Source organism: Zingiber officinale, chromosome 8B (genome assembly GCF_018446385.1).
Source record: "Zingiber officinale cultivar Zhangliang chromosome 8B, Zo_v1.1, whole genome shotgun sequence".
Classification (NCBI taxonomy): Eukaryota; Viridiplantae; Streptophyta; class Magnoliopsida; order Zingiberales; family Zingiberaceae; genus Zingiber; species Zingiber officinale.
Genome location: NC_056001.1, coordinates 63,346,296 through 63,417,714, shown reverse-complemented (window position 1 = coordinate 63,417,714; position 71,419 = coordinate 63,346,296). Strand labels below are relative to the sequence as shown.

The window sequence follows — 71,419 nt, the reverse complement described above, 5'->3', positions numbered from 1 at the left end:
CTTCTCTTCTATACTTTTTGAGGATGATGATGCACTGTTTATTTTTCTTGGATGCTCATATCAAACGAAACACTGACTTCCCCACTAAGCCGTTCATGTTGGTTGCACTTGATATTCATACATACGCAATGTTTGAAATTCTATAATAATCAACCATTCAATCTTTCCCCAAAGCCAATCCTCGTACCCTAACTTATTAGTAAAAGTTTCAAAAGTGAAACATTTGGCCTTCTTATAATTTTGTCTGTCAGCAAATGAAATCTAACCCTTTTTTCGAAGAGCTATGCAATCTAGGTTGTAGAAGCCCTTCTAGTTCTCCCTAAAATAACCTCTCAACACTAACATATGGAGTACAGCAATAAGTTAAGTAAAATCTAGGTCAAGCTCTCCCTAGAAAATAAAATTTCATTCTGAAAAGAATTGTTTTTATTTTTGTCTCTAAAGGCTATTTGGTCTCCAAGAATGTCTACTCTTGTTGCAAAATGTCTTCACAATTTTGGCATACATCACTATTACTGCATTCAATGTAATATGTTACCTACTATTTTGGTTCTAATTGTTACCTTCTGTTTTGCATAGCATCTTGCTAGTAAGGTGACCTGTGTTTCTTTCTTCTTTTACCTCTAAAATTCTACGTGAGGTTGATTGAATTCCTCTTAATTACTTGTATACCTACTCTTTTGGTTCGAATTGTTACTTCTGTTTTGTATAGCATCTTGCTAGTAAGGTGACCTGTGTTGCTTTCTTCTTTTACCTCTAAAATTCTACTAATAGGTTGATTAAATTCCTCTTAATTTTTGAAAATTTATCCATTGGTGATAATTACTTGTGCTATTTTTTTCATCTTCTCATTTATAGGCAATCAACGACAGTGATGTTCACAGCATCGTCCTGTCCTATCTAATTCATAATTGTTTCAAGGAGACAGCACAAACATTTCTTGCTTGTACTGGGATGAGCCAACATGTTGATTATCTTCTAGAAATGGAGAAACGAAAAAGTAGGTCACTTGTAGTTACAGCTTTCCTGACATGGTTTTTAGAGATGCGGACCTTCTATTTTGAAGTATTAGTACTTTCTTTCCTCTTCTTGTAGATTCACAATTGTAACTATTTGGAAATGAGATGTGGATAATGTATAGTCATGGAAACATCAGTGTAGCAACACAAGTTACTACATTCCAGCTTATGATTATTGATTACTGTTTCTTGTAGCATAACAGAAAGCTTTGTTAGCTAGTATGTTAGCATTTCTTTTCTGTTCAACCCATTTTATAATCTTAGGTGGAGACTTAAAAATATACTAAATTTCTTGAATTTAACATCTAATGCTTCAATTGGTCAGTATCAAAATCTTTGTTGCAATGACCTGTAATTGCCTGGTATCTATTCCTCCAACCTTAAAGTTGTATGTCGACTAGGGCTTCTGGGTTGGTTTCCTACTTCCTACCAAGTTTATCACTCATCGCCCTCCTGAAAGCTTAACAGAATTTTTTGGCAAGTGATTATCATTCAGATGTTATAGCATAAAACACACATTGTGATTTTGAATCCTAGGTTACTCTTTTATTCTTTTGATATTATTTATCCCTGTTCCATAAAACTGTTTGGCTTGCTCTTATAATATGATCCACATGCTTATGTATTGGGACATAGCCCAGTAGCTTAAACTTTCATGGATGGATAAATGGTACTCAATCAAAATCGTGAGCAGAGCTATGTTTCTTGTTAAATATAATGTATACTATCTTTAAAGTTTAACATCTTCAATCAAGCTAAATATGAAGATATTTATCTAATTCTGGTGCAGTTAAACAATCATTAGGTAAATTTTAAGCAATAACTAGTGGATTGCTTTTCCATGGTAGCTTCTATGCAAAACAATCTTTAGGGAAGCAAATTGTGTAACTTTTTTTTTAACTTCTGCATGATTCTTATAGATCTACTACTTGAAGTTAATTTTAATTTTCTGAAACATTCCTTGGAACTAAGTGTTGGTACCTGGTCATTCTCCATTTTGATTATCTTCAGCAATTCTCCATTATATAACTGAGGGGAATGCTCTCAAAGCAACAGAACTAACAGAACAGCTAGTGCCCAACTTGCTGGAGGACAACAAAGATCTGCACTTTGATCTGCTTAGCCTTCACTTTATTGACCTAGTGCGTTCAAGAAAAATGTAAGTGATTTTCTAATAAAACATAGTATATTACATAAATCATGTCAATCTTTTGTTTGTGTAATCTGTCATTCATTCATAGCAATGAAGCATTGGAATTTGCTCAAACCAAACTCACACCATTTGGAAACGTGGCAAAGTACGATGAGAAGCTGGAAGTATGATTTAGATCTAACCTAACATTGTATTTCTTCCTAATCTTATTATTAATTATATGGATCTTACATTTCTCATTCATCAGGATTTTGCCACGCTGTTGACTTACGAGGAGCCTGAGAAATCTCCAATATTTTATCCTCTAAGCCCAGAGTATCGAGAAAATATCACAGATAATCTGAATAGGGCTATCCTAGGTATTCTACATCTTAAAATTTTCTGCTGCACACTCCCTCTATTTGTATCAGTTTTTGTGATTATGAAATTGCCTGTCTTTATGTTGAATGTTAGTTCATGCAAATCTCCCAAGCTATTCTTCCATGGAGAGATTGATACAGCAAGCAACTGTGGTTGGACAGTATCTACATGAAGAACTCGGCAAGGTTAGTGGTTAATAATCTATTTGGAACTAAGATATACCTTTTTATTTCCGAACAATGCAGAGCATGACAGTCTTTTTAATTGATACCCACTTCTGTCTTCTTTGCTCTTTTTGTCTATCAAAATATTTTTCAAGTCAATAAACACTATGTAAAATTCTTCTCATCTTTATTGCTTTCAAGCATGAAACTAAATTGATTTTCAATAATGTTCATTTAATCTTTTTATAAATCTTTTCTCGAGTTTTATGATATCCCTTATTATTGAATAATTTAATTTCTCTGTAGTTAGAACAACATTTACTATGTCATATTTATGTTCTTATAAATTGATACTGGCATACATTTCTTTATTCCTTTGACACCATAACTTTCAACATTTATTGTATAATTCAACGAACCGTATTATATCTTGATCTCTTTACTTTTTTCAAACTTCAATATTAATGTCCTCCTATCTGTCACTTTTATGTTGGACATGGTAATTTAACCTGCCAAAGTAGTGACTCGCATGTACCAGTTTACTCGGACTTCACATTGTGCCTTATCTCCATTTTCGACGGAGTTTGCATAAATTATTCTGCTATCATTCATCTAAGTCAGGAGCAACTTTCCATGAGATTCATAGTTGCATTACTTATTACCTTTTATTTGTGGACAAAACTGATTAGTCATTCTTTTTTATCTAAGCCACATCTAGTACCCATGTTTTGCACTTCATACTGGGAGTACAATCTCGATCACGCCCAATTGTGCAAGGATGGGGAATACAATCTCCCCACCGTTCCATTTTTATCCCAATTTGCTTTTTGAAATTTCTTATATTCTTGCTTCTTGAATGAGATATATTCTTGCTTCTTGAATGAGATTCAAGGATATTCTTACTCTTGAAAGTTGTTAACTTACAGGATGGTCCTCCGTCGTTTTCTTTACATGCTTTTCTGAATAACTAGTCATGAACAGAAAGAACATCGTCGTAGTAGGAAGCATCAGAATTTCCATTGCCGCATGTGCTAGAATTGTTTGCAACCTTTGCATTTGGTCGTATCCGAGTACTGTTAAACTATATGTAAATTACTAATTGCTTGACGAAAATGCGCGGCTCTAGTGCTGCTTGTAGGATTTATCATTGGAATTTTCTTTGTTCCATTATCTATCTATTTCAGTAGCTTGTCGAGGTTGATGAAATGTAATCCTCATTTCCTTCTGAAACATTAGCGCAACTATTTGTTAGTCTATTGTAATATCAATAATAGCATATTTATTTATTTGGTTTTTGTTTGAGATAAGCAAGGCAAAAACAAGATGAGTTCCGATATTGAAATATATCTGTGAATTGAATGTTAATACATATTTTATTCGAACGACTAGCAAGTTGAGTTTGCAATGCTTCCAACAGAAATGCCAACACTTAGGAGGTGTTTGGTAGGCGGATTTAGGATGCTGGAATAGGAATGAATCTGTTTCATTCTCATTCTTGATGCTTGGTAGATGAGAATCGGAATCAAAATATGGATTTGATACCTCTAATTTTATAACCCACTCACCCCTAGGTTATCGTTAAATCCATTCTTCCCTATTCGTGTGATTTTTTTTAGACGGCCCAATCTCCCTCCTCCGAACCTTTTATTTTTTTTCTTCTCTTTTGCTTTTCACGTTTCATCTCAGCGCCTTTCGTCCTTGCTCGTCGCAACGTCTCTAGTTCCCCGCTCGTCGGCCCACCCACGACTCTGTTTCCTCGACTGTTTGTCTGGTCGTCGGTGCTTCTTTTTTCCCGACCCCGCCCACGCTTCTTCTTCCCCGACCATGCCCGCGACTCTATTTCCTAGGCCGCCTGCCCACCCACCCACACTTCTTCTTTCTCGTTCGCTTGCGCTTCTTCTTCTCCAACCGCACCCGCAACCCTGCTCCCTCGGGCGACCGTCGGCCCGTGCTTCTTCTTCCCCGGCTGCCCACGCCTCTTCCTCTCGGCCACCCCTTTTCTTCTCTCCCTGCTTCTCGGCCGACCCCCCTCTTCTGCTCCTCCTCCCTGCTCGGCCGCCCACGCCTCTTCCTCTCGACCACCCCTTGTAAATTGTGGCAAGTTTCTTTTCTCTGTGTCATATTTAGCGATTAGTTAATTTTCTTCATTGCTTATGCTTTTACTATAAAAATCTTTTTAACTAAATATTCTAAAGTTGCTCTTATTGATAGGTGCATTGTTTAGTTGTTAGAGTGGAGTTGCCTAGCCTTCAAAAGTAGTTGCTCACTAATAAATAATAGTTGCTTCTTTCTTATTTTTTTAAGTGTAAGTGCTTTCGTTGTCTGGTATGTTCACAATTCATACAGCCTCAAACTACCTTTGCCATTTGATCTGGTTATATAAGAAAGAAATTTGATAAATACTGATAACTCGGGTAAAGCATTAGAATTGAAAGATCCATCTGTAGATCTATTTGAGAAAGCATTAGATAACATACTCTTGCTTCTAGTAATCTACGGCGACGAATCAATGTTTCACAGTACTTGCCTATTCCTGATGAACCAATGGACAAGAAGTTCTTTTCTCTTTATTTGATTTCTAATTGTCTTTGTGAAACAGATCATTCCAACTGAATTTCTAAGACTTGATATTTAGGACGGTGGTGAACAAATTTAGACTAAGAATTATGAATACATAACTTAGTAAATTCTAATAATGCATAAAAGTAAAGAAACCACAGAAGAAAAAAAAAATAAACTATTTAATTATGACCTAAATTTATATCACTTTTCTATACCTTGGTATAGCTTGAGCCACTGTTTAAACCCAATTTTCTAGGTAGGAGACATGAGTCAATGAGGTTACATGTTTTTTATCTGAAATGTTGAGCATTGTTATGATTCGGTTCCGTATTTATTCATGTATGCATGAACTGTTTGATATTTATTCATGTATGGTTTTGGTTCTGACTTATTATTGGTGACATCGGTAGTTATATGATGTAGATAAACAAGGCACGACCACTGTTAAACTATAGAAGACGTAGATTATTATGCACTTTGTGGAATATGTATGAAATGCTCATTGGTTGTTTAGTTGTCATACTTTATCAAATTGCAATACTTGCATATCATCGAAGTAAGATTCGTCAAATAAAAAGTAGGGAGGACAAATCGATTGCACGTGTGAAATGGATATTCAACCTTACAAAAAAGAGCGATGAAATAAGTATTAGTGAACTTCGAATGGATAGGAGAACATTCAGGATATTGTGTAATATGGTTCAAGATGTTGGAGGTTTAAAAGTCACAAAAAAATGCCACCATTGATGAAATTGTAGCCTTATTTGTCTATGTGTTGGTACATCATAAAAAAAATTGAACGATGAGCCTCCTTTTTAAATAAAGTCGGAAGACAATGAGTCATCATTTCAATCTATGTCTTCAAATAATTTTACAACTACACAACATATTGCTTAAGAAACCTGAACTGATACATGACTACGAAGAAGATAGATGGAAACCATTTAAGGTAAGCATTTTTAATCGCCTATAATTCTTCAGTATATAATTCTTATAATTAAAGATTATTATAGGGTTGTTTATGTGCTTTAAACAGTACTTTTATCCAAGTGATGCCCCCTAAAGAAGAAAAATAATGTTGTCGCAGAAGAAATGGGGGATTACAATAAATGTGTTGGGAGTATGTTGCCCACAAATGCAATTCATATATGTGTTATATGGGTGAGAAGGTTCTGCCCATGATGGTCAGGTATTTCATGATGTCATCAGTAGATCATCTGGTCTTAAAGTCCCCCAAGGTAAATAACAAATACTTTTTATTTAAAGTTGGAATTATGACAGAGTTTCAAATTTCCGGAATACTTGCATTTATTAATTTAAATAGTGTCCTTGGTTTAGGCTGTTATTATTTGGTCGATGCTAGATATTGCAACTCAGATGAATTTCTGGCACCTTATCGAGGGCATAAGTATCACCTCAATGAATGGGAAGGTCGTCGTCCCGAGATAGCCAAAGAATATTTTAACATGAAGCACTCTAGAGCTAGGAATGTTATTGAGAGGTGTTTTGGATTGTTGAATGGTCGTTGGAAAATCTTAGCTTCCCCTTCATTTTTTCCAATGCAAACTCAAGTTCGTATTATCATTGCTTGTTGTTTGCTTCATAACTTGATCTGTAAATTCATGAGCCATGATCCTCAGGAGTGTATTCCTGATGAAGATGATGATAGTGATCGTGGGACTGAAACAGAGTACATGCGTATAATTGGTCCAACTGATCAGTGGACTGCATTTAGGAATAATTTAGCACAACAAATGTTTAACAATTGGGAAAATGAAGTATTTGATATAGAATGATTTTCATTGTTGTGATGTTTGTTCTGTTGTCTATGCAACTTTGTGAAAACTTTTATGTGTACTCCTTATTTTGATGTTTGTTCCATTTGGTTTGTTTCCTATAAAAAAATCTTTTATCTGTCATTAACATTCTTTCAACCAGATTTGATATTCTTGTAATTTCATTGTTATATTATATGTCATATTATGTAACATTCTTTCCCCTTCATATTATATTTTATGTGACTCTGATATGACTTGGATAGTAGGATGGAGAGTAATCCTGAGGAATCTGTGGGAAAGAATGTAGCACGAGGAAGAGGTAAAAACAAAGTTTTTTGGACGGAAGAGGAGAGTTGGCCATTAATAAGATGTTTGCGAGATATAGCAATCGATCCTCTTTGGAAAACAGACGGAGGGTTCAAGAACAACTACATGGTCAAGATAAGAAAAATTATGATCCAAAAGCTGTCAACTTTCACAAAATCTGTTAGACACATTGACTTTAGGATCAAAACCTTAAAGAGGAAATTTCATGTTATCAATAAAATGTGCAGGCAAAGTGGTTGTACTTGGAATGATGTCGAAAAGAAGATAGCTTATGAAGAAACTGTTGGTGCAGTCAGCACTAACGGTCTAACTCAGATTTTGATGAATGACAAATTAGGTTAAGTTGGGTTTATTGTTAATCTAACACTCTGACCAAGTGTGCAGGCGAAGTCTAGAAAGGTCAACGGGCTGACCGGATGTCTGGCACGAAGCCCAGCTAGGTCGACGAGCCGACCGGATAACTGGCACGAAGTCCAAGCGGGTCGACAGGCTGACCGAACGCTTGGCACGAAGTCCAGCTAGGTCGACGGGCTGACCGGATAGCTGGTACGAAGTCCAGACAGGTCAAAGGGACGTCTGGCAGGTAAGTAAAGGTAAGTCACTGGAAGGGAGTGACTGTGAGGATTCATTCCCGGGAAGGGAACTTAGGCGTCGATCCAACTTAAATCCATTTCGGAAATCTAAGTTAAGATCGTGACTAGATTTCAATCTCGGAAAGATGGAATCTAAGTCATACTCTTTATGTTAAAATTATAAACTGTGCTAATACTTTGTTTTGCAGGATATACATTATATATTTGCCTCGAACTAACCTTGTCTTGTAGGAGAAGAAGTTTCTGGAGAAAGGTGGTCCGGGCACCCGGAGGTAAATTTTATCCTGATCGCGGCGTCGACATGCGGAACTCGCTGGTTGGGCCTACTACGTCACACCAGGGCGTCCGGAAGGGATCCGGGGCGCCCCGAGCCTCCTATATAAGGAGGGTCAAAAGCGGAGCTCAAAACACAACTCAGAATTGACAATCTGCTTTCTCGTGCTGCTGCGACGCTGTGATCTTCGACAAGCTTTCCTTTTATGTTCTAATTCTTTTTATTGTCGGTAATTTTCTTTATTAGCAATCTTGTACTGAATTTTATAATCTATATTCGAATTGCTAGTGGATTGCCCAACGAAAGTACTCAACGAGTACGTGCCTTGGAGTAGGAGTCGACACAGGCTCCGAACTAAGTAAAAAGGTTCTGTGTCATTGCATTTACTTTTCCGCTGTGCTCACTCTTTTCGACAAAAGATTTCGATATTCACCCCCCCCCTCTATCGATTTTCACGATCCAACAAGTGGTATCAGAGCAGGTACCGTTCTGATTTGGTGCAACCACCAATCAGACAAGGGGGTGATCTGTTTTAAAAAAAAATTTCTTTCAGATTTCAGTTTTTCGTATAATTCCAAACTGGTATTATTACCTTTTTGAAAATTTCTTTCCATTGTAATTAAATCTAAATTGGTGCAACACCAATTTAGTTTTTTTTATTTCTTCCCGCACTACTAATCCAAGACCAAGTCTTGGAACCACTCTTGTTTGTTCTCCTGTGTGCAGATTAAAATGTCGCAGCTTGAGGGCTTCAACACAGTGCGACCTCCCTTATTCAACGGGGATGATTTCCCGTACTGGAAGAAGCGGATAGAGGTGTATCTCAAGACGGATTTCGACCAGTGGCTCAGCGTCACAAAAGCCTATAAACCGCCAGTTGACAACTCCGAAAATCTGCTTGATCTAGAACAATAGACGTCAGACATAAAGAAGAAAGGGTAAACGGAGAACAAGGCGATCAACACATTACAATGCGGATTGACAAGGGAAGAGTTGAACCGGGTTGGACTGCATCAGAACGCGAAAGAGCTATGGGATAAATTGATAGAGCTGCACGAAGGAACTAGCGACGCTAAGGTAACAAAAAGGGATTTGTTGATAAAATATTTAATATAAAAATGCAGGAAGGAGAAACGGCGAGTCAACTACACGCGAGGATCAAGGATATTCTCAACGGTCTCTACGTGATAGGCCACCAGATGGAAAACAGAGATCTAATCAGGTATGCATTAAACGCGTTTCCACGCAACAACTTGTGGGCATCTATCGTGGATGCCTACAAAATTTCTAAGAATTTATCTAAACTTAAATTAGATGAATTATTTTGTGAATTAGAGTTACATGAGCAGACTAACGCTGGAGCCAAGAAAGGTATTGCTTTATTTGTAGGTTCCTCCAAAGAAAAGAAGAACAAGCCTGGACCTGAAGAAGACTCTGACCAGAACTCTGAAGATGAAGAGCACTTGGTGAATCTGGTAAGGAAGATGTTCATCAGGAGGAAGAGAAGCTTCAGCAAGAAGGACCTTCAGAAGATCAATTCTCCAACAGAATCAAAGTACGTGACATGCTTCGGATGCAACAAGAAGGGGCATTATAAGAACAAGTGTCTGAGATTGAAGATCGACAAAACGAAGCCGACCAAAAAGAAGGCCCTCAAAGTGACGTGGGGAGACTCCTCCTCGGACGAATCGGAGGCCGAAGATCAAAAGCACCAGAGCCACCTCGCGCTGATGGCCCGCGAAGCAGAGTCGGAAGACGAATCAGAAGACGAGTCCGAACCCGAATCGAGCCACAAGTCCGTACTCATTTCCGAAGGTTCCGAAGAAGTATACCTAACTTTAAATCGAAAGTTTTTAAAAATTATTTCTTGCTTAAATAATAAATTAGTTAAATTAGAAAGTGAAAACAAATTATTCCTTGAGGAGAATCAAAACCTCAAGAAACAAATTGTAAATAATAATCCAACTCAAGATCTAACACTTGAGGAGGAGAATCTATCACTAAAATCAAAAATTAATAATTTAAAAGAAATGTTAGAAAAATTTACAACAAGATCTAAAAACTTAGATCTAATTTTAAATAATCAAAAAGCATGTTATAACAAAATCGGACTTGGATACAAGTCAAACTCAAATAAAACTTTTAAATCATTAATAACCCAACACAAACTAACGAGTAAAGTCTGGGTTCCGAAAGTGTGTTTGATCACGCAAGTAGGACTTAACCAATATTATATCCCTAAAGATAAAATATATTACGTAAAGTCAAATAAACTAGAATACAAACCGAAATCAAAAAATTCAAAATCTAAATATTTTAAAACTCACCAAAACTTAGACTATCACCAAGTAAATTATAACTATAAAATAAATAGACATAAACCTAGAACTAAAAATTAAATTAACGACCAATAATTCAGGGGAGACTCCAGAATAGCTGGCACATCCAAAACTAACCTACCTAACATGGTAACCCTAACCAACCTACCCGACAGGGGTAATTAGGACTAGTGAAGAAGGGTTCAAGTTTAACTTGATAAATGGTACTGGTGAAGTTTTGGATGATAGCACGTTAGAGAAGCTTAGTCTATGCATGTCTAGGAAGATATGACTTCGACCTGGTGCATTTGGCTAAGTGGAACTGACTAAAACTACCCTTTATGGATCCTAACCAATTAGACCAAGGTTTTGTACTAAGTCCAGTGGATAGGACTATTTGGAAAACCTCGAAGGCATGGTTACTCTAATGATGTCCAAGTGACTCACCATAGCCCAGAAGTTTATCCAGAGAATACCTATTAGTTGAACCCAAAGCTAAATCTGAATCTAACACAAGTTAAAACCAAACCTTAAAATTGAACCTAACTCATCTCACAAAATAATAGGATTCCCTGATTGAAAACATAAATCGGGTGAGATGACTAAGGACTCAATTAAAATTAAATTAAAATTTTAAAATTAAATTAAAATTTTAAAATTAAATTAAAAATTAAAAAATTAAATTAAAAATTAAAAATTCAATTAAAAATTAAAATTTAAAATAAAATTTAAAATAAAATTAAAATTTAAAATTTAAAATTTAAAATTTAAAATTTAAAATTTAAAATTAAAATTAAAATTAAAAATTAAAAATTAAAATTAAAAATTAAAAATTAAATTAAAAATTAAAAATTAAAAATTAAAAAATTTAAAATTAAATCAAAATTAACCCTATTTCATTTAATTTAATTTTTTTAACTAAAATTTTATTTTAAAAATTAACTTAAATTTTTTTTACTTAAAAATTTATTTTAAAAATTAAACTTAAAAATTTATTTTAAAAATTAAACTTAAATTTTTTTTAACTTAAAAATTTACTTTAAAAATTAAACTTAAATTTTTTTTAACTTAAAAATTTACTTTAAAAATTAAAATTAAATTTTTTAACTTAAAAATTTATTTCAAAAATTAAACTTAAATTTTTTAACTCAAAAATTTACTTTAAAAATTAAACTTAAATTTTTTTAACTTAAAAATTTATTTCAAAAATTAAACTTAATTTTTTTAACTTAAAAAATTACTTTAAAAATTAAACTTAAATTTTTTAACTTAAATTTTTTTAAAATTAAACTTAATTTTTTTAACTTAAAAATCTATTTTAAACTTAAATTTTTTTAAAAAAATTTATTTTAAAATTAAACTTAATTTTTTTCTAAAAATTCTTTTAAAAATCATCTTAATTTTAAAAATCTTGTTAACTTAAATTTTTGGTCACTCAAAAACTTTTTCAAAAAATTCTTTTTAACTTAATTTGTTTACTTAAAAATTTTTTTTCAAAAATTCCTTTTAACTTAAATAATTTTACATTAAATTAAAAAAAAAAAAAACCCCGAGTCAAAAATCATGGGCGGGCGCCCTGGTATACTGACCCGGGGCACCCGGAAGGGACTCCGAGCGCCCCGCCCCACTTGACCCCGGGCGCCCAGAACACTCTATATAAGAGGGGCAGCGGGCATCCCCTTCTTTTGCACCTTATCTCCTACACTCTCGCCAAGTTCTAACCGAACTTTTCTGCTAGAGCGATTAAAATCAAAATTTTCTTTCGGTTAATACGCTGTTGCGAATCAACCGAGGTCGTCATTTCTAAATAATATTTTGCGATGGCTCCTCAGTAAAATTCTTTTCCCTTGTCTAAATATTTAATTTGTTGCATGCTAGTTTGTTTGTTATTTAAGAATATTTTTTTAATGTAGAAAACGTTCTAGATCTGATGCTGGGCCCTCGACTACTAGCATAGATCCTAGGTTCCCGACTGACGAACTTAGGGTTAAGTTTGAGTCAACCATTTACGTAGCCATTAGGACTAAGTGTCTAGATAGAGCGTTCTTCTTACGTTCTTGTGTTCCAGTTATAGAGGTGATTAGCCACTATAACTTACGGAACCTTGTTTACTGTACCGATTCAGTAAACATAGATTTATGTGTTGAATTCTATAATATCTTAGTGAGGGTAGATGATCTCACTTACGTTACTAGGGTAGCTGGTACAGATATGACACTATCCCCTATCATTATCCAGGACTTCTTAGGATTACGACCATCTACGTGTCGTTTTCAGTGTTACCCCCCTAGGGATCTACCATTTGGTGATCCCTACTCACACATCACCCTGGATACGATTTATTCGTATTTTTTCGGAGGGGAGCGTTTACCCACCGTCACTATGTTTAGGTCAGTTGGCCTTCGAGTTCATGACTATGCATTGTATAGGGTCTTAGTTTACTGCATACTACCATTATCCACTCGCGACATAGCGATGATGCGTTCATTCCATTCCTTTCTGTTGTATGCACTTTGCCATAGACTAAACATAGATATTAGTCTACATATATTTCAGACCATTATCTACACAATTGGATATGTCACCAGCGCTCGAGTTCATATGTCATATTGTCATATTTTGACGGCATATTTTGCTCACCGCCAGATTAACGTCACCCGAGGTAATGTTCGGACCATGACTGAGTTCGACGTCATAGGATATAGGAGTTTCTCATTAGCGGGTGTCCACGTAGATGAGGATGATGGCGTCATGTCTTGGCAGAGGGGGCCACAGCACCGGCCAGAGCCAGATGCCCAGGAGGCAGCATAGCATGATGAGTTTATGGTTGCATTGTTCATCGACGATGCTCCAGCTCCTGCACCAGCTCCACCTCTAGGCAGAGCACCCTGTCCTACACAGTGCACTCTAGGAGATCGAGTTGCTGGACTCGAGCTATCCATGGCGAGTCTTCGGCAGGAGGCCTCGGACCTGAGACGAGACGTGAGACAGGACATCTCGGACCTACGACGAGACGTGCGACAAGATATCACGGATCTTCGACACGATCTATCTAGTTCCCGCGAGGATGCTCGGACCTGTCACGCTGAGTTGATCAAGATGTTCCGTTCCTTCGGAGCCAGACCACCCGGATCACACCCCTCCTCTTCATCTTGATAGACATCCCGACCATTATGTATATTTTATCATTATACCTTGACCTTGAGTTATGACATTTTGGACTTCACCTATTTAGGTATATCTTAATATAATTGATTCTGACTTGTCTAATAGACTAGGAATTTTAAAATTATTTTAAAAAATTGTCATTTTCAAATTCTAAGGTAAAATACTTTTATGTTTTCAAAACTTCCTTTAGAATTTCAAAATCATTTTAGCCTTAGACTAGAAAAATTCCCTTAGAAATCATGTTCCCCTAGAACTAGTACTTGAGCATCTCACCAACACCCTAGGTCTACCTTGCTTGTGATTGACAAACATAGAAAGGGATGAGATGCATAAGCCAGTTGCCTGGACTTAAGATGTTTATGTCAGTACATCGATATAAGTCTGGGCGTTAAATACAAAACAGACATTGATCAAGTTAAGTTATTCAGTTTAGTCAAACACTAACTGATTACAATGCACTTAACTTGACTAACCAAGTGAAAGCTGCTATCTTCTGATAGTTAGTAAGTACCTAATTGGTTAGACAGTTGTTTTAAATGTCAGGTTTAGGGGGATGATTAAATCAACTTATTTTCATACTTAGTACCAAAATTATTTTCTCCACTTTAAAAGTAATGTCTTTTCTTAAAAAAATTTTTAAAAATCTTTTTTTTTTAACTAAGCTTTTAAATTGGATTTTAAAAACTAAGGTTTTGAAAATAGAATCTTTTGCAAACTTAGATATGAAAAATAAATTTTAATTAGTTTTGAAAAGTAGATTTTTCAAACTTAATTTTGAAAATTTGATTTTGAAAACTTATGTTTGAAAAGTGTTTCAAAGTTGAAACTTATTTTGAAAATTTAAAACTTGATCTTGAAATTTGGAACTTATACACTTATGTTTGAAAACTAGATTGTCTAAACTTAGCTTTCCTAAACTTATACGTGAAAATTAGCTTTTAAATTTTTTTTTTTATTGGAAAATTCTCTTTGAGTTTGCAAATTCATTTTGAAAATTAAATTAATTTTGCAAAAATTATCTTTAAAAATTACTCAAAATGTATTAACTCATCACTAAGTTATCTTGCTACAATTAGCTATTTTTCAAAACTTAGCTATTTTTTAAAGGCTAAAAGCTAATGCTTTAAACAAGTTTTCAAAAGTTTAAACTCCCCCAAGTTAACTTGACATCATTTCTTGCAACTTTTACTTTATCTGTATTCTGTAATATTGATTACTTGACCTATGTTCTTATTTGATGAATGTCAAAGGGGGAGGGATAGGTGGTTAAGTTAGAGCAACAAAATGTCAAATTTAAAAACTAACTCAAAACCTTGCTTGTTATACTTGCACTTCTTTTACACTAACTTAACCAGGTTGTCATTCCATCAAAAAGGGGGAGATTGTTGGTGCGGTTAGCACTAACGGTCTAACTCAGGTTTTGATGAATGACAAATTATGTTAAGTTAGGTTTGTTGTTAATCTAACACTCTGACCAAGTGTGCAGGCGAAGTCTAGACAGGTCGACGGGCTGACCGGATGTCTGGCACGAAGCCCAGCTAGGTCGACGGGCTGACCGGATGTCTGGCACGAAGCCCAGCTAGGTCGACGGGTCGATCGGATAGCTGGCACGAAGTCCAAGCGGGTCGACGGGTTGACCGGACGCTTGTCACGAAGTCCAACTAGGTCGACGGGCTGACCGGATAGTTGGCACGAAGTCCAGACGGGTCGAAGGGCTGACCGGACGTCTGGCAGGTAAGTAAAGGTAAGTCACTAGAGGGGAGTGACCGTGAGGACGCGTTCCCGGGAAGGGAACTTAGGCGTCGCGTCGATCCAACTTAGATCCATTTCGGAAATCTAAGTTAAGATCGTGACTAGATTCCGGTCTCGGAAAGACGGAATCTAAGTCATACTCTTTATGTTAGAATTATAAACTGTGCTAATACTTTGTTTTGAAGGATATACATTATATATTTGCCTCGGACTAACCTTGTCTTGCAGGAGAAAGAGTTTCTGGAGAAAGGTGGTCCGGGCGCCCGGAGGTCGTGGCGCCCGGAGGCAAATTTTAGCCTGATTGCAACGTCGACACGTGGAGCTCGCTGGTTGGGCCTACTACGTCACACCAGGGCACCCGAAAGGGATCCAAGGCGCCCCGAGCCTCCTATATAAGGAGAGTCAAAGGCGGAGCTCAAAACACAACTCAGAATTGACAATCTACTTCCTCGTGCTGCTGCGACGCTGTGATCTTCGACAAGCTTTCCTTTTCTGCTCTAATTCTTTTTATTGTCGGTAATTTTCTTTATTAGCAATTTTATACTGAATTTTGTAATCTATATTCGAATTACTAGTGGATTGCCCAACAAAAGTACTCAACGAGTACGGACCTTGGAGTAGGAGTCGACACAGGCTCCGAACCAAGTAAAAAGGTTCTGTGTTGGCGTTGCATTTACTTTCCGCTGTGCTCACTCTTTTCGACGAAAGATTTCGATATTCACCCCCCCCCCCCTCTATCGACTTTCACGATCCAACAGAAATATGGTTTCTTGAATGGATTAAGGTACGTGTATTAGTCATTATTTTTTTTTTCAAATTACATGCTATCAAACTTTGTTAAATTGATTGTTATATTTTGTTTTTTTGGACAGAATCACAATGACGCCAAAAGTCTCTATAATGTATCATTCCCTTATTTTTCGGAGTTAGAGATGGTATATGATAAAGACGGAGCAACATGCTTTGTTGTGGAAGATCCTATGATGGCTGCACAAAACATCATTGATGTGGATGTTGAGTTGACCATATCGGATGACAATTCACTTGCTAAAAAAGGAGTTGAAGTTGATTCAATGCCAAATCAACAACCTTCTATTACATCAAAGGCATCTCACTCTAAGGAGAAAAAGAAATCATCCGTTGATAGAGTTCAAAAAGTTTCGAAGAGGGCAAAGACTTCTGTTGTGCAAAATGTCGATTCTGACTTCAAGTTACTCAGTGCTCAGGTCGAGAGATTTATGCAAACTGTTAGCTTACACTTTGAGTTAATGTCATCTTGGGTTCAAGGTAAATTCTCAAAAATGTCACAAGTTCTTGAGATGTTGGATAAGTATGATTTTGTTGGTAAGAACAAGTACAAGACTACTAAGTAATTTGTGAAGGTTGAGTTATTGTTCAGTTTGGATCCCTCTGAAGTTGAAGATTTTATACTCAGTTGCTTGGAATAGTATGCTTGTTATGTCGTTGGATTTGATGATTTTTTTTTGCTTCTATCATTTTTGATATTGTGGTAGGTGTTTTGATTATCAAGACCATTGATAGAGTTGTTGCCACTATATTACATTTTTTAATAAAATGGTTTTGTCCATGACTCTGTGTGATTATTTTTGGATTTTACTTATAAGGGTAAAATGAGAATTTTGATTGATTCTCATTCCATAATTTAAGTCAAACCAAGCAACATTAATAGGAATAATATTCATTCCAGTATCTATACCAAGCACCATCTAATCATTCCCATTATCGTTAACCCCTCAATTAAAACTCATTATCATTCCTATTGTCAAATATATACCAAGCGCCTCCTTAGCTCTACATCCATTAACTAGATTATGAACTAAGCATACATCATCATCTACTTAACTTTACATCCTTTAACTAGATTATGAATTAAGCATAGATCAACAATTGCAAGCTTTACATCCTTACAATATGCTTTAGGATAAAAATATATATATTAATATTTGTTAAAATATTTAAACAAGTTGATTGTGAATTTAGAAATAAAATACTAATAGATATGAAAAATATATTCATTTAAAAGTATTGATTATGATGTGCTCAGCATGTTAGTTTCGTGAGCTGGACACTTAATTATCCGAAATTAAATAATTGAATTAGGTTAAATATAAATAGATTTTGAATCATTGATATAACTTTAATAAATGGAAATATTTGCCTCTCAATTATGTTTATAATCATTTTAATAAGTTTTAAGTTATTTTTTCAAGAAAGGTGTGTGTATATATATACAAAAAATTATTTAAATTTATTTCTGATTGAAAATTAAAATTAAAATGTAATTTAACATTTAGTCAATGAACCTACTTATCTTATTTTTAATTAATTAATTAATTAAAAAAATTATAATATTTCAGTAACCCCATGCAATTATATATTGTAAAATAATTCATCAATTACATTAATAAAATATAACATAAAAATTATTAATAAATTGAAGGCTATGTGTGAGAATCTTATTTCTTACTAAACGTGATAGATTAATATTTTAATAGAATTTCAAAAAAAAAATACAATTTCAATTTTTTTAAAAATAAAAGGTATATAATTTCATAACAAAAAAAAAAAAATCAAATTCTTGCTTGAAAAATAGGTTCGTATGTGTATAATTAGAATCGTTAAGGACAAATCTTAATTATTGGTCACGACATGAATAGCACTAGGATGTTTTCACTTAGTTTTATTGGTAGCATGAAAAAAAGTTAGTCGAAATAATTATTAATAAATTATAAGCACCTAAAAAAATATTATTTTAAAGAGAATATCTCATCCCTTATACTCTCTTATTAAGCACACAATGAATTAACATCTCTATGGAGAGCACTGATAATCTTCACTATACTACACAAGCAGCAACTATCGCAACTTCAGTATCTATCATCACTTCATCAGACTTTTTGTAGACGTCACAAGTTTTATAATGTCGATCAGAAGAAATACTTACTGAACATGGATTTACTGGCAGGTTTCTTCTCACCAAGCCAATGTTGCATATGAACACCGATCGCATCCAAATACAATCCACTTCTGCCATGAAACCCGACGACTTTTCCTTCTGTCGCATTGGTAGTGAAATAGGTTCCGACCTCTTCCCCGAACGGTCCATACTTACCCCTGGTTGAGTGAAACGTCAGGGACTTCACAACCTTGATGCTGCCATCATAACTGTTGGTGCAGTAATAGCCACTTAAGCAATTGAGCACTTCGTTGGGGTAGTCGAACTTGACCTGCAGAATGCTTCCCTAAAATGAGCATAAGAAGTTATTAGATCAATCGAGCTAAGCATCGTTTTTGTTACCCTGTGGGAGATTTCTCCACTGCTTCCATGTCTCACAGACCAGACAGATTGGCCGCTCCGATCGTACTCTATCTGTATGGAGTTTATCACATCTCCCCTTGTGATGTACACTTGCTTGATCCCTGAATATACTCCATCATCCCATGGCCTGCCACCATTCCCACCCCAAGGTCCAGGATCAGTCGAGGCTGGTTCTTTGATCATCCCATATATGACCTGAAATGGCATTTTCGATCGTCAATGGCCAATCCTTCTGCCACTGAAGTTTGCAAAAGTAAGGGTACCTCTTCTTCGATTCCCTGGGAAGAATCAATTTGGTTGCTAGACCATGGCATGGCCGCTTTATTTCTTAAAGTTGAGGCTACTTTTCCTTCAAGAACATGAACACCAATACTATCAACAAACCATCCACTTCTGCCATGAAATCCAGCAACCTTCCCATCAACTAATAAAGATGAAAAGAATGTTCCTTCCTCATCTCCATATGGCCCATAATCCCTCTTCGTCGTGTGAAACGTGAGCGATTTCACTGCGGTTGGTCCCATGATCATAGTTGTTCCAAAGTAACCAGTTACATGTGTTAGGATCTCGAATGGGAAGTCAAAAACTATCTGTACAAAGAGTATTAGGAGATTGATAAGATAACTAACTATTCAACATAATCATCAGCAACAAAGCAACATGGTGCTATTACCTTGTCAGTTTTAATTCCTCCACTACCACCATTTTTGTTTCCCCACACAGCCTGACCGTTTCTATCATACAAAACCTTTATCGAAGTGATTCCAATATTGCGCGTTAACTTGATCTCTCTAATACCTGTATGCACCCCATCATCAAAAATTGTTCCTCCGCTGCCACCCCAAGGGCCATAGGTTAACGAACCAGGCATCGAGTATCCTCTTTCTGAAGTGTAGCCAGGGAGAGAAATCATCTAGAAGAACAAAGTAAAGCATATCATGAACTATTATATTCAGGTAGAATATTGTTAATGATACTCTGTCTCAAGATGTCATACCTTAGAATTTCCTGAATTCAGAATACTTCTATACTCTGGTGCAGGCAGTGTTCCTCCCCTTGTATAATTGTTTGAGAGGATTGCAAAATTGTCCCCCCTTCCTCTTACTGCAAGAAATATACCATATGAGTTACTACTTGTTCCATCTATTCCGTCCATGATATAGCCGGACTTCTCAGTGACACTAAGTTCTTGACTTTGCGAAGAAACTAATGCTTTTGATTGATCGGGGCTACCCAGTTTCTGTAGGTAAAATCCAATGGAATCAAGATACCAGCTTGCTCTTCCAAGAAAACCAACAATCTTGCCACTACTCATGGGGAATGAGAAATACATTCCTCGTTCAAAACCGAAAGGTCCATACTTTGATAGATTGCTCTCGAATGTTAATGACTTTATGATAATTGCACTCCCACTTGAGAGTGATCCATAGTAGCCAAACACTGAAGTGAGATATTCAACTGGATAATTAAGTGTTATCTGTGAAACGAGTAATGATTAGCACACAGCAGAAGCTTATTTTTTTCCCTTATTAGCAAAAACTTGTCATAGTGATTTATTGTGTCTAAGCAATCTCCTTAAGCTATACTTTTTCACAGACAGAGTACAACCTGTTTATTTTCTCAACAAATGAAAGACAAGGCCAAAAGTAGTGTGCATGATAGCTTGATTATAATAATACAATTTCATTAACTTAATTAGTAAATTAATTAGCTTAATGGTTTATTATCTGAGCCAAATAAGCCCATGTGTAGTAAGAGTCATAATTCTATAATATGCCTCTATGCTCGACTTGGCAGCAATGGTTTATTTCTCTCTCTTCTAATATCTAAGGTTCCTCCAAGAGAATATAATATCCTCATATGGATCTCCTGTCCAAGCCTTAAAAAGTTGACTAACTACATTGATGATGATGAGGTATCAAATTTGATGATTGTAAGGAAGTTCATCTTTGCTTTCCAACTAATCTTCTATACTTCTTGCAATCGGTAACAACTCCCTCTGTTAGATAGAGGAAATTTGCACGAGCTGTGGATAATTGTTTATTCAACTTTTATTGAGCTTTTACTCTAGTATTATATGGACTTGGATTCTCCCCACGAACATCAACAAAAGGAAGGCTGATGATGATGGTCACATCCCGCGACAAGTTTATCATTTTGTCAATTAAAAAAAAAATCTATATAATCAATAGTTGGTTCACCCTAAATCCCAAATTGCTCTAATTCCATTTTTCCTATGTTTGTATTGATGGAGGTTTTCCTAATCATGAATTCTGAATTGAAATACTAGAAACTATATGAACTAGAAAAGAAAACATGCACAGGATCAAGTGGCATCGAATTTTACAGCACAAACAACAATAAAGATGACGAACCTTAATTCAGCGGATTTGCTATACCCTATATGTAGTGGTGAACACAATTCTGTTATCAGCCCATCATTATGATGATAACAGGACGGATTAACAAATTCTACACATATAAATCCACATCCAAAAACGCAAACCCGAGAATACTTTAATCGGATCACTTGATCGGGTTTTATCGAATATGGCACAATCAGATATGTTATCATACTAGCATATTTGCCCACCAATTAGAAAATCAACCCCAACATGAGATGATTTTAGATGCTACAAGGACCATATTTGACAATAAAATTAGGTAATTTGAGATGGTGGGTTTCTAACAAGTAGCTTTAGAATGCTATCCAAATTAACAAAGGACTTCACATGGGAAAGGAAACTCACCTTGTCGATTCTCGTACCCCCATCGCCGCCGTGCTTCTCCGACCAGACGGAGCACCCTTTTTGGTCATACTCGAACTGAACGGAGACGATGCCTGCTCCATGCACCACTACCACCTGCTTGATTCCCGTGTACACACCATCGTCCCATCGGCTCCCTCCCGGCCCTCCCCAGGGCCCGACCACTATCGGTCTTTTCTTCTCCGACAAACTCTGCAAGCCAACATCAAATCCACAAGAGATCAAGTAACATATGCATGCAAATCAATGCCACAAATCGATCGCCATTCTTTCGGTTAAAGGAAGAAATACCATTCAGTACGACTGTGGCTAGCTGGCGAAGCTCGAGGCAGCTACTACATCTCAGAACTTGAATCTCTTTATAGCGAGAAACGAGGAAGGAACAATCTGCGATCGTACGCACAAGAGACAGGAATTCGATTCGATAGCGAAACATCGGAAATTGATTGCAAAGGGATTCCTCGAGTTGACGATGGAAATTTAAAGCAAGCGTAAAGGAATTTAGGGTTCGAATGTCGATGTGAAAGGCAAATTCTCGTACCGTCATTTCATATATTCTCATTTGGGCTCACTCACCCAAACTCCAAAGTAGTAAATTGTCACACATTTAAATAAAATAAATTTAATAAGTGTTATAATTATTACTTTTATTTATTAACTAAATACAAAAATATTAATTATTAAATAATAAATAAAATCAAATTTAAATTATTTCAATTGTTTTATTCTTTATTTATATATAGATATATATATAGATATATATATATATATTAATTTCTGATTAATGTGTCAAATTTTGGAATTATTTTTAATTTTTTTCTTCAATTGTTATTTATTTTATAAATTTATTTCCTCTCTACGTTCAATTTATGATTTATAAGAAGGTTTAAGTCTCCGTTTGGTGAATTAATACACGATTAACAATACAACAATTATCATCAAGGGATTAAACTTTAATTAAGTGATTTAATACATAATACATGGAGGGATTTAAGTTATTAGATGTGGATTGACGGTGTAAATTTGATAACCTGATTAGTTAATATTAATGGACTGAATTATAGGTTTTACGATGAATAATCCCTGCAAGATGAGCTAGGTATAAAAGAAAGGAAGTTAAAATCAATTGAGCATTTTGATTTGGCTGCTTCTTCTTCCTTGTATTTTTTTCATTGAGACTAGAATTCAGTTGTTGTCCATTCCTACAAAAAAACTCCGTTACACTCGTGGGAATTCCTTTGCTAACAAATAGGAGATACAATGACATTTGACTCTCGATCAAGTAAGTCATTTTAGTTCGTCATTGTTGCATTTAGGGGCGTAGCTTGGATTCAAAATTACATAAGACTAGTCAGAACTATATAATTAATACTTGAATCTGCTATTAAGCTATTTAACTTAAAAATCTATTATAGCAATAAATACATCAAATTGATAATGGTGCTTGTTGGTGCTGCAAAAGCAGTTCAAATTACTAGAGAGGAGGGGTGAATAGCGACTTACAAATTAAAATGATCTTCCTCTTGTTAACGATTTAGTAAGGACACACATTAATAATAAACTAGACATATAAAGAAAAGAGGATATAAAAGATTATTTGGTTACAACCCTCAAGTTATTAATTCAAGAACGATGAAACTCCACTATCTTCTCTTTTTTCAGAAACGTCCTGAAGATAGAGAAACCTCTTACAATCATTTAAGCATAAAGGACATAACATAACTAAAATAGAGATATTCAAAAGTGTGTCATTTAAGCATAAAGGACATAACATAACTGAAATAGAGATATTCAAAAGTGTGTTGTATCTTGCTTTTCGAACTGTAATCATATTTATAGCATTCATCTCGATCTAACTGCTATATTGACATAGCACCTTCGGTTGACAGGACACTCTACAATCATTTGTATAGTGATAACGTGTCTTTATCCTTTACCTGCTTCAACAACGGCTCGATAATGGCTCTAAATGACTCAATCCTTTTCCAGTCGACCGGAGACTCTCCAGTCGCTTGGAGGCTTGCTAACATGGACGTTGTCCTGATCCATTTAGGGAATGACTACTGCTGACATGGCGATAGCATCTGAGCACCTAGAAGTGATATGAGCGCCTGAAAGGATAAACTTGATCATCTTTTTCTCTAGCCACTTGGATGATTGACTGGTCACCCGGAATTGAGCTCATCCTAACTCAATTCCATGAATCTCCTCAAACAGTCTTCCTCCCGGCTTCTCATCCCTTGAATGCATTCCGTGTGTCCTTCACGCTCTACCAGAGTACTTTTCCGCAGATCCTCGTACTTCGAATGCACTTAGCCCATCAACTCGTTTTTCATGTCATCCTACTCACTCGTCTGCATCTTCGGTCGTCTCCGATTCTCCTTAGCCATCGAGTACTTGTATATTCTCCTAAGTCCTTGCACACTATATATAGATCAAAACATAACAAGAACCTAATTTGAATTTATTTGACAATACATCAAAAACACAACTAGGGATTCTAACAATCTCTTTTTTTTTTTTTTTTTTTTTTGATATTCGTCAAATTAAGTTTAAATTAGGGTAAATCTGCGAAAAATTTGGAAAAAAGTATCTAATTATCATAATAATCTTAAATAATTATGGAACATGAAGCACAATATTCTTTATTAAAAAAATTAATATTCACTAAAATTTCTATTTCATTAAATTCCTAATTTTAATAAACGTATTTTTATAAAAACAATTTTAGAAAACTCTCTATGACTCAAAAAAAATTATGAAATTTTAGCCACGGATAGAAAGCATATCATATGTTTCATGGAAAATAATTTTTGAGAAAATTTTAAATAAAATGTGTCAAAATAAAATATTTATTTCTAATCATCCCTAATAAGTCAACCATTTGTAAAAATTATTTATTTCTATGGTTTACTATTCTAAATTTTTCTAAAGTATCAATAAATTTATGCTTACTTGATTTATCAAATATTTTTTACAAATAAAATATTTTGACAATTTTTTTATTTGATTCTAGGGTATCTGAAATTAGTCATCCATACTCTAATTCTTATTGGCTAAATTTTATACTTTAGTTTTTTAACATCATATTCTGATATTTATCTGAACCAATGGAAATTTTTACTAATGTCAATTTTTGAGTTTCTATTTGTTCCCTTAATTTTTGTATTTTCATCTTTAATGTTTTCAAATTCTTCCTTAGAACATGAATTTTCTAATCTATTTTTTAATTTAATTTTTATCCTATTAAATTCTATATGCTTAAACAATAGATTGCATAATGAACTAGAAAGCATTTTAATAGTGTCGTACAGTTGATTTGAGGGCAGATTATATACCTTACTTACTATGTTGGATTCGTAGGTTGATGCTCCCCTTACATTGTTATTTTTTTCGCTTGAGCTTTCTAACTCTTTTTCTTGATAAGTTGTCATTAGTGCAAGACTAGCTATATACTCAGTCTTTGAATCCTATGAAGATGTGGTTATGCTCCAAGTTACTTTTAGCATTCTTTCCTTGGGATTAACTTTACTTTTCCCTTTTTTTCTTTGCCTATTTCTTAAGCTTAGGATAATTGTCCTTGATGTGACTTTCCTTGCTACAGTTGAAGTATCTTACCTTCCTCCTTTGTCTCTTCTTTAACAATGTCAATGTTTGTCTCCTATCAAACTTGTTAGTCTTAAAAAGAAATCATTGTCTTATTAAGTATGCTCGTTCAGCTCTATTCATTGAAGACTCTAAATCTATCTCACTCTATTTTGCTTTTAGAGCCATATATGTTGTAGTTTGACTTTTCTATGTCTTTATATCTTACACATCAAAATTTGTATAATTCCAAAGTTGAAAATAATTCTACTAAAGTACTTATCTCTAAGTCCTTCGAGATGTAATGAGAACCCACTATTGCTATCCACTCTTAGATTCTCAGATATGCATTTAATGCATATCTCAGTACATCCCGATCTCTCTTTGAGGTTGTTGAAATTGATGATTATCTCTTTTAGCTTTGCATGTAGTTGCAGCATCATCTCTCCTTTCCCTAGTCGGAGATTAGTCAATTGATTGCTCAGCAAATCCCTTCTAGCCAGTTTTATTTTTGAGATTTTTTCATGGAGTTCTAGGAACTTTTCCCAGAGATCTTTAGTTTAGTCGTAGAGGCATATCCGATTTAGCTCCTGTACGGTAACACATTAAGAAGATAAAATTCCGCTTTACCATTTTCCATGAACTTATTTTGTTGCTTTTTTCCCTATCGTTGTTCATTGATTTCTACTCCATCTTCACTTCGAAACCATGTTTTATACATAACATAATATGAAAAATCTATTTTAAAAAATACATTCATTTTTCTTTTCCATGCAATAAATTTTCCCTCGAACTTTAGTGGAAGAATGTTTGATCCGGTCATTCCTTTTGATCTAGTTGCTTAGTTGGCAGTTAGTCCTTCTGAGTGGTCTGGGTTTTGATATCAAGTGTTAGTCTGGTGAAAGCGGTTCGGATCGCTAGAAGGAAGAGGTGAATAATGACCTGCAAATTAAAACGATCTTTCCTCGTGCTAACAATTTAGCAAGGACATACTATTAATAATAAATAGAACACATAAATGAAAGAGGACAAAAAAATTTACTTGGTTACAACCCTCGGATTGTTAGTTCAAGAATGGTGAAAGCTCCACTATTTTCTCCTTCTTCGGAAATGCTTTGGAGGAAGAGAAACATCTTACAATGGTTTAAGCACAAAAAAAAACAGAAGTTGATTCTTTCCAAAATCAGCTAAGATGGCAAGCTGGAGATGTGGTTGTACAGTTGACGTGGTGAAGACTCCACATAGCTCTGCAAGACAACAAACATTAGTGCTAGGCCAGGAAGGGGTTCCCGGCATTGGCCCTAGGGCTGTAAATGAACCAAGTGTTCGTGAATAAGCTTGGTGTTCGGCTTGGTAAGAGCTTGTTTATGTTCGTTCAATATACATAAGATTAATTAAATAAATAAACTTGAACAACTCGTTAAACTAAACAAACAAGCTTGAACACATAAGTGTTCAGCTCGTTAACGTTCATGAACAATGTTCACGAATCATATTCATTAATAAAACTCTTTTCAATATGCTAAATAAATAATAAAATAAAATAAAATAAACAAATAAGTTTAAATTATCAAGCTCAATAACCAATCAAACAACTAAAATTTTCAAACAATCAAACAAGCTTGAATTGAGAGCTCAATAACATCTAAACAAACCAAGCTTGAACCAAGCTCAAGCCAAGCTCAAACCAAACTCAAGCCAAGCTTGAATTGAGAGCTCAATAACATCTAAACAAGTCAAGCTTCAAACAAGCTCAAGCTCATAAAAATTAAACCAAGTCAAGCTTGAACAATCATTTCAAAAGCGTGGTTCATTTTAAGCTCGGCTCGACTTGGCTCGGTTACCTTATCAAACAAGCTTGAACACCCCAAAGCTCGGCTTAGCGTGGCTTGTTTACATCCCTAGTTTGCCCTCTGATGCTCAAGTCAGTGTCAAGTGATCTCAAGAAATGGGAACTGCAGCAAGTAGATATAGAAGACGAAGTTGCGCATACCTTTCCCTGCAGCTAAGAACCTCCTTTTATAGCTTCAACATGGTGCTTGTGCACGCATCTCAAGGTGTAGGCACGTCTTTCTAGGTGTCCTAAGAAGAGACAGGTCAAAAAGTACTCCTAACACCATACCTTAAGCAGCCATGCACTCCTCTGACATGACAGCCTGAAACCTTCTAACGTATGATTGTCTGCTGGGCATGCCCTGCTGTCAACGACACTAACTCCCAAAAGGATATGACAAAATACTTGATGGGGTCATGCACAGCCACTCGGGGTCTGCTTGGCTGGGCTACCTTCGCTTGGCGGTGTTCTCAGGGCCTACCGACTTTGTCACTTTCCTTGCTTCCTAACTGTCCGCGGTTATCTCACTCATATCGGACTCAAAGCTTGGTCGGCAAGATTAGCTGCTGCTTATTTCTCTTCGTTATCGAAGGGCCATTTTATCTAGCCAAGGGCAGAGCCCGGCTTACTTATCTATGTAGCTATCACCATCCGCTCGGTCGTAGCTGGCCCATTCAACAATACCTGGTTCGCTCAGCACTGCATGGTCCGCTCAATGGACTAGGATACCCCGCTAAACTTTATCTTCCACGTCAGTCGATCTTCCTTACTTTAACCCACCTTTGGTGGGACCCCCTATCATTACCGGATCAAAAGTGAAACAAAGATATTTGAAAGTGTGTTGTATCTTGTTCTTCGAGCTTCAATTCTATTTATTGTCTTCATTTAAATCTGAGCATTGTGCTGACATCTCCTCAGCCTTTTTTTGCTTCAATAATGGCTCTAGATGACTCAGCCCTTTCTGATCGACTGGAGGCTCTCCAATGGCCTGGAGGCTTGTTGTTGTAGACATCATACTTATCTATTTTGGTAACAACTATTGCTAATGTGGCAAGATCATTCAGGCTCCTGAAAGTCATTCGGACGCTTAGAATGGTCAACTTATGAACTTGATCATCTTCTTCTCGAGTCACCTAGATGATTGACTAGTCACCCATAATTTAGCTCACCCCAACGCAATTCCGTGAATCTCCTTAGCAGTCTTCCTCCCTATTTCTTATCCCTCAGATGCAACCCGTGTATCCTTTACGTGTTGGTGCAATTGACCTCTAGGGTTTCGATATTTGATAATATGACCAAGGACCCAAACAGAACTTGATGTTTGGGAGAGAGAAGTCTAGTCAGGACTAGATGACTAGCAAAGGTAAGTCCTAACCAAAGGTTAGGCAAAGTGGAAGTCCCGGTGAGTGAAGTCGGGCCCTAGTGAGTGAAGCTAGGCGGTGAAAGTCCCGGTAGTGAAGTCGAGCCCTAGTGAGTGAAGCTAGGCGGTGGAAGTCCCGATGAGTGAAGTCGGACCCTAGTGAGTGAAGCTAGGCGGTGGAAGTCCCGATGAGTGAAGTCGGGTCCTAGTGAGTGAAGCTAGGCGGTGGAAGTCCCGGTGAGTAAAGTCGGACCCTAGTGAGTGAAGCTAGGTGGTGGAAGTCCCGGTGAGTGAAGCTATGCCCTAGTGAGTGAAGATAGGTGGAGGAAGTCCTGGTGAGTGAAGTCAAACAATGGAAGTCCTAGTGAGTGAAGCTAGGCAACCCTAGGAGGTAGCCCTAGGTTATACTTGAATTCTGTTAATATTGTGCTAACTCAGTGTTGTAGGGAAGCTCAGCTAGGTCGATGGGCTGACCAGGTAGCTGACACGAAGTCCAGACAGGTCGAAAGGTTGATCGGACGTCTGGTAGGTAAGTGAAGGTAAGTCACTAGAGGAGAGTGATTGTGAGAGCGCGTTCCCGGGAAGGGAACATTAGGCGTCGATCCGCCTTAGATCCATTTCGAATATCTAAGTCGAGATCGTGACTAGATTTCGGTCTCGAGGAGACGGAATCTAATTACTATTCTGTTTGATTTTTAACTGTGCTAATACTCTATTTTGCAGGATATATATCTTATATTTGCCTCTGAACTAACGTTTTCTTACAGGAAGGAATCTGTTGGAAAATGAGGGCCCGGGCGCCCTAGATGGTTCTGGGCGCCCGGAAGGGTTCCTAGCGCCCGGGAGGGTTCCTAACGCCCGGAGGTGAAAGTTCATCCGCAATGTCATTTCACCACGTGTAGCATCCTGGTTGGCTCGGCTATGTCATATTCAGGGCATCCTGGAGGTTCCAAGCGCCCCGAACCTCCTATATAAGGAGGGTCAAGGTTGAAGCTCCAACAACAACTCGCGATTCGATCTCTGGTGCTCCTGCGACACTGCTGACAACGCTTTGCTTTTTCATTACTCTTTTTTCTTGTCAGTATTATTTTTTTTATTAGCATTCGTGTACTTTAAGTTGTAAACATTTTCGAATTGCTAGTGAATTGTCCATCGAAAACACCCTTGTGTGCAGACCTTGGAGTAGGAGTCGGCTCCGAACCAAGTAAATCCTTGTGTTCCCTTTGGCTTGTTTACTTTTCCGCTATGCTTACTCTTTCGAAAATTTTTAATTCGCTATTCCCCCCCCCCCCCCCCTCTAGCGAAACTCTACGATCCAACATTACGCTCCACCAGAGTACTCTTCTGCAGCTTCTTGTATCTTGGATGCACCACATCTGCTCCTTTCCCCATGCCATCTTTCTTGCTTGCCTGGATCTTCTGTCGTCTCCAATGCTCCTTAGCCATCAAGTACCTATATGTTTTCCTAAGTCTCTACACACTTAGACATGCAAATCAAAACACAATAAGGACCTAATTTAAGCTTGTTTAACAACACATCAAAACACAACTAAGGGTTATAATAGTGCTTAACTGTGATTGAGTCATTTTGTTGACAAGAATAACCTATTACAAATTTATAATGAGCTTCCATGTGAGGTATCTCAATGTCATACTTAGCACAGACTTCTTTCGTATAACTAAGTAGAAGAACAAATCCTTATTCTCTCAAAGTATGAAACAAAGTTTTAATAGTTAAAAAATAGTTTATTGCATTTAAAATATCTAGAGATTTCTCTTGCAATGCTTGACAAAGCATATCTGGTATCCCCATTATCTTTTTGTATCAAGTGTAATATGAATATGAAATCAAAAGACTTTATCGCAATCAACAAACCATTAGCTTCACCATGGATTGAGTTAAAAGACATATTATCTATCATATTTTCTAACACGGTAATCATAGAACTATACATATCAATCATGTTATAAATTGAGTTAAAATTAATTACTCCAATGAGTTTTTCCAGGCCGTAAATTTTTTTCAATTTGATTACATCAGCTACTAGTATCGTGTTCACTAGCTACCATATGCACAACTTTAATTTTTTGAGTATAATGCAACTCGGTATTGTTGGTGCAGGGAGCACCAGACAATCAAACCTGTGTTTTGATAATGGCAAAGGGGTTCAAAGTTAAGCCGTCTTGTTGTTTAACAAGTGTGATTGAGTGTGCAGGAAAGTCCTAAGTAATCTTAGGTAAAGGAAAGTCCTAGCTGCGATTAGGCAGGTGGAAAATCCTAGTTGCGGTTAGAAAATGAAGTCCTAGTCCGGAGGACTAGGCGAAGTCGTGGCAGGTCGACGACTTTGAGCTAAATCCTAGAGTTGAGGACTCTATGTGAAATCCTGGGGGTCACGAACACCATGTAGAAGACTGGATGGGTCATAGAGCGAGCATCCAACATGAAGTCCTAAAGTCTCGGATGCTCAGCAAAAGTCCAGTTCGTCTGGAGGACTGGTGGACTGGTCTGGCAAAAGGTAAACTCTCTTGAGATGAGTAGGTGAGGATGCGTTCCCCGAAAAGGGAACAGTAGACGTCGGTCCGACCTAGAGTTTCAGCGAAACTCAAAGTCAGTGTTGGTGTAGAAAGCACTAGATGATCGAACATAAGTTTTGATTATGGCAAAGGGTTCAAAGTTAAGTTATCTTATGATCTAATAAGTTGAAATAAGTTTACAGGAAAGTCCTAACTTGTCTTAGACAAAAGTTCTAGTGAATTCTAGGCAGGTGGAAAGTGTTGGTTGCTACTTGGAAAACCTAGAGGTTCCACTGTACAAAAATTTTGTACAAAGGTCTGAACCTTTTCCTAGCTACCATGTGTTCTTTAAAATTAAATTTTGGATCGCCTGCGGAACTTAACACATTTGATCCAAAACTTAATCTATTTGTTCTTTTAGGTTTTGACTTGGATCTCCTGCGGAACTTAACACGTTCGACCCAAGTCACCTTAAGTTATTAATTCCATTAAATATTAATTTCCATAATTGGTTCCCAGTACTGACGTGGCGAGGCACATGGCCTTCTTGGATATGGGAGCAACCACCACCGACTAGACAAAACCTTTTATGGAAAGCTAATATTTAATTTCCTAAAATAACTTTAGGTTAACCGAAAAGAACAATCAAATCACAAGGAAAAGAAAAACAAAAGAACACTATATCGAAAACAAATTCGAAACTCTAGAATCGTATGCCTCTTGTATTTAGTATTATTTCCAAAAATAACTAGTATGATGCGGAAAGAAAAAATACTAGTTATACCTTTTAGAAAAACCTCTTGATCTTCTACCGTATTCCTCTTCTAACCTCGGACGTTGTGTGGGCAACGATCTTCCGAGATGAGAACCACCTTTCCACCTTCCTTCTTTCTTCTTGATTTCGGCCACAATAAACTCCTCCAAGGATGAAGAATTTCGGCCACCACCAATGCTCCAAGGGATGCTAGAGACGAGGCTTGCTTTCTCTCCTTCTTCTCCTTCCTTGATCCGGCCACAAACAAAAGCTCCACCAAGAGATGAGTTTCGGCCAACAAGAGGAGAGGAGAGAAATAGGGCCGGCCACCAAAACCAAAGAGGAGAGGAAAGAAAAAGAATAGAAGTTCACCTCTTGAAGGCTCCTCTATCTCCTCTTTTATAATCCTTGGTTTTGGCAAATAAGGAAATTTTAATAAAAACTTCCTTAATTCTTTTGCCATGAAAAGGAAAATTTTATTTAATTAAAAATAATTTTTCTTCTCACAATTATAATGGCCGGCCACACCTATTCTCCAAGTAAATAAAAATTTTAAACACAAATTAAAACTTCCTTATTTGCTTCCGGAAATTTTATAAAAAAAAATTTCTCCAATAATTTTAATCCCTTCATGATTGGTAAAAAGGAAATTTTATAAATTAAATCTTTCTTTAAACATGTGGATAATTTCCGAAAGTTATCTCTAAAAATTAAAATCTCTTTTCAATCTACAAATAAGGAAAGATATCAAATCTTTTCTTAATCTTTTGTAGAAACTAATAAAAGAGAATTATTAATTTTTAAACTTTCTTTTAAATCATGAACATGGTTAAAAAGGAAAGTTTTTACCAAAATTAAAATCAACCTTTTAATCTACAAATAAAGAAAGAGATTTAGCTCTTCTCTTAATCTTTTGTAGAATCTTATAAAAGGAAATATTTAAATTTTTAAACTCTCTTTTAAATCATGTTATCCACATAAGAAAAATTTTAAAAATAAAAACCTTTTATTTTAATTTGGGCCGGCCACACCAAGCTTGAACCCAAGCTAGGGCCGGCCACCTTGAAGCGCCCATGAACCAAACTTTGCTGGTCTCCAAGCTAGCTTGGCCGGCCCCTATGGGATGGGTAAGAAGGTGGGTATAGGTGGGTATAGTACTCTATAATTAAGAGGCTACGATAGGGACCGAGAGGAGGAATTGGTTTTGGTCTCCCGATGAAATTAAGTATCTCGTGTTCGTCCCGAACACACAACTTAATTTCATCAATAATAATTCATTCCACTAAAGAACTATTATTGAACTACCGTACCAATCCTAAATTACATTTTGGGCTCTTTCTTATTATGAGTGTGTCAGTCTCCCTGTGTTTAAGATAACAAATGTCCACTAATTAAGTAAGTTACTGACAACTCACTTAATTAATATCTAGCTCCAAGAGTAGTACCACTCAACTTCATCGTCATGTCGGACTAAGTTCACCTGCAGGGTTTAACATGACAATCCTTATGAGCTCCTCTTGGGGGCATTCTCAACCTAGATTACTAGGACACAGTTTCCTTCTATAATCAACAACACACACTATAAGTGATATCATTTCCCAACTTATCGGGCTTATTGATTCATCGAACTAAATCTCACCCATTGATAAATTAAAGAAATAAATATCAAATATATGTGCTTGTTATTATATTAGGATTAAGAGCACACACTTCCATAACAACTGAGGTCTTTGTTCCTTTATAAAGTCAGTATAAAAGAAACGATCTCTAATGGTCCTACTCAATACACTCTTAGTGTACTAGTGTAATTATTTAAGATAAACTAACACCTAATTACACTACGACCTTCCAATGGTTTGTTCCTTTCCATCATGGTCGTGAGCTATTGTGTATAATTTATAAGGTACTGATAACATGATCCTCTGTGTGTGACACCACACACCATATTATCTATAATATAAATTAATTGAACAACTACATTTATCATAAATATAGTCATTTGACCAATGTGATTCTTATTTCTAGATAAATGTTTATACCAAAAGCTAGGCTTTTAATATACATCCTAACAGAAAGTCCTAGTTACGGTTAGGCATCAAAGTCCTAGTCCGGGGGACTGAGCAAAGCCTTGGCGGGTCGAGGACATTGGGCGAAATCCTAGTGTCGAGGACACTAGGTGAAAATCCTGGGGATCGCGAACACTAGGTGGAAGACTGGACGAGTCAGGATCAGACGTTCAGCATGAAGTCCTGACGTCTTGGACACTGAGCAAAAGTCCAGACGATCTAGAGGACCAATCTAGCAAAAGTAATTTCTCTTGAGAGGAGTATGTGAGGATGCGTTCCTTGTTGAGGGAACAGTAGGCGTCGGTTCGATCTAGGATTTTCAGAGAATCCGAAAGTCAGAACCAAACAATTCAGAGATTGTTAAGAAATTCTATTATTTATATTTTATTGTGCTAACTTTATTTTGCAAGGTATGTTTGGTATTTTAGACTAACGTATCTTGCAAAGAGTAAAAAGCACATTTTAAGCTCGGATGAACAGTGTTCAAGACGCCTCCGGGGTATTTGGAGGCGCCTCGGGTGGCTTGGCTGAAGGCCCGTGATGAGAGGCACGAAGGCTCCTTCAAAGTGTCGAAAGGCGCCTTGGATACCGGATGAAAGATGTCTTCCATGAGCTTGAAGGCACCTTTAAACAGATGAAGTTTGCAAAAAGAGAAGCTTATCAGTACTGTGGATTTGGGGATAGAAATCCGAGCCGGAGGCGACCTCAAGGGGGTTGAAGGTGCCTTCAGCAGTGCATCAAAAGAGTGCTCGACCAGAGGGCTGGATACACTCATTCTTCACGATTACTCTCTTGCGCGTTGCTCTAAAGACGATCCCATGACTCTGCAATGCGACTCCGACCACCGAGCGACGCGACTCCGACAACGGAAAGCACAACTCTCTAGATCCTTAAAGTTGTCGGTATAACTTTCAATTATAAATCTAATGTACTCATTTCTGTACTCAATTTCTGTAAAGATTTTTTATCTTATAGTGATTGTCCAGCAAAAGCTATCAACAATCGTGGGTCTTGGAGTAAGAGTCGTCACAAACTCAAAACCAAGTAAAACCAACATTTGTTAGCGATTGTTTTACTTCCGCTATCTTCCTTTCTCCACTGCTTTTTATTCTGTGCATTCTAAAAACGTGAAAAAGCTACGAGTGCTATTCACTTCCCCTCTAGTGTATCTCGATCCTACAGTCAGGACTGGACAGTCCAGAGACTAGGAAAAGTTAATTTTTATATATTGTTTGCCTATTATTCTAACTTTGTTTTGTAGGAAGACTAACATTTTGTAGATTAGGATTTTTCCTTGATCGGTCGATCGAATGTTGATATCAGTCGATCGAACTCCAGTGATCAGATCAAGCTCACAGGCAACCTCAACCAAGGGATTGGCCGACCGAACGTCAGGTTGAGTCGAACGAACGGTGGACAAGAAGTGACTTGATCGGGCTAGATTGATCGGACCAGATAAGACTGGAATCATCGACGGATCAGTCGATCGAACGGCGAGATCGATCGATCGAACAAAGACTCATCCGGACTCATCCGAAGCAGCAACATCTGGATGAGAAGTCAGGCTGATTCAGGCAGGATCAGTCGACCGATCAGGGAGATTGATTGACTGATCAACATCGAGTCAAACACTGATCCCGAGATTAGTGGATCTGGATCAAGTCAAACTTGGCTATAAAAGGAAGTCTCAACCAATACTTCGAGATAACGAATTCGAACATCTTTTACTCCTATACACTACTCCAAAGACAAGTCGTAACACTATTCCGATGATCGAAAGCTCGCATCTCCAACCCTCTAAGTTGTCGGTATAGTTTTTCATTTATTGCACTTAATCTACTCAATTGTAATTGCACTTGTCTTTGTAATTCTTCGAATTGATAGTAAATTTTCTAAAGTAAACACTCAATGAGTGTGAGCTTTGGAGTACGAATCGTCACAGACTTCTAACCAAGTAAAACCCAAAGTGTCAACTTGGTTTTAGATTGCTTAGTTTTCTTTTTTACTATTCCACTCTGTTTACTTTGTTTTTCGAAAAAAGAACGTGAAAGCCACGAAAAACAAAAAGAACGTGAAAGCCACGAGTGCTATTACCCCCCTCCCTAAGCACTTTCGATCTTACAAATATGACATTTAGGAGATGCGTTAATGATATTACAAATGGAATTAAATTTTGAAATGAATAACTAAATGGATACATCTTTTCAACCGTTGCCGTTAGTGCTAGTTGAAGTCAATAAGCGAAACAATGTACGTAATATACACATGAATAATCTTTTAAGAAAAACATATGTAATTCATTAGAAGAACTACACATATTACTAGCATCATCATATTTTTATCCTCATATGTTATGGATATATAAGTCATAACGATCAAGTGCATCAAATATTTTTTTCCGAAGTATTACAACTGTTGTTAAGTATTAATTAAAAAAATAGAGAACAAGTAAACTAACTCATTGAACATAAAGTGATGACGTTGAATTAAAATTGAATTGGATTATAACTAAATTCAATAGGTAGGTAGATATTGTGATAAAGATTATATTAGTTCAAATTAAGATTGATTTGAATTTGATTTAATTAAATTATGACTAAACCAAGTGACGAATTAAACTGATCATGATGCAATCGTTTAAATAAATTAGGATATTTTTTAAAAAAACTCTCTCATTCCTCCTCTCTTCCACGTACGCACAGCAGCTCACCTCCTAGCGTCGACCCTCTTCCCCGCCCTCGGCACTCTTCCACGTGCCAGTAACTCCATCCGACACGCCTCTTTATTTATTTATTTTTTCCCTTCTTATCTTCTTCTCCTTCTCAGTTTTTTTCACCGGTAGCCCTTCTCAGCCTACCAACTCCTTCTTAACTTTTAATACGAATCAAAAGTTACGTAGGGCTGGATTCCACCCTAGCCCAAGAATAACTCCATCTTCAGCTACATTCTGTTTTGTATTTTAGTCTGATAGATGATGATGGTAACTAGATCATGTGGTACATCCTTTAGTTTGTTTTTTCAATTGGCCTAAAAAATTTATTCTTTCGAGATGGTTTAATGACTGGCGTATAAAATGTTATCATCATAAAATTTGAGATTTGAATTTCGATAAAACTGAGATAAATACTTCCTTTATGTATTAGTCATTATTCCAAAAATTAATAATCGTCCGTAATTTTTCTCCTTCATGTTGATCCTAAAACAAATTGATAGAGGCGTTGAAAATGAACATATTCATTGATAAAAATATCATACAGTTTTCATATTAATAAAATTTTCATCAAACTTATAAATAAATATATTAAACAACCAAATAAATTTAAAAATATAAATAAAATAATTAAATAAGTTTGAATTGAAACTTCAATGACATCTAAGCAAATCAATTTTTTTTAAAAAATAAGTCAAACTAAAATCATCATTTTAACAATTAATGAATTTTAGTCTCCGTTTGCCTTAGCTAGTCACACAAACTTAAACAACACAATTTTAAAATATGCATTTTTATAAATTTTAAAATAAAATATAAAATATAATAGAAGTTTTTAAGGTAAATATATTGATGAAACAATTCTTACAAATATTGCCGATGCGCTCGCGTCATCTCACTTAAAATGACGGGGGCGCATTTGTAATGTAATCAACCGTTCACCTCGATAAATAGCATCGACGTCTAATTCCCTTTCCCGTGTCCTCGTTGCAAGCCCTAATTGTTCTTTGTGACAGAGAGCAGTAATCAGATGGCCGGGGAGGGAGTCGTGATCGCGTGCCACACAGTCGAGGAATGGAATCAGCAGATCCAGATCTCGAAGGAGTCGAAGAAGCTTGTACATTTCCAAATCACCCTATCGCTTTCCCCCCTTTACTGTTTTGCATCTTCGTGGGTTTGGTTAGCTTTTTTACGATCTGTGCTGTAATGCATTTTGGATCTGCCCCAATCTAGAGTTGGTTCCTTTTGTATCTCCTGTTTGCTGCATAATGTATTACTTTCCGTGATCGATTTTCGGATGGACCTTATGATTGATCATCTGTTAGAAAGGTACCATTTTTTTTGAACAAATTAGGACTTCTGTATCCATAGATCCAAGGCCTTAGGTTGGTTCAAAGGCCTTACGTATTTTCCAGACGCTTTCTCACAGGGAGAAGTCTGGCGACAGGAGTGTTGCTCCCCACAAAATGGTATACCTAGTGTCCTCGTTGCGCTGATGATCTCAAATGAATTAGTTGATTGGCTATGCGCACAAGTTATGAGTTATTGATAATGTCTTATTAGGGGGGTATTGAGGGGAACAGTTGAACATATATAGTTTTCATATTTGTGGCAGGCTGATACCAGAGGAAGATCTAAGAGAGTGAACTAATACAATGGGATACTTGTAAATTAGTCTGAGATAGAACTTTAATGGTAGTAGTGTGCTCGATTGTGAAAAAGTGCCCGTGTCACTAACATCGCATAAGGGGATGTTTTTCTACTGTTGCTACTTGTAGAACTTGGATTTATTGTAAATTGTTGCTTATTAGAAGCAAAATATTTTCTTTCCCCTTGTCCATCTAGTAGCAAAGACTTGGGGGATAGATGGACATTTGAGAAGGAAAAAAAGGGATGGAAAAAAGGATGGAATTGTTATTTGACATTATTGTTCCAGCTTATCTTTATGAAGCCAGCTAACGAGATAATTTGGCCAGAATTGATTCTATCTTCAAGATCATTTGTCTAAATGCAAATCATTTAGGTGCTTAGATTAGATTTGTAAACACGTAGTTTATCTAATAGAGAGAGTGAAGGGAGTAATCTCGTGATTTTCAGTTTTGTTCCAATTCTCGCAATTTTTCTTTCTTAAACAATTGAGTGGTACATTGCTTGTATTATTTAAGAACTACACTACTTTCGTTTGGAGGCATTACTAGTTTGTTTCTGTTCATCTTCTCATTTCACTGGTTTGTTTCTTCAGCTATATCAATTCTGTTAACTTCTTTTTAAAAGTGAGTAGGAGTCGAGTTGTATAATACTACTGCACACTTGTATTAGCTCTAATGTGTAGATGGATTGTAGGTGGTGGTTGATTTTACTGCTTCATGGTGTGGACCATGCCGGATTATGGCCCCCATCTTTGCTGAATTAGCTAAAAAGTTCACCGATGCAATTTTCCTAAAGGTGGATGTCGACGAGCTGAAGGTAGCAACATTTACCCATATAAAACTTGGCATTTTTATTTCTAAGTTGCATTTTAGTCATACAGTTTCGAATTGTTCCCCAAACAACAGACTGTTTCTGAAGAATGGGGAGTAGAAGCAATGCCGACTTTCATTTTCATCAAGGAAGGAAACCTAGTCGACAAACTTGTCGGTGCTCACAAAGAAGAATTGCCAAAGAAGGTCGAACGGCACTCATCAAGTTAACTGCCTGCCCATGCAACCGACTGCTTTATGGTTACTATATATGTAATAAATAAGCGTTGACCTGGATTGATTTTCATTTTATGCTTCTAAATTTGGATCTTCTATGATCAGTATGTTGGAAGGATCGTCAATACTTTTTCCTTTGATAAAATGGATTATGTGTTGTCATTTTATGCTTTAAATTTGAATCTTCTATGATTAGTAAGTTGCACCCTTATGCATTGACAAAGTCTAATGAAGAAGCATCGAAAATAATTGACTTGAAAGTATGACTTCGACCAATGCTCGATGTTTTTGAGCTATTAAATGCACTAAATTCTCCGAGTTTACTCCCTGTCACCTAATCCTCTATGCTTGTGAATCCACCACTTAATACTTCATGATCTAAAATCCTTTGAGCTCCTCTAAAGTTCCACCACTTAAGCTAGACATTGTGAACATTCGGTTAATTTAATATTAATTTTATATAAATTATTATTATTATTATTTTAAATAAATTTAATTAATTCAATGTTAATTGAAATAACTAATTCGGTTAATTCAATTTTAATATAATTTTGATTTGATTTACTTAGTCAACACTAAATCGATTTTCGATTAATTTATGGATCGAATTAACCGAATGCTCACCCCTAATTCTAGGTTTCTAACCATTGAACAAAACTTAAATGAATCCCACCAAGTCAATAAGCTTCATGAGCTCCATGTGGACTATTCAAAGTCCTTATGCACTTGATCCATATGCTAGCAACAAAAGAAAAATCTGGTCTAAACTACATGTTGAAGTAGTTTAGGTCTGAGAGTGCATGTTCTATTTGGAGTTGTACAGTATTCATAACATAAATGTATTACAGTCTAGTTACAATAACTCTTGTACGATAATTTTCTTTCCATTCATAATAATAAATAGTTAGATATATTTCATTAGAAATTATATTATAGCAACACCTGCTATCTAAATTGATAGCCTTTGATCTCTCTGACAATGGTTTTTAATCCCAAGGATACATGTTCCTACTCTTCCTGCCAACCCATGGAACATTTCCTTTCTCTGAATGATTCCTCTCACATAAAGAGCATAAAAGGCACTAGTCTCTGACCCATCACAGGCAATGAATGGCATAAGCTTTGGCAGCAAAAATAAACACCATGCTTACTGAACAGACAATAGTTTCATTCTTTATCACCAGTGTAATGAGTATGAAAACAGAGCTCAACCATTTCTTTGGAAACAGAAAAGAACTATGCACATCATTATTTGTCTGTGATCTTCTTTACTACTCGCTCTAAAAATAATATTTATCTGCACTCATTTTTATAACTGCAAAATGTAAAGTGGAATCAGGTTAGAAAAGCATCTACTTCAGCAGCTTCAAATTGGTGATGGAGCCAACAGAGATGTTGCACTTTATTTCAGGAGTACTCTTCATGTGAGAACTGTCAAGCTGGCTTGTCTGAATGCTTATGTTTTGAGAAACAAAACTGGTCAATAGACATCAGTGAATGGGGTTTTTTTTTTTTTTTTTTTGCAGAATCTCCTAATCCTTCACTAGGATTATGTAGGCATTGAAATCAGGATGTTCTTTTCCTGCAAGAATAAATAGACATTCAAGGTTCTTGGCACATTCAATGCAAATCAGAATAGAAGTATATGCTCTTTTTAGCCTTGATAATAAGTTGAAGTTGATATATTAGTTTTCTAGCTAGCAGAAAATGTGAAACATGGTTTGGTTAAAGTAATACCGATCTGCTTGATCAAAAGAACTGCTTTCTGCTTCACGAAATGGTATAATATGAATGCCTAGTGATACTGAACATCTACAGCATGAAGAAGAAAAGAATAGTTAAAGAGGCAGCCCAACCAAGAGCAACATTCGAAATGCAGTATTTGGAGTATAGAAATTCACCTAAGTTGTAGTTCAGTCCCGCATAACCATGTGAGTATGGTAAGAGTTCTTCCACCTCTACACGTGAACTACAATAACCTGCGTCCTTGGATCGACTGTAATTGATTGTTTCAACCTCTGCGGTGAAAATGCTGAAAACAGGCCTATGGTCAGAGAACCTGGATTCTCCTCGGACATAAGACAACTGATTAAGACCTCCTCCTAGCCATAATATGCGATCGCACCTTCACAGAAACATCCAGTCAGTGAGTTCAATAGTTGATTGTGATCTCGGTAACTTTCATCATAAACGTTAGTCAATTTTACCATGCAGGTGTCCGTCGCTTCTCTTTAGGATTCATATCATCTCCTGCATATCGATCTGAGTTGTTTGAATATTTATACGTTGGAGGAAAATATATACTTCCTTCTTTCCATCCCTTGAATACGCGACCACATCGTTGTTCTATCCTAAGCTGTTCAAGATAGCACGTGAAGATATGATATTAATCTTTCATTACTGGGAAATGACACCAACAAAAGGAATCACAACTTCATTAAAAGAGCAATTCGGTAAATTACCTGATCTTTTTCCAATAATGCTCTCCAATTACGCATCTCAACCAGAGTCTTCACAGACCGATAAGAAAGAGCAATTCGGTAATTCAGATCCCCGAGCCATACTATGCGACTGAAGGGAAGGAAAGGGAGTAGGTACATTGAAGCCTCTCATAGTTTTTGAACATGGAAAGAATCTGAGAAAATGCTTGTGGGAAGGGACTTACTCATGATCAAGAATTGTTTCAGGAGATTTTTCATTATCACCTTTCTGGACCTTGGGAAATCGAGTCTTCCTTAGAATTTCCATGACGTCGGAATTTCTGCGTAACTCGTCTCCCTCCTTCTGCCCTGAAGTTAAGTGACTACAGATGAAGCAGAAGGTTGTTTGATGCAGTGACATACTGATTGAGATAGAACCCTGTAAGAAAACACATTTTCTGTTCAGTAGTGATTTTTCAACAAAGGTAAACCCGAACGATGATATCGTGAACATGCCATAATAGGTACAATCATAATCTAGAAGTAATCAAGAAACATGTCGTGTACCTTGTTTCCCAGATAGCCCATTAATCCCCGGCCAACACATGAAACCTTCAAGTTTCTCACATCCTCTCTAATATCACTGCGAACCCAAATTGTAAGAAATATTCCAACCATTTGCTTGTTCGCAACCAAACAGTACCTGACAATATCTCCCAGTATAGATCAACATCGTTCGAGCAAAAATTATGTTAAAATAGACACGGCTAAGGGCTATTTGAAGGTAATGTGGCTACCTAGAATTTGCAGATAACCTTTCCCTTTTGTTGGAATATGAAGGACCTCCATAAGCATAAAATGGTGAGAAAAAGATTGAGGTAGGTGACTCCTCGTCAATGGTCTCATCATCAGATGATCCTTCAGGACCTTCGCCTCTTAAACTAGGATCAAAATCACTTGGTCTGCTTCCAAAGCTAACTCTTTCACAAACACTGAACCTGCGATCCAGCATGGGGTGAGAAAGCATGGTATTCCCCTCCATTCTTAAACTACGACTCAGAGAATGAAAGGAACGGCGGTGGAGAAATGATGAATTCTTCTTCTTCAGTGACGATCTTTCAAAATCAGCATTTAATTCTGAGATAGGAATTGGAACAGGAGATGGTGTATGGTAACTGTCTGAGCCACATGTGTCAGGGCTGTTCAAGGTCTTCCTAATAAGCCACGACCACTTCTTAGCTGGAACATTGTCTTCTGTACCGAGAACATTTCCAGCATTAAGTGGAACAATCTCTTGAAACCTGAAAAAAATTTATATGTAGCTGATTAGTATGAGTTAATCATATCTCAGTTGTTTGGTGCTACAATTTCGATATGAATGACTAATAGAACTGTCAAAATACTAACCCTAAAACATATATGTCTGCAGGAGAAGAGGCATGTATCCAATCCAAGAGATTTAAGTTCTTTGGCGGGGACCTTCCACCCACATTCCAAGTCGCAACAAAGATCCTAAAGAACAAAAACATCGGCAATTCAGATCAATTACCATATTTCTTGGAACAGAAGAGTGAGTAGAATAGATTTACTTGTAATCCTGAATGTCTGTTATTTGAGCTGGATGAAGATCAAACCTTCCTCGCTGAACTTGATCTACGTCCTTTTGCAATGATTTATCTGAAATAACAAACAGATAATTGTTGAGAATGATTGGAATTTGGAAAAAAAAAAAAGAAGACAAATAAAACCCATAAAGGGGCACGCTCTACTTGTGGTCCAAACCCTATAACCAATGGCACAATACTATTACCTGTTCTACTTTTCTTGCATGTGCATGCCTCCCTCTCCGAGAAGTTGGCTCTCGATTGTCTACTACCTAACAAGACAATGGATATTCTTAAAGTAAGAACAAGCATAAGAAAAGCTAAGATTCAATGACATTTCATCCATCATCTTCAAAAGTTGCTAGACTCGCAATTTGTCTAATGTTCTTGTAGGAAGAAGTAAATCAGTTCAAAACCTATAAACATCTTGAATGTTCCTAGCTTTATAGAAACATTAAATCAACCTTGAGGACTAGAGTTTTACTTTGCAAAATACTCTAAAAGGAAAAATGTAGATAAAAAGAAACAGCACATTTATAATAAGAAGAATAAATCAGGCATACCCTTGCCAACCATATCATCAGCATGGCTCTCCTGACCTTTGATTTTGATGTTGAACCAGTTTTTGACAGCCTTGGACCATGACAGCTGCTCCCAAACATAGGACAAAATGAAAGATTGACTGAATCAGCAATCTAGAGAATGAGCAAGGAAAAACTTGAAACAGAAATCGAATGCTTCTCTTTCTACACCTTGCTCTTCTTGGAACCTTCATCTCTCATCGTTGCAGCACTCAAACCTTCCCAAGGATTTAGCAATCTGAAGAAGTTTATGGAGAAGTAGCACCAAGATACGCTATCTTCAGAGGAGAAAGAGAACCAAATAATGCAGAAGCTTAGAATAAGGAGACTACATTATTCATGAGCTTTCTGCACCGATTGAAAGCAGCAGATCAACAACACAGTCGGCTGCCCAGATCAAAAGCAAAGAAAGAGAGAAGAAGAAGAAGAAAAAAAAAAAAAAAAGAGGATTTTGACCCTTCTTCACGAGGTTTGGGATCCAGAACCTTGGTTTTGAAGAAAAGCGGCCGCAGAAGTGCTCAAAATCCGATTTTGCGGGGAGCTAAAGGAATGCAGGTAGCTAGTAAGGCGAGAAATGGAGGAACAAGGAGACGAGCGGAGAAGAGGGCAGCACGGAAGGGAGGACTGTCTCTTTCAGGTCTTCAAGTTCTAAACCTCCGTCCCAGGATACAACAGCACACAAGGCATCCCATTTGAGGGAGGAATAAAGTGCAGACATCGAGCCTCCCCTCCCTCTCCCCTTTTCTTGCGGTCTCTGGACCCAAATCCAAGGCTAAACCGAAACAGCGCGACGCATTAAATAATCACAACGACAATCGCAAAACCTGCCTTAACAAAGGAGAAGAAAGGAGAAGGGGGAAAAAAATTCGCCTCGCTTCGCTGGCCAATGCCCCAGTCATCGTGGTCAGCTTGCCGCACACTTCTCCATGGAGTCTTACCATGGGAGGAGCAAAAGAGAGGAGCAGTTAAAGGAACAAAAAGATAAAGTTAACTCCTTGCTTTGGTTTCAGCGGTTTAATCTGCATGGGTAACTGCGTTAGGACCAGGAAGACTCGGGCAGTTCCATTTTCGTCCTTCAGCCCAGTGGGAGTGAGCTCGGCGCGTCCTTGTCCTGTGCGTTGGAATGCATGATCGCCTGCAACCTTCAGTCCTTCCTGCGAGATTGTGCATTGCTTATTCCTAGAATTCTCGTGCTGGTTTAGAATTTGATGAGGAAGCATTCTCTTCTCTTGAGGAATGGCTTTTATTTTCATTTTTTTTAAAAAAAAATGTGTGTTTTTTTAATTACTTTTTAGACATTCTATTTTTCTATAAAATGATATTTTTTTTCAAAAATAAATATAAAAATTATCAATCAAATAATATTTTTTATTTTTTAAAAAATAAAAAAATTTACAAATCCAACATTACCTAAAGTTTTCAGTTCGATAACGTTAACTAAACAAGATAATTTGAGAATTTTTACTTTTTTCTATATACTAAATGAGTTGCGATACTCATCTAGAATTTTCATCTAGAAAATTCATCTAGATAGACATATAAATGATGGGAAAATTCTAGATGAATATCATTTCTCATACTAAATATAGAAAAATTGATATTTTACTGCATATTTTCAAAATATCTCTCTCTAGGTCACTAATCAATTTAGTACACAACTAGCTAAAGAATTATTCCAAATTATTAGGGTATTTATATCTTTTTATATAAATTTATAATTTAAATTAAGAATAATAAATTAAATTGAGAGTATATTTTTAAATTTTTATTCTATTAAATAAATAACTTCTTTTTTATGAATATTTTATTTATATATATTTTAAAATATGACTTTAAACATATAATTTTGTAATTAATAAATCAAGCAACTTGAGATTGATTGCTTGACCGCCTTCCAAAGATCCGGCGTCGAAGACTGTGCCACCGAAGCCATCATTTAAATAGCTACAACCGGCACGTGGAATTTTGAAAGCATTCGGCCACCGACAGATGCCCTCCTCCGCTCACTAATTAACAATACAATTACCAAATGCTTTCCTCTTACTAATTTTATAACAACACTATATTTTTTATTACTTTTTATTTATTATTATTATTTTTTTTTAAAAAATATATCCTCTAAAATAAGCATGATGTAAGATTTAGTTTCACTCAATCATGTTAACTTAAACTTTGATGTAATCGTTTGACGATTTGAATTTAAGCATCTAAGTCGTTAAACTAATCTAACCATCCATACCGGTTCAGGCAGTTGACCTGCTTTCCGGTCCAATTCCTGCAACAGCAAGTTCAAATTAGGTAGGCAGTTGGCCACCAACATGAACCCAAGCTCAACTATTTAAACTTCCCCGCTCGAACCAGCACCACTTACCTTATCGATCCTCCAATCTCATTCCTCATTTCAACTCGAGCGCCATGGATCGCAACCAAGGGCTTGTCGTCTTTGTCTCCGTTGTGATCATGTTCATGGGAATTGCTTATGCACAATCTTCCGGGTGCACCTCCGCGATCATTAGCCTCGCACCTTGTCTCAATTACATCACCGGCAACACCTCCGCGCCTTCCTCTTCCTGTTGCTCGCAGCTGGCCAGCATTGTCAAGTCCCAGCCGGCGTGCCTCTGCTCGGTGCTCAACGGTGGTGCCTCCTCGTTCGGTATCACCGTCGACCGGACCCGGGCATTGGCAATGCCTGGTGCCTGCAAGGTCCAAACTCCACCAGTGAGCCAGTGCGACAGTTAGTGCTCTAGTCACCATTTTCCTTGTACATGTTGTGTGCTTAATTATGAAACAGGAGTCTCATTTGTTGTATGGTTATGGCAGATGGGGCAAAGTCTCCGACTTCTTCTCCGGCGACTAGAGGGACACCTGAAGCCCCGGCTGATCCTGCATTGGAAACTCCTTCGACAATATCACCGCCGACGACAGGCATTAACGGTGTAGAGGGTGGATCAACCGCTACTCCGGCTACTCGGGCCACAGCCTCAGATGCTGCCGATGTTCGATCACCTACAATTTTGATGCTGTCAATCATGTTCCTCGCCGCTTGCATCTCCTTCACCAAACTCTAACTCTAAAGAGTTCTATCGACTACCGCGATGTCGATTGTTGTTTACATGTTTATTTTGTCAAGTTTATGGTTAAGTTTGTATCGACTCTGTCTTCTTCTCTACGCTTTTTATTGAATTGTTATGAGATTTGTTGCAGTGATTCATTATATATATGTCTGAATGAGACATTATGTCTCTCTTATGTGCTAGTCACTATTCTAAAAGTTAGTAGTCGTCCGTGATTTACTTTCTCTGTGTTGGTCTTAAGACGGATTGACAGAGACACTGGGGGCGAACGTATTCACCTTTTTACTAGCATGAATGAGACATTTCTGCTTCTAATCCTGGTTTGCCACTTTCTAAAGTAATATCATGCCAAAGGAGCCACAACTAGTAAATTTTTGGTAAATTTTGAAAGTGAAACTTGATGCAATTAAATTTAATTTTGTTTGATAGTGCCAAAGTGCAATTATTGATGATGGCTTTAATGTGGCAATGTTATTGAGATAGTATGACAAAGAAAATTTGTACCATTTCATTTCATAATCATTAAAGGTCAAAATGTCTTTTATCCACGTAAACTTCTAAGAATGGATGATTAATTTTCAACTTGATTATAGTTTGGTTCATCTTACCGAACTCTGATTGAATATTATTGAGATAATATGACAAAGAAAATTCGTACCATTTCATTTCATAATCATTAAAGGTGAAAATGTCTTTATCGACCTAAACTTCTAAGAATCGATTATGCACTCAGTAACACGTCAAGCGAGTCAAAATTTATATTGTTAAAGTTTATTTGATAATTTAATCGAGTTAAGTTAAATAGAATCTAAAATAAATCAAGTATTGAAATGATGATTCAAACTTAGCTTAATTTTTAATTCGATTTTAGTTTAGTTCATCTCGAAGATATCGGACTGAAATTAAGTTTACTAGTATTTAACTATTGCACGGATTAATTGCATATAAAATATGATAAAAAAATTAGATAATATGAATCTTTTAGCTATGCAATCTAAATGTAAAAACAAATTAATTGGACTGTGACTAATACGTTTAATATGCAAAAAAAAAATTGTTATTACAAATTATGAAAAACTTTCTTAAATATAACATTTGTCGTCGAGTTTTCTTGGTTACCGTCTACATTGCATATTAATATTTTGAGGCTCTTAAGATTTGTAACTCTGGATACAACCATGGGCCATAATTAAAAACGAGTTTTTTTTTTTTAAAAAAAAAAGAGAGTTCAAGATGAGATAATGATTATCCTTGACTTTTGTTAATTGTCATTACATATGAAATAATCAATGAAAATTGTCTTCGTTGAGACTTAAAAGGAAACCTTGGATCAGAAAGGTTTCCAAGCCTCATGATGATTAATCTAGTTCAATTGCATAATTCGAGAGAATAATCTATGTTCCGTAACAATATAACAGGGTTCTAACCTTCAAATTTAGTTCATGATTTGAGACTCTAGAACATCTAATTTCATTTAAAAATTCGGGCATATGAACTGTTGGTACAATTTGTACTAATGATCTAACTCGGATTTTGATGAATGATAAGGGAAGGAGTTTAAAGTTAAAGTGTTTTATGGTCTAATTGTTTTACCAAGTGTACAAGAGTTGACTGATTTGAAGGACCTAACATCAGGCTGAAATCCAGCTAGGTCTGTGGGACCCGATAGCTGGTGCAAAGTCCAGATAGGTCTGCGAGGCCCAATATCTGGCGGGAAGTCCGGTTAGGTTCGCGGGACCTGACAACCGGTCGAAATTCAGTTGAGTCTGTGAACCTAACAACTGGTGGGAATACCTGGTGGGTCAGAGGCAAGTCAAGTGACTGCAAGTGGTAAGTGAAGGTAAGCAACTAAAGGAGAGATCAAGTGAGGGTGCATTGCCCATTGAGGGAACTATAGGCGTCGATCCAACTTAGGTCTATTTGGGAAATCTAAGCTGAAACCTTGACTAAATCCTAGTCTCGGGGAGACAAAGTCTAATTACTACTATTTTATTGAATTGGGCTAACTCTATTTTGCAGGATATACTTATTTTTGCTGCCTAGGACTAACTCTTTTTTGCTAGGAAGAAGGCTGGAAAAAGAGGAGTCCGGACGCCCGGAGCTAGTTTGAGCACCCGAACTAGCATGCCCGGGCGGGTGCAGCGGGTACCTAGGCAGTTCGGGCACCCGGAGTTGGTCCAGGCGCCCGTAGTTGGTATAGGCGCCCGGACCCAAAATTTCATCCAAAAGATGAGGTTGAGTGCATCGACTGACCGAGCCATGTAGCCCAGGCACCTAGAGGGGTTCTAGGCGTCCAAAATTGGCCTATATGAAGGCCTTCGACCACGAGCATCAAAATATCAACTACTACAACTTTCACTCTTGCGCGGTACTCTGAAAAAGCTCCTACAACACTGTGAAGCTCCTCTAACAACCGATGATCAAGGCTTTCTTATTTTCTTTGTTGTCAGTAACATTGTTTTTTTTTCTTGTACTAAACTTTGTAATCATTGGAACTATTAGTGGATTGTCCAACGAAAGCATTCTGTTGGAACCCCAAAGAGTTTTGATGTGATCAAATAAGTTAAGTTAGGTCATGTTTTGCCTAACCCTTGTGTCTAAGTGTGCAGGAGCTTAGGAACACAGGAAGTCGAGCGGAAGACGCGGCTAACGAGAAGGATGGAACGAGGAGAGAGCCGACGGACTTGCTGCGTCCGAGGGACAAGGTGACCGCGGAAGAGTACATCGGTGGACGAGAAGAACGTACACGACGTTCGAGGGACGAGAAACCGAGAAGGAAGGCTGCTCAAGGAGAATGCCGGAACTTGGGTTCGGGTGAACCCTATTCCGGATGGCCGAGATCACCCAAGCTAGCGAAGCCGGAACAGAAGACCCGGGCCGAGACGAGCTGAACCGGAGTAGTGGAACCGGGCCACAAAAAGTCAACTGGGTTGACTTAAGTGGTTCGGGCACCCGGATCCATTCCGGGCGCCCGGAAGTGGATTTTGATCAGATCGAGGTTTGACTCGATCTGAACGTTGGGGGATAAAGTTTTATCCCCCTAGGGCGCTCGGAACCCTTCGGGACGCCCCGAACAGTGCTATAAATATAGCACTGATTTGTACAGTTTATTTACTTCACTTGTAATTAGTTTCTCTGCGCTTTACTTTTCTGTCTATGCTGTCAACGTTGTAAAAAGGCTACTCCGCCCGAAGGAGATCATCAGATAGTGTGTCGTATTCGTCTTGGATTAGCAATCTTCTTATTGCAAACCAAGTAAATCTCCTGTGTCTGTTTTCTTTTAATGAGTCTCTTTTTTTTATTACAAGTGTTTGTTATTTAGTTGAAAATCCGAGAAAGGTTAGATTTATTTTTTTCAGGGCAATTCACCCCTCCCCTCTTGCCGACCTCCAAAGGGACCAACAAATGGTATCAAAGCAAGGCACTTCAGGAGAACTAACCGCCGATCAAAGCAACGAGATGGCCGGACCAAGCATTGTTCCACCAAAATTCGAGGGGGACTTCGCACACTGGAAGCGTCGTATGGAGGTATTCCTGAAAACTGATTTCGAAATTCAGTTAATTATAAAGTATGGCTTTGTAGCTCCGACGAATCAGAATGGAGAAGAAAAAGAAGAGAGCCAGTGGACAAAGAAGGAGCAGAATGATTCCGTAGCGAACAACCGTGCGGAATATCACCTGCTGAGCGTGTTGCCACCTCAAGAAGTCAACCGCATCGAAAGCTACTCGTCGGCCAAAGAACTCTGGGAGAAGTTCCTGGAGCTCCACGAAGGAACATCCGAAGCCAAGCTAGCAAGAAGAGACATCCTCCGGAATAGACTGACGAACATCCGTCTGGAAAAAGGTGAGAAGGTAGCCGATCTACACGCGAAGGTAAAGGAATTAATTACCGGTCTCGAGAACCTCGGTGAAACGGTAACAAACCGGGACACCATACGCTACGCACTCAATGTGTTTCCTAGAACTCCATAATGGACATCAATCGTCGACGCCTACTATATTTCAAAAGACCTGGAGGTAAGTACTTTAGAAGAATTGTTCTCTACTCTTGAATTACATGAAATCAGGTATGCAGGGACAACAATGGAATTAAGCCAGATGATCACACTAAACGCAACTAAGAAGGATGAACCCGAGGCAGATTCAGAAGAGGATCAAGAAGCATATATGGTAAGAAATTTAAAAAGTTTTTTTAGATCTAATAAATTTAAAGAAATACAGAATAAAAAGAATTCAAGAAATAGAAGAAGGATGTGTTGCTACCAGTGTCAAAAGAAAGGACACTTAAAAGAAGACTGCCCATAACTAAAGAAGGATAAAGTCAAGATACCCAAGAAACACAAGAATCTAAAAGCAACTTGGGATGATAGTTCATCATCTGAGTCCGAGATTCAAGAATATGTCAGGATAGCACTGATGGCAAGCTATGAAGGGCAAAGTACATCAGAACCCAGCATCAATGAAGGGGGAGGGACGTCAGATGAATGCAGCGAAGCAGGGGGAGAGTCAGGCTTCAAGTCTGATATAGTAAGTGAGGTATGTCTCTTACCTTCTGATCAGCTTTATTTCGGTATTAAGGCTATGGCTAAGTCTATGTACAAATTAAAAGGTAAAAATACTGAATTAAAAAATAAAAACTTAGAAATAAAAAGAACTTTAGCAAAATCATATCTATTAGAGGATTTTGATAAGATTAAACTTGAAAATGAAAAATTAAAAGAAGAAATAGAAAGACTGAAAAACTCTACCTGTTCAAATACTTCTGGTTTTAAAAATTATAGAGGACTAAACTGGTAATATAGGTTTCACCAAAGTCAAATCAGAAAAATAGCAAAAGCCTATGTACCTAGAAAATACTTGATTAACCTTATAGGAAGGAACCTCTATTCGGTTCCAAAAACTTGCTTAATTTAAAAATCAAAATTAGATTTAGCATTTTCAGCAAGAGAATTAAACATGTAATTTCTTTTTGCGACTTTGTCTAGAAAGTGGTTGTTGCTCCAATAACCAAGAAGACCTAGTGTCTCGCCACTGCCTAGAAGCCAAGTATCGAAATGAAAAGTTTAATTGACTGACTGAGAAAGCATTAATTTAAATCACTTAATGCTTTAAAAGAGTTATTTAATTTATTCTAGAAAACATATTCAAAAATATTTTTTTTACTTATGAAAATTTCTTCTAAATTCTGAATTATGTTTGAAACTTAATTTTTTAATTTGAAACTTAAAAATTATGTTTGTCAAACACTTCGAAATTTCTTTTAAGTTAGACTTTTTTTTTGTTGCAATTTACCTTAATTTTTTTCTCTCTTATGAAATTTTTTTAACACTTATAGTTTCTTTAAGTTAGAATTTACCTTAAACTTGTTAAAAGGAACCCCATTTTTATGTGATCAAAGGGGGAGAAGAATGTTAAGTCTAGGGGGAGGTATACATTCTTTAAATTGAAAAATCTTTTGGACTTATTTACAAATTAATTATTTTTATTGCATATGTTTACCCAAGCTTAACTTGGGTTGCTCACATCAAAAAGGGGGAGATTGTTGGAATCCCAAAGAGTTTTGATGTGATCAAACAAGTTAAGTTAGGTCCTGTTTTGTCTAACACTTGTGTCTAAGTGTGTAGGAGCTTAGGAACACAAGAAGTCGAGCGAAAGAAGCGACTAACGAGAAGGACGACACGAGGAGAGAGTCGACGGGCTCGGTGCGTTCGAGGGATGAGGTGATCGCGGAAGAGTACACCGGTGGACGAGAAGAACGTACGCGACGTTCGAGGGACGAGAAACCGGGAAGGAAGGCTACTTGAGGAGAAGGCCGGAACTTGGGTTCGGATGAGCCTTATTCCGGATGGCCGAGATCACCCAAGCTAGCGGAGCCGGAATAGAAGACCCGGACCGAGACGAGCTGAACCAGACCACAAAAAGTCAACTGGGTTGACTTAAGTGGTCCGGGCGCCCGGATCTATTCCGAGCGCCCGGAAGTGGATTTTGACCAGATCGAGGTTTGATTCGATCAGAACGTTGGGGGATAAAGTTTTATCCCTCCTAGGGCGCCCGGAACCCTTCGGGGCGCCCCGAACAGTGCTATAAATATAGCACTGATTTGCACAGTTTATTTACTTCACTTGTAATTAGTTTCTCCGCGCTTTACTTTTCTGTCTGTGCTGTCAATGTTGTAAAGAGACTACTCCGCCCGAAGGAGATCATCAGATAGTGCGCCATATTCGTCTTGGATTAGCAATTTTCTGATTGCAAACCAAGTAAATCCCTTGTGTCTATTTTCTTTTAATGAGTCTATGTTTTTTTTTATTACAAGTGTTTGTTATTTAGTTGAAAATCCGAGAAAGATTAGATTTATTTTTTTCAGGGCAATTCACCCCTCCCCTCTTGCTGGCCTCCAAAGGGACCAACACATTCGACGAGTGCGGGCCTTGGAGTAAAAGTCGTCGAAGGCTCCGAACCAAGTAAAACTTGGTTTTGTTAGCATTGTCTTTTATTCTTCCATTGCGTATTTTGATTTAATTCGCTATCGATTTTTGACAAACGCTATTCACCCCCCTTTAGCATCTATCCGATCCTATAAGTGGTATCAGAGCTGGTACCGCTCTAAATTAGTGCAACCACCAATCTGGCAAGGGGGTGACTTTTAAGTTTTTTTTTCATTTCTCTTTCGGCTTTTGGGTTTTTATAATATAATCCAAACTAGTACAATTACCTCTTTGGATAAATCTTTTCCGTTGCAAACTACTCTGAATTGGTGCAACACCAATCGAATCTTAATATCTTTATTTCTCTCACACTGCTAATCCAAGACCTAGTCTTGGGACTTTTTTTCTCTTCTTCTTTGTGTGCAAGGTTTCTTAAATGGCCTAAAACGAGGGATACATCACTGTTTGCCCTCCCCTCTTCAACGGGGATCATTTTTCGTACTGAAAGAAGCGAATGGAGGTATACATGAAGACCATCATCGATCAATGGTTCACCATCCGGCGAGGATACCAGGAGTCGGTAGACGAAGCAACAAAAGTACTAATTGACCTAGAAAGATGGACTTAGGAAGATAAGAAAAAGACCAAGATCGATTCGAAGGCAATGAACACCATCCAGTGCAGACTTACCAAGGAAGAACTTAATCGCGTCAGCCTATTCGAGAATGCTAAAGAACTCTGGAACAAACTGATAGAACTACATGAAGTCACAAGTAATGCAAAGGTAACTGAAAAGAATTCATTTCTGAATAAATCACCTAATATCAAAATGCAGGAAGAAGAAAAGGTGACTTGGGATGAAGCATCCTTCGAAGAATTGGACATCGAAGATCGGAAGCATCACAACTACCTCGCGCTAATAGCATCCGGACCAGAATCAGAAAGCGAGATCGAACAAGACGCCGAGTTCGAAGACTAATCAAGCCACGAGTCTGCACTTATTTCTGAAGGTTAGAACGAGATATCTTCTATCTTAACCTCCAAATTTTTTAAAATAATCGCATGTTTAAATAAAAAATCAATTAAATATGAAAAACAAACTAAAATGCTCCCTGAGGAAAATTAACACCTCAAGGAATAAATTAAAAGTATAAATCCAAATCAAGTTATGAAACTTGAGGAGGAAAACACAATATTAAAAAGTGAAATTAACAAACTTAAAGGATTATTAGAAGTTTTCCCTACTAAATCACAAAACTTGGACCTAATCTTTAAAACTCAAAGAGCTTTGTATAATAAATCTGGACTTGGATAAAAGTCTAGCTCAACAAATAAAATATTTATATCACTTATAAGCCAAAATAAGAAACAAACTAAAGCCTGAGTTACTTCTAAAAGCGTGTCCAACCACACAAGTAGGACTCAATCAATTTTATATTCCCAAGAATGAAATTCATTATCTAAAACCAAATCCAACTAAACCTATTAATTCAAAACCAAACCAAAATAAACCTTCCAAACTAAAGAATAAAATCAAATCAAATAAATCAAACCTAAAATGTAAAATGAAGTCAAACAATTCAAACTCAAATAGAAAAAAATAAAATTTAAATTCAAGTTACAATCAAGTTTATTATAACTATAAAAATAATTGACATAAACTTGAAACTTAAACACAAATTCAACAATTTAGGGGGAGGCACCAAATTAGTTGGCACCTCTAAAACAACAGTTTACCCAGTAGCCTAATTATGATTAGATTTAAAAAGGACAAAAGTTTAACTTGAAAAATAGCGCTAGAGAAGTTTTGGATGATAGTAGATTAGGAAAACTATGTCTATGCATGTCTAGAAAGATATGACTTGACCTAGTGCATTTGACTTAGTCGAACTAACTGAATCTACCACTTATCAATCCTAGCTGGTTAGACCAAAGTTTAGTTATTACTTTCAGTAGATAGGACTATTTGAAAAATTTTAAAGATGTGGTTACTCTAATGATGTCCAGGTGACTCACCACAGCTTAGAAGTTTATCTAAAGAATGTATATTTGTTGAACCTAAAGCTAAACTTGAATCTAATACAAGTTAAACCAAATCCTGAAATTCAATCTACTCATCTCACAAAACCATAGAGTCTCTTTGTATGAAAACTTAGACTGGGTGAGATGAATAAGAATAAAATTAAAATTAAAATAAAAAATAATTAAGTTAAAATAAGTTCACACTTGAGCTAAATTTTTTTTTCTCCTAATTTTTTTTAGGAATCTAAATAGATATTGGATAGTGGTTACTCCCGACACATGATCGGGGATCAAACAATGTTCACAAAGTTAACCTTCAAAAAACTTAGAATAGTTGTCTTTGGAAACAACGACAAACTGAAGGTAATTGAAATAGGTAACATTGAATTAGAATCTAATTTCATTATTAATAAAGTACTCTTGATTGAAAATTTCAAATTTAACTTACTCAGTGTCACTCAATTGTGTGACTCAGAATATAAGGTTAGGTTTACATCCACTGAATGCTTAATTAAACATATGAAAGACCACACAATAAGATTAAAAGGACTTAGAAATAATAATATTATACAATTAACCTAGCTAGCTCCTCACTTAAGTGTCACTTGGCACAAAAAGAGGAAATCTAGCTGTGACATAGGAGAATGTCTCATACTAACTTTAGAAATCTCACCAAACTAAATGGCTTAGTTAGAGAACTACTAAAACTACCTAACTTAGACTCAATAATTTGTAATGTTTGTCAACAAGGAAAATAGACCAAATCAACCCACAAACCAACTAATCAAATTTAAACCAATTCAACACTTAAATTATTACACCTAGATTTATTTGGCTCGCATGGGGTAAAATCTGTTAATGAGAATTTATATTGTCTAGTAATAATTGATGATTACTCAAGATTCACCTGAGTAAAATTCTTAAAATATAAAGATAAAATATTTGAAATATTTAGTAATTTTTGTAAGCAAACTAAAAATGAAAAAGACTAAAAAATTAAAAGGATTAGGTGTGATAACGATGGGGAGTTTAAAAATCACAGATTTACTAAATTCTACTTAGAAAATGGATACTATCAAGAATTCTCGTGTCCTAATACATCCCAATAAAATGGAATAGTGGAAAGAAAAAATAAAACTCTCTGAGAAGCCACTAGAATAATACTTAATGAATATAAATTACCAAAATATTTCTGGACAGAAGCTGTTAGTATAGCCTGCTATGTACAAAATAGAATAACAATAAATTAAAAAACACAATAAAACCCTATTTGAAATTTACTATAATAAATTATCAAATATCAAATACTTTAAGGTATTTCGATGTCTTGTTTACATATTAAACACAAGGAAATACTTAGAAAATTTTACCTCAAAAGTAGAAAATGAAATTTTTATAGGATATTCCCTAAACAGTAGAGGATATAGAGTTTATAATAAAACTACTCTAAGAATTAAGGAAACAACCAATATAAAATTCAACGAAATTGCTAAAGAATCTAATTCAACTCAACCTCAATATCAACCAATGAACTTCGTTAGAGCTAACACTAATCTAGGGGGAGCAAGTGAAAACCCAATAGGCAAATACGAGGATGAACAAAATCAATCACAAGAAAATGAACAAACACAAATTGAGCCTAGAATAATAAGAGTCAGCTCAGATCACCCAATTGAAGAAATTATAGGTGACTCAGACCTAAGAGTTCAGACTAGATCATTCTTCAGAAACTTAAGTTAAATATCCTTGATATCTAAAATTGAACCCAAAATGATAGAAGAATCCCTATTTGACCTAGACTGGATTATAGCAATGTAGGAAGAACTGACTCAATTTAAAAGAAATGAAGTCTGGGACTTAATACCACTACTTGATAATAAAAAGGTAATAGAAATAAAATGAGTATTCAGAAGTAACCTAAGTGACAACCAAGAAATTATTAGAAATAAGGCTAGACTATTAGCTAAAAGGTTTAGTTAAGTAGAGTGACTTAACTATGATGAAACATATATTCCAGTAGCCAAACTTGAGTCTATTAGAATGCTACTAAGCTATGCAGTCATAAAGGATTTAAGCTTTATCAAATGGATATTAAATTTGCCTTTTTAAATGGGCTAATAAAGGAAGAAGTTTATGTTGGTACCCTAAGGTTATTTTGATGTGATCAAACAAGTTAAGTTAGGACTTATTATGTTTAACCTTGTGTCTAAGTGTGCAAGAGCTTAGGAGCACAAAAAATTGAGCAAAAGACGTAGCTAGCGAGAAGGATGACACGGGAGAGAGTCGACGAGCTCAGTGCATCCGAGGGACGAGGTGTTGCGGAAGAGTACGCGGGCGGACGAGAAGGAGGTGCGAGGCATTTCTAAGGGACAAGAAGTCAGAGCTGAAGGTTGTTCGAGAAGGCCGGAAGTTACGTTCGGGTGAGCCCTATTATGGATGGCCGAAATCACCCAAGCGAGTGGAGCCGAAGTGGAAGACTCAGACCGAGGTGAGCAACATCAAAGTAGAGGGCCCGGACCTATTCCGAGCGCCCGGAACCTATTTTTATCCACATGTGACGTGGATATTGATCGTTGCGTCAGGGATAGAATTCTATCCCACTCCAGGTGCTTGGAACCCTTGCAGGCGCCCCGACCAAGGCTATAATTACAGCCTTGGTCCATAATCTAACAAAAAATAAGAAATTCTTGATACAACACTTGTGAGCTTTTATGTTTTGTTTAGCTTCTTCCTTTCTGAGCTTTCATTGTTGTAAAGAGGCTTCTCCACCTAAAGGAGAAATTAGTATGCATCATTTCCTTGGATTAACAACTTCCCTGGTTGTAACCAAGTAAAACTCTCTGAGTCTCTGTCTTTCAGTTTCTTTTATTTATCATTTATGCAAGTATTCTTTTAAGTCTGAGAAGGGTTTGTTTTGTTTGATTTTGTATAGGGTTATTCAACCCCTCTTCTAGCCGACCAACGGGTCCTAACAAGTGGTATTAGAGCTAGGACACTTCAGGAGGATTAACCGTCGATCGAAGCACCGAATCAATGGTCGGACCGAGCATATATCCACCGAAGTTAGAGGGGGAGTTCACTAGCTGGAAAAAGTGAATGCAGGTATTCTTTAAAATTGACTTTGAATTATTTTTAATAATGAAGTTCAATTTTGTAGCACCCGAGAGTAAAGAAGAATACTAGTGGACGAAGAAGGAGCGGGCTAACTATGTGGCAAACGATAAAGCAGAATTTCATCTACTGAGCATCCTTCCGCCACAAGAAGTCAATCAAATCGACACATACAACTTATCAAAGGAGCTTTGTGAGAAGTTCCTTAAGCTAGATGAAGGGACGTATGAAGCCAAGCTTGTGAGATGGGACTTACTTCGCAACCAGCTCACTAACCTACGATTTGAAGAAGATGAAACGATTGCGCACCTTCACTCAAAGATTAAGGAACTCATCACCGAACTTTCGAATCTTGGAGAAAAGGTAAGCAATCGAGATTTCCTAAGGTGCGCTCTTAATGTCTTCCCTAGAAATATAAAATGGGCATCACTAGTAGATGTCTTCTATATCTCTAAGGACTTAGAGTCTATTACCTTAGAAGAATTATTTTTAACTTTTGAAGTGCATGAATCATGATGTGAAGGTACGAAGGAGCCGAAGCACAACATCGCCTTCAAGGCAATGAGAGACGAACATGAGTCAAAATCCTCTCTCGACAATGAAGAAATGGTAATGATGGTAAGGCGTTTTAAAAAATTATTTAAATCAAGAAAAACTAACCATCCGTAGGGAAGAAAGAAAAGGACAATCAAATGCTACCACTGCAATAAAGAAGGGCATGTTAAGGACAACTGCCCTAAGCTAAGGAACAAGGATAAAGACAAAGGAAAGAAGCCTATCCAAACGAACAAGTACAAGACTTTAAAGGCGACATGGGATGAAACGTCGTCCAAATCAGAAGTTGAGGCTTTCTCTGGACTTACGTTGATGGCAAGTCATCAAGATGAATACGAAGAAAGCTCTTCAGAAATGAGCATCGAAAGCATCGATGAAGGGGGAGCGACATCGGAAGAAAGCAACAGTTCAGGGGGAGCCATGGATAACGAGATCGACAAGGTAAGTCAGGTACAATCTTTTCCTCTCGATAGAATGTTTAAATTCATAAAATTATTATCTAAAGATTGTTGTAAATTAGAAAAAGAAATTAAAGAATTAAAAGTAATTCTAGCAAAATATTGTCCATTAGAAGATTTTGATAAAGTAAAGCTAGAAAATGACAATTTACAAAAATAAATAAAAAAACTTGAAAAATCATACATGCATATATAATACAAGTTTTAGAAGATATAATTTGAACTGGTATTTTAAATATCACAAAGGACAAATTAGAAAATTTTCAAAGAAATATGCTCCTAAAAATATTTAATTAATCCAGTTAGCTGGAACCTATATTGGGTTTCAAAGTCTTGTTTAACTTGAACTTTAATTAGACTTAGCGCTTTCAGCGAGAAAATTAGACGTTTAATTTTCTTATGAGCCTTTGTCTAGAAAGTGATTGTTGCTCCAATAACCAAGAAAGTCTAGTGCCTCGCCACAGCCTAGAAGCCAAATATTGAAATAAAAAATTTAATTGACTAACTGATAAAGCATTAAAATTTAAATTAGATAATGCTTTAAATAGCTACTCTTTTTTTTTTTTGAAAAATTCTTAAATTTTTCTATACAAATCTATTTATTTTTTTAAAAAAATTCTCATTCTTTTTAAAACTTAAAGTTTTTTTAAAATTGTGCTTTACCAAAATATATTTTATATGTTGCACAATTTTTTTTAAAAAACTTAGAATTTTTTTTCCTTAGATTTTTTTTACTTAGAAATTTTTTACTTAAAGTTTTTTTAAGTATCAGATTTACTTTATCAAAATTTTTACAAAAATTAGTTTTTAAAAATTTGTTTAACTGAGGAAATTATTGATTGTTACACAAAAATTTTTACTTAGAATTTTTTTAAAAAAAATATTCCATTTTTAGTGCTATCAAAATTATTTTCAGTATTTTCACAAATCTTGATAAACTTTTCCAAAATTATTTGAAAATCAGAGTTTTTATAAACGTTACCATCAGATTTTTTTTTGGTACCCCATTTTTTTATGTGATCAAAGGGGTAGAAGGGAGAATTAAGTCTAGGGGGAGGTAGCTTAAAGTTTTTCTTTACTTTTTTCACTTTATTGCAAAATTTATTGTTCTAAATTTATAGTTGTTTACCCTAGCTTAACTTGGGTTGCTCACATCAAAAAAAGGAGATTGTTAGTACCCCAAGGTTGTTTTGATGTGATCAAACAAATTAAGTTAGGTCATGTTATATTTAACTTTGTGTCTAAGTGTGTAGGAGCTTAGGAGCACAGGAAGTAGAGCAAAAGACGCAGCTAGCGAGAAGGACGACTGAGGAAGACTACACGGGCGGATGAGAAGGAGGTGCGAGGCGTTTCAGAGGGACGAGAAGCCAAAGCGGAAGGTTGCTCGAGAAGGCCGGAAGTTGGGTTTGGGTGAGCCTTATTCTATATGGCCAAAATCACCCAAGAGAGCGGAGCTGGAGCGGAAGACCCAGACCGAGGCGAGTAACAACGGAGTAGAGGGCCCGGACCGGAAAAGTGAACCTTGTTGACTTTTAGGGTCCGGGCGCCCAGACCTATTTCGAGAGCCCGGAATCTATTTTTATCCACATCCGACGTGGATATTGACCGTTGCATCGGGGATAGAATTATATCCCACTCCAGGCACCTGGAACCCTTCCAGGTGCTCCGACCAAGGCAATAAATAGAGCCTTGGTCCAGAAGCTAAAGAAAAACAAACAATTCTTGATACAACACTTGTGAGCTTTTCTGTTTTGTCTAGCTTCTTCCTTTCAGAACTTTCATTGTTGTAAAGAGGCTTCTCCGCCTGAAAGAGAAATTAGTGCACATCATTTCCTTGGTTTAACAACCTTCCCGGTTGTAACCAAGTAAAACTCTCTAAGTCTCTGTCTTTCAGTTTCTTTTATTTATCATTTATGCAAGTGTTCTTTTAAGTCTGAGAAGGGTTTGTTTTATTTGATTTTGTGCAGGACTATTCAACCCCCTTCTAGCCGACCAACGGGTCCTAACAGTCTATATAGGTCAACCACTTGGGTTTAAAAGCCTAGATCATCCCAACCATGTCTTTAAATTAAAGAAAGCCTTGTATGGTCTTAAACAAGAATTGAATCATTTAGCTAATTTTAGATTTTGTGTCAATCTTGGGACCTATGATAAATATATTTTTGTATATATTTTTCCCAAGTAGACATTTGTAAAACAAACCTTTTCACAAAATTTAAGAATTTGTGGAGGTTTGTGAAATTTCTAGTGTATTTCTGAAGATATATCAGAAATACTTTTTTTGGCTAAAATTTAGTGTACCAGTCAACTGATAATACTATTTATGAGCATATAATATCTCTGTGAGCTCATTTTAAAGAGGATAGTCGACTGAGATTAATGGCAGTCGACTGAGATTAATGGCAGTCGACAGATACAGTTTGAAAATGTGTTTTAGCAATAGGAAATGACCAAAAGGATGATGAACATGTATGTAATCTTATGGGGGATTAATACATGATGTTTATGGTCATTAGAGGCTAAAGCGTCCCATAATTGAGATATTGTTGGAGCTTTTTTTATGTATGTCAAAGGAGGAGAAGTGTTGAGTTTAAGTGGGAAATCTACACACCCTTGCAAGAAAACCTAACTCAAGGGCAGGTACAACAAGGAGATTCCAAGTGTGATCTTGGCAAAGGAGGAAAGTCCAAGGGTGAGTCTTGGCGTGTAAGTCCAAGCATATAGTCTTGGCAACATAAGTCCAAGTGTGACTTGGCAATGGATGAAGTCCCGGAGGTGCGACCTCTTGGCAAAGGAAGACCCGACACAATGATAAGGTTGATGGAAGCTCCATAAGGCAAGGCATGAAGGATGGGGAGACATCTGAGGGACACGAGACTGATGGAGGAGGCTAGAAGGCTAGGTCTAGGTTGTGTAGGCAAGGACGAGTGCATGAGAGACTGTACTCAGGATAAAATTCTAGTGTTACTGTGGCATTACTGTAGAATTACTATAGCGTTACTATAGCAGTCGACTGGTATTTTCATCAGTCAACCGGTAGCTAACCGTTGGCTTGTAACAGTCGAATTTCACTTAGGACCAGTCGACTTGTGGTTGTACCGGTCGACTAGTGGCAGGAAAACAACTTGGTGCTTGGGCATGATTGATGAAATTAGTGGTGGTTAACCCTAATTAGAGTATCCAAGTGCTCAAGTGATCTAGTGTGGTCTTATGCGAGTTGTACTGAGGTTTCTCCACCTACAAGGAGCTACACAAGCTAGCTGGAAGTTCTCCTAGGAATTATCTACCGACAGATTGTAATCGTCCACCTTATGGACAACCGTGGAGTAGAAGTAAGTGATCTCCGAACCACGTTACATAAACGTGTTAGAGGTTTGATTGTCTTGGTCATTGCCCCTAAGTTTAGCTTTCTATTTGTTTGTTTTGTTTTGTATTTCCACTATGCACTAACAAGCATAGGAAGCGATGATTTGGGTGATAAATTACTCACCCCCTTCTAGCGGCATCAAGGTCCCAACACCATTCACGTGTATCTTCCAGACAAATTTCATTGGAAATTGAGCATAAGTTAATTCTCTTGCCGCAAGATATTTTTTATTGGCTTCAAACCAAGCTAAAAATATGTTTTGATTAACAATAGGATGATTGAGAACATTATTGACTAATCCAAATTAGAAAATACAATATTTTGTTCATTCAGAAGATGAAAGCTCAATCGCTCAACTAGTGGATCTTTGTATTGAATATCAAATCCAAAAATTCTCCAAGCAACCTCACATAAGGAAATATATCTGCAATCATAGTACATATTAACTTTGTCAACATGCTTATCCGAGTTCTCTTTATTATAACTCCGATAAAATGATGTAGTCACACGGTCATGTCCCTTATTTATATACTTGAGCAAATACTTGATGGCTCGAGATTGGTTACACCATTCAACGTTCATATGAGCACCATAACGAATCAATAAATAACGATTATGGGGAACGACATATATGTTGTCCAAATTAATGTTGTTTTTAAGAACAATTAACCCATTATCTCTACGCTTATAGATTGGGTATCCATCCTCATCTATCGATGTGACGTCAACAAAGTTTTTTGTAAAATGCTTTGTGCAACAACCATTTAACATGCATGGAGAATGCTTTCTTGCCTCACCACATGGACCATGCATCATGAAGTCATTGTAGGGTCGGAAAGACGCTAGAGGGAGTGAATAGTATCATCAAAAATCGAGAGTGAATTAAATTGAAATACGCAGTGGAATAATAAAAGACAACGCTAACAAAGCCAAGTTTTACTTGGTTCAGAGCCTTCAACGACTCATACTCCAAGGCTCATACTTGTCGAGTACTTTCATTGGGTAATCCACTAATAGCTCAAATGATTACAAAAGTTAAGTACAAGAATTAACAAACAATGCTGCCAACGACAGAGAAAGTAAGAAAATCTTGATCGTCGATTGTCGGAGGAGCATCACAGTGTCGCAAGAGCTTTTTCAGAGCACAGAGCAAGAGTGAAAGTCATAGCAATTGTTGTATTGAAGCTCTTGGTTGAGGGCCTTTATATAAGCTCATTCCGGGCGCCTGGAACCCCTTTGGACGCCTAAATCACGTGACTCTACCAGTCGACACGCTCCACATAAATTTTTTGGATGAATTTTTGGGTCTGGGCGCCTAGACCGACTCCAGGCGCTCGGACCACCCGGGTGCCAACGACACTCGCCCGGGCTAGCCTGGTCCGAGCGCCCGAACTCTCTTTTTCTTCAGCAGTTTCTTCCCTACAAAAAAGGTTAGTGTTGGTGCGGTTAGCACTAACGGTCTAACTCAGGTTTTGATGAATGACAAATTAGGTTAAATTAGGTTTGTCGTTATCTAACACTCTGACCGAGTGTGCTGGCGAAGTCCAGACAGGTCGACGAGCTGACCGGATGTTTGCCACGAAGTCCAAGAGGGTCGACGGGCTGACCGGACGCTTGGCACGAAGTCCAAATAGGTCGACGGGCTGACCAGACATTTGGCACAAAGTCCAAGCGGGTCGACGGGCTGACCGGACGCTTGGCACGAAGTCCAGCTAGGTCAACGGGCTGACCAAATAGCTGGCGAGAAGTCCAGACGGGTCGAAGGGCTGACCAGACGTCTGGCGGGTAAATAAAGGTAAGTCACTGGAGGGGAGTGACTGTGAGGACGCGTTGCGGGAAGGGAACATTAGGCGTCAATCCGACTTAGATCCATTTCGGATATCTAAGTCAAGATCATGACTAGATTCCGGCCTCGGAAAGACGGAATCTAAGTCATACTCTTTATGTTGAACTTATAAACTGTGCTAACACTTTGTTTTGCAGGATACACATTATATATTTGCCTCGGACTAACCTTGTCTTGCAGGAGAAGGACTTTCTGGAGAAAGGAGGTCCGGGCGCCCGGAAGGGATCCGGGTGCCCAGAGGCAAACTTTATCCAAGACGCGGCGTCGACACGTGGAGCTCGCTGGTTGGGACTGCTACCTCACACCAGGGCGCCCGGAAGGGATCCGGGGCACCCCGAGCCTCCTATATAAGGAGGGTCAAAGGCGGAGCTCAAAACAACAACTTTGAATTGACGATCTGCTCTCCTGTGCTCCTACGACGTTGCAACGCCACTCCGACAAAGCTCTGATTTCTTTCTTATTGCTCTATTGTCGGTATTTTATTTCTATCAATTCTTGTACTTAACTCTTTTGTAATTATTATTTGAATTGATAGTGTTTGCCCAACGAAAGTACTCAACGAGTATGAGCCTTGGAGTAGGAGTCGACACAGGCTCCGAACCAAGTAAAAAGGTTTTGTGTTAGCATTGTTTTACTTTTCCACTTCGTTTACTCTCGACGAATTTTTGTAATCGATATTCATCCCCCCACTCTATCGAACGATCACGATCCAACAAGTAGTATCAGAGCAGGTACCGCTCTGATTTGGTGCAACCACCAATCAGACAAGGGGGTGATCTATTTTTTAGATTTTTTTCTCTTCCTTTCGGATTTCAGTTTTTCGTATAATTCCAAACTGGTATTATTACCTTTTTGGAAATCTCCTTCCGTCGTAATTAAATCTAAATTGGTGCAACACCAATTTAGTTATTTTTATTTAATTCTTCCCGCACTACTAATCCAAGACCAAGTCTTGGAACCTCTCTATTTATTTTTTTTGTGCAGATTAAAATGTCGCAGATCAAGGGCTTCAGTACAGTGCGACCTCCCCTTTTCAACGGGGATGATTTCCAGTACTGGAAGAAGCGGATGGAGGTTTATCTCAAGACAGATTTCGACCAGTGGCTGAGCATCACAAAAGCTTACAAACCGCCAGTTGACAGCTCCGGGAATCTACTGGATCCTGAACAATGGACATCAGACATAAAGAAGAAGCCATCAACGGAGAACAAGGCGATCAACACATTACAATGCGGATTAACAAGAGAAGAGATTGATCATGTCCGAATCGCTGAATCAACGGACGCTGGGCACGTGGCGCTCTCCTTGTCGCTGACGTAGATCTTCGGCCGGTCGGACGACGCTCCGGCGAACCTGCAAAGAAGTCGGGCAGGGAAGGGGTTCCCGGCGACGACCCTCCGACGCTCAAGTCAGGCAAGCGGACAGCAAAAGGTGGCTCCGAATATCAGAGAATGCATACCTCCGGCGAAGGGTGAGGACCCTTTATATAGAGCTGTGAAGAGGCTCGGGCACACATACCGAGGTGCATACGTGTCCTCTGTCCATACCTCGGTATGAGCTTGTCAGAAGAGCTTGGCTTGTCAGAAGAGCTTACCTGACCCCTTACTGCTACAGTCCGAGCACGTCTTTGATGGGAAAGCTGACTCCTGTCATAAGATCCTGCGTATGACCTGCTCCTCGAACATACCCGTTGTCAGAGGATGTTTCCTTGTCCTGTTATCTATTCTTACTCCGTCTCGAGTGTCCGTCCGGTCGGCAATCCCCTTACGTCCGACCGATCTTATATTGTGTGGACTGTTCGCAGTGTTGCTACTTTATGCCTTCGGCCGAGCGGGCTACCCGCTCGGCCATACGACTCTGTTCAACATGAGCGTCGGAACCCCGGCTATGGTCGGGTTGTCTTCCGTTCGGCCCGGCATGCTTCCGTTCGGCGCGGCATGCTTCCGTTCGGCGCGGCATCCTTCCGTTCGGCCCGGCATGCTTCCGTTCGGCCCGGTATGCTTCCGTTCGGCGCGGCATCCTTCCGTTCGGCCCGGCATGCTTCCGTTCGACCCGACATCCTTCCGTTCGGCCCGGCATACTTCCGTTCGGCGCGGCATCCTTCCGTTCGGTCCGGCATGCTTCCGTTCAGCACGGTATCCTTCCGTTCGGCCCGGCATGCTTCCGTTCGGCGCAGTATCCTTTCGTTCGGCGTAGCATCCTTCCGTTCGGCCCGACATGCTTCCGTTCGGCGCGACATTCTTCCGTTCGGCCCGGCATGCTTGCGTTCAGCGCGACATCCTTCTGTTCAGCCCGGCATGCTTCCGTTCGGCCCGGCATGCTTCCGTTCGGCCTGGCATCCTTCCGTTCGGCCCGGCATGCTTCCGTTCAGCGCGAACTTGGGGTTGACCTCCACGTGTCTTTGACCCTCCGCCCATGAGGGTCCCCCGTCCTTACCACCGGATCACATGCCTCCCCTTCAAGTCTAGTCGAAGGAGGCGCATAGTCCGACTGACTAGACGCCCGTAGTGTCGAGCGGTGCATCCAAGAAACCATCCTCCGCTTCTCCTCGTTAATCGCCTCTCATCCCACCTCTCTTGCGTTTTGCAAGGGATTTCTCACGAAGTATTTTGCGTAGCTTTTCCACTCGGCTTAATATATCATGTCTCGACAAAAGAGGTTGTTCGCTAGACGAAGTACTTTTGGGTACTTGGCCGATCGAATAAACAACTCACCAGCGAAACCTCTTTATTGCATTCGTCCGGCCGGAGGGTTTATAGACGCCGGTTCGTCTCTCGATTTTTAACGTCGGAGCTCGACGGTCTTCCGGCAGGAGGGTTTATAGTCGCCGGTCCGACTCTCGATTTTTAACGTCGGAGCTCGACGGTCTTCCGCTCGGAGGGTTTATGGACGCCGACTCGTCTCTCGATTTTTAACGTCGGAGCTCGACGGTCTTCCGGCCGGAGGGTTTATAGTCGCCGGTCTGACTCTCGATTTTTAACGTCGGAGCTCGACGGTCTTCCGCTCGGAGGGTTTATAGACGCCGGCTCGTCTCTAGATTTTTAACGTCGGAGCTCGACGGTCTTCCGCTCGGAGGGTTTATAGACGCCGGCTCGTCTCTCGATTTTTAACGTCGGAGCTCGACGATCTTCCGCTCGGAGGGTTTATAGACGCCGGCTCGTCTCTCGATTTTTAACGTCGGAGCTCGACGGTCTTCCGCTCGGAGGGTTTATAGACGCCGGCTCGTCTCTCGATTTTTAACGTCGGAGCTCGACGGTCTTCCGCTCGGAGGGTTTATAGACGCCGGCTCGTCTCTCGATTTTTAACGTCGGAGCTCGACGGTCTTCCGCTCGGAGGGTTTATAGACGCCGGCTCGTCTCTCGATTTTTAACGTCGGAGCTCGACGGTCTTCCGCTCGGAGGGTTTATAGACGTCGGCTCGTCTCTCGATTTTTAACGTCGGAGCTCGACGGTCTTCCGCTCGGAGGGTTTATAGACGCCGGCTCGTCTCTCGATTTTTAACGTCGGAGCTCGACGGTCTTCCGCTCGGAGGGTTTATAGACGCCGGCTCGTCTCTCGATTTTTAACGTCGGAGCTCGACGGCCATTAAGGCTAATTTTGACACTGCCGTTCGGCGAAGCTATTTGTCATCCTTTAATTATTTCTGCTTCCTGCATTACAAGGACATAGGCGACCAAAACATATATATATAATTACATCAGCGCACCTCTCACCCAGCTCGGTACGGCTGGAGATGATTCGCGCTCTATGGTCGATCTAGCCGCCGACCGTCTTCATCCTCCAAATGTTAAGGCTAATTTTAACACTGATGACATACGCCCTGCCGAGCGGCGAGGTGTCTTCGTCTTCGATGACTTGGCTCGGATAATTTTTACGCCCGGCCGATTGGCCCGAGGTCTTGGACATTGAGTCGGTGCCTCGGATCTTATACATCATGGAGATAGGCCGCTCGGCAGATAATGCCAATTGCGTTTTAACATTTTACTTCCTGCATTTCAAATATACAGCCAAATGGAAAATATACAGCACACATTATATTGGTGCACCTTTCACCCTGCCCCGGAAAGGCTGGAGATAATTTGCGCTTCATGGTTGATCCAAGTCCCAATCCATCTTCATCCGCTCGGCGGTGCTCCCCCTTGAATGCCGGTTGGATCATTGTCTCGGGGGAGGCGTCCGCTCGGGGATCATTGCCTCCGCTCGGGGATCATTGCCTCCGCTCGGCCACCTGATGCTGACGTTGTTTGTTGCTTCAGCCGCTCGGCTTGCACATTCTCTCTCTGTTGCTCCACGAGCTTAGCTTGTAACACCCACTAAGCTTTTAAGATAAATATGAGAATGATGAATTTACCTTAGAAAAATATTAGTAGAATGTTGAACCAAAAAGAAATAAAAAGAAATAAAAATAGGGAATGGTCAAGGATTGAACCTTGAACCTCTCATGATGTAAATGATAGGATTAATGGGTAATAACCAGTTGGGATAGGAATAATATATTGATAGCAAAGGAGGGAAACTCATGATAAGGGTGAGAGTAAAAGCTAGCCAAAAGAAAATAAGAAAAGAGCAAGAGAAAGGCAACTTGCCTTCCTTCTTTTCTCTCCCTCTTCTTCTTCTTTTGCCGTGACTTAAAGAAGGGAATTAAGGGGATTCATTCCCCCTTGTTTCATCATGAATGATGAGAACAAATAAATAAATAAAATAAAAAGAAAAAAAAAATGAAAAAAGGGGCTAAGGGAGAAGGAAAGCAAAAACCAATTTTGCTACCTCTTCCCCCTTAACATAAAAGAGAGTATGTAAAGAGAAGATTTTATTTTTCTCTCATTTCTCTCATTCTCTCCTCTCCATCACCGAGAACCTCAGCCCCCTCTCCTCCATTTTCGGCTCCCAAAAAATAACAAGGTTCCTCCTAGAATACAAGGAAGGCTACCAAGGGAAATCAAAGGAGGAGATCAAGAAGAAGCGACCTCTTCTTCCATCACCACACTTTAGAACCCCAAGAGAAAAGGATGTAAGCTTCCCCTCACCTGTGGTACAAGGGATTTTAATGTGTTTTTGGATTTTCTGAGGATTTTAAAACCTAGAAACAAAGTTGTGAAAATTTGGCCAAAGAAAGGACTTGTTGATCCTAGGAATGTTTAATATAAGCTTTGATTCATGATAAGTTTTCTATGCTTGGTAAGAAGGTTTTCTCTCATATTTTTATATACATGTGATGTTGGATTAGGGATGTATCTAACCCTAGAATTTCGGCCAAAAAGGTTTTGTAAGGGCTAGGGAATTTAATTGTTTACCTAACTTGCACAAAACCCTCTAAATAAATGGTTAAGGATCCATTATCGTTTTCATACTTGAAGGTTACTTGGAACCAAAAGTATCCCACTCACAAGTTTCGGCCAAGGAAGGGTTTAGGGTTAGGAAGACTTTGAATTTAAACTTACCATGTTTATATGATAGAATATAGAGTTTCTCAAAGAGTTGCATGCTTGTATGTTGATAGAAACTCATGAACATCACTTCTAAAGTTTCGGCCATGGTAAGGTGGATGCTTTAGAATAGCTTAAACAGATTTTTAACATGCTCAAAACTTCCATGACAATAAGATATGAAAGTTGTTTGATGCTCCCATGCTTAATTAGAGTATAGGAAAATTGGTTGCATGATATATGTTAATTAAGACCACAAGGGTCCTAGCTTGTTTGTGAACCAAACTTGTAAGTATAGTTTCTTTAATATTTTTGCCATGAAACTTGTTTAGGTTTTCCATACTTTAGGCCACCTAAAACCTAGTTTAAAGACTTGGAAGGTTTTGGCCAAACATATGCTATGAGATAAAGAAAGGAAAAAACCTAGGAAACCTAAGACACAACTTGAATGTATGCTTATAGTGCTTGACTTTTATACATGTTATGAAATGTGTTATGACTTTCTATGCTTTTATGCCATTTGAACAAATTCCATGCTTGATGAGGTTCGGCCATGTAGGGTTTAAAGACCTAGAAACCTTAAAATTTAGACCTCATGTGTTAAAGATGCTTCTTATGAAATTGAGATAACATGTTGATTGTGTTCACATGCTTATATATTTAACTATGATTCAAGTGGACACCTTTGAGTCTCGGCCATGAAGGGAATACATGCTTTAGAAACCCTACAACTTACTTGAACATGCTCATGTCACTCTCCATGAAATATGAAATGTAGAAAGCTAAAATTTACATGCTATATGTTGTTAGTGACCTAAATTGATGCTAAGGGAAGTTTCGGCCATGACTACTTGTATGAGGCCACTTATGAATTTATACATGATGTTAGAGTAAGTTCACATGCTTGTATGCTTGCTTGAAACCCTAAATGAGTACTTGTAAGTTTCGGCCAAGACATAATTTTAAGGGCTTAAAGGAGTTAGGAAATAACTCAATTGTGCTTACCATATTCCTTGAAACAAATGCTATAAATATGGTTAAGGTTTCCATGCTTTATGTCATTTAGAACCTTGTTTCACATTTGTTAAGGTTCGGCCAAATGAGGTTCAAGGACTTGGAGAACTTAGAGTCCAAGTAAATCTTGTTTATAATACTTCCTATGAAAATGATATGTGGATGAATTAGGTTCTACATGCTTGGATGTTGTTTAAAACCTAAATTGGCACCTAAGAGGGTTTCGGCCAAGATAAGAACCCAAGGGATTAGGAAGCTTAGTACCCAAGTTAATCATGTTACATTGTTCCTTATGATTGGATGAGCACATGATACACTTTTATGCTTAGACATGTATGCTTGTGAGCTATACAAGATGAGAATTTCTACGATATGTTATGAGTTTAGAATATCCATGCTTTATGTTATGATATGTGGGAAAA

The 71,419-nt window shown here is 37.7% G+C and overlaps 5 protein-coding genes across 8 annotated transcripts in view; 3 read left to right on the top strand and 2 right to left on the bottom strand.

Annotated features, from left to right (window-relative positions):
- Window positions 1-3,982, top strand: part of LOC122017375 (glucose-induced degradation protein 8 homolog) — a 4,314-nt gene extending 332 nt beyond the window's left edge. The window contains exons 2-7 of the mRNA XM_042574974.1: window positions 859-1,000; window positions 2,031-2,178; window positions 2,261-2,336; window positions 2,420-2,531; window positions 2,626-2,717; window positions 3,623-3,982. Coding sequence (XP_042430908.1) covers window positions 859-1,000; window positions 2,031-2,178; window positions 2,261-2,336; window positions 2,420-2,531; window positions 2,626-2,717; window positions 3,623-3,667 — 615 coding nt within the window. The 3' untranslated portion in view covers window positions 3,668-3,982. The remainder of the gene's footprint in view (window positions 1-858; window positions 1,001-2,030; window positions 2,179-2,260; window positions 2,337-2,419; window positions 2,532-2,625; window positions 2,718-3,622) is intronic.
- Window positions 3,983-18,236: 14,254 nt separating this feature from the next.
- Window positions 18,237-22,085, bottom strand: LOC122015932 (jacalin-related lectin 3-like). Its single transcript, XM_042573040.1, has 7 exons — window positions 21,868-22,085; window positions 21,559-21,768; window positions 19,806-20,285; window positions 19,482-19,721; window positions 19,072-19,398; window positions 18,788-19,003; window positions 18,237-18,716 (listed from the first exon to the last, which is right to left on the bottom strand). The coding sequence occupies exons 1-7, from the start codon at window positions 21,868-21,870 to the stop codon at window positions 18,417-18,419; spliced, it is 1,776 nt and encodes a 591-aa protein (XP_042428974.1). The 5' UTR covers window positions 21,871-22,085; the 3' UTR covers window positions 18,237-18,416.
- Window positions 22,086-37,327: 15,242 nt separating this feature from the next.
- Window positions 37,328-39,271, top strand: LOC122014880 (thioredoxin H5-like). Its single transcript, XM_042571372.1, has 3 exons — window positions 37,328-37,516; window positions 38,743-38,865; window positions 38,955-39,271. Exons 1-3 carry the CDS (start codon window positions 37,430-37,432, stop codon window positions 39,087-39,089), a joined length of 345 nt encoding a protein of 114 aa, XP_042427306.1. The 5' UTR covers window positions 37,328-37,429; the 3' UTR covers window positions 39,090-39,271.
- A 971-nt stretch (window positions 39,272-40,242) lies between these two features.
- On the bottom strand, window positions 40,243-44,791 carry LOC122014878 (type IV inositol polyphosphate 5-phosphatase 7-like). 4 transcript variants are annotated; one of them, XR_006120786.1, is made up of 14 exons: window positions 44,033-44,790; window positions 43,872-43,938; window positions 43,683-43,767; window positions 43,326-43,391; window positions 43,105-43,192; window positions 42,923-43,027; window positions 42,313-42,816; window positions 42,083-42,218; window positions 41,761-41,954; window positions 41,558-41,666; window positions 41,303-41,451; window positions 40,997-41,220; window positions 40,833-40,907; window positions 40,243-40,677 (listed from the first exon to the last, which is right to left on the bottom strand). XR_006120786.1 is itself a non-coding variant. In XM_042571370.1 (12 exons), exons 1-12 carry the CDS (start codon window positions 43,899-43,901, stop codon window positions 40,891-40,893), a joined length of 1,707 nt encoding a protein of 568 aa, XP_042427304.1. In that variant the 5' UTR covers window positions 43,902-44,789; the 3' UTR covers window positions 40,832-40,890. The 4 variants fall into 4 exon arrangements, 1 of the variants encoding a protein (XP_042427304.1); XR_006120785.1 differs by having other exon boundaries at window positions 43,872-44,048; window positions 44,186-44,789; XR_006120784.1 differs by having other exon boundaries at window positions 43,872-44,791.
- Window positions 44,792-46,071: 1,280 nt separating this feature from the next.
- On the top strand, window positions 46,072-46,956 carry LOC122014879 (non-specific lipid transfer protein GPI-anchored 5-like). Its single transcript, XM_042571371.1, has 2 exons — window positions 46,072-46,434; window positions 46,521-46,956. The coding sequence occupies exons 1-2, from the start codon at window positions 46,116-46,118 to the stop codon at window positions 46,766-46,768; spliced, it is 567 nt and encodes a 188-aa protein (XP_042427305.1). The 5' UTR covers window positions 46,072-46,115; the 3' UTR covers window positions 46,769-46,956.
- The last annotated feature ends 24,463 nt before the right edge of the window (window positions 46,957-71,419 follow it).

Excerpts from the sequence above, each read along its gene's own strand:
- LOC122015932 (XM_042573040.1), bottom strand. Across the intron at positions 19,722-19,805 it reads TGAATTCAGGAAATTCTAAG|ATGATTTCTCTCCCTGGCTA; the intron begins GTATGACATCTT and ends TTGTTCTTCTAG. Across the intron at positions 18,717-18,787 it reads GTGGAGAAATCTCCCACAGG|GTCAAGTTCGACTACCCCAA; the intron begins GTAACAAAAACG and ends AGCATTCTGCAG.
- LOC122014880 (XM_042571372.1), top strand. The coding sequence starts at position 37,430 with ATGGCCGGGGAGGGAGTCGTGATCGCGTGCCACACAGTCGAGGAATGG. Across the intron at positions 37,517-38,742 it reads CGAAGGAGTCGAAGAAGCTT|GTGGTGGTTGATTTTACTGC; the intron begins GTACATTTCCAA and ends GATGGATTGTAG. Across the intron at positions 38,866-38,954 it reads TGGATGTCGACGAGCTGAAG|ACTGTTTCTGAAGAATGGGG; the intron begins GTAGCAACATTT and ends CCCAAACAACAG.
- LOC122014878 (XM_042571370.1), bottom strand. The coding sequence starts at position 43,901 with ATGAGAGATGAAGGTTCCAAGAAGAGCAAG. Across the intron at positions 43,193-43,325 it reads ATGCAAGAAAAGTAGAACAG|ATAAATCATTGCAAAAGGAC; the intron begins GTAATAGTATTG and ends TTGTTATTTCAG. Across the intron at positions 41,221-41,302 it reads AAGCGACGGACACCTGCATG|GTGCGATCGCATATTATGGC; the intron begins GTAAAATTGACT and ends GTTTCTGTGAAG.
- LOC122014879 (XM_042571371.1), top strand. The coding sequence starts at position 46,116 with ATGGATCGCAACCAAGGGCTTGTCGTCTTTGTCTCCGTTGTGATCATG. Across the intron at positions 46,435-46,520 it reads ACCAGTGAGCCAGTGCGACA|ATGGGGCAAAGTCTCCGACT; the intron begins GTTAGTGCTCTA and ends TGGTTATGGCAG.